General features: G+C 38.8%; 1 protein-coding gene and 1 non-coding gene across 2 annotated transcripts; one reads left to right on the forward strand and one right to left on the reverse strand.

Annotated features, from left to right (window-relative positions):
• Positions 1-24,162: 24,162 nt before the first annotated feature.
• SEC23A (SEC23 homolog A, COPII coat complex component) lies at positions 24,163-55,819 on the reverse strand. The gene is made up of 20 exons (XM_060758983.2): positions 55,602-55,819; positions 48,223-48,459; positions 46,928-46,985; positions 46,664-46,750; positions 45,908-46,144; positions 45,551-45,630; positions 43,620-43,764; positions 43,070-43,228; positions 42,353-42,468; positions 39,990-40,113; positions 37,684-37,764; positions 35,884-35,973; positions 35,127-35,233; positions 33,360-33,513; positions 31,292-31,369; positions 30,559-30,720; positions 29,858-29,944; positions 27,300-27,455; positions 26,243-26,308; positions 24,163-25,313 (listed from the first exon to the last, which is right to left on the reverse strand). Exons 2-20 carry the CDS (start codon positions 48,441-48,443, stop codon positions 25,224-25,226), a joined length of 2,298 nt encoding a protein of 765 aa, XP_060614966.1. The 5' UTR covers positions 48,444-48,459; positions 55,602-55,819; the 3' UTR covers positions 24,163-25,223.
• A 4,515-nt stretch (positions 55,820-60,334) lies between these two features.
• On the forward strand, positions 60,335-60,498 carry LOC132762205 (U1 spliceosomal RNA). The gene has a single exon (XR_009630123.2). It is a non-coding gene; the product is annotated as a U1 spliceosomal RNA (small nuclear RNA).
• Positions 60,499-63,191: the final 2,693 nt, after the last annotated feature.

Below are 63,191 nucleotides of genomic sequence, written 5' to 3' on the forward strand. Positions count from 1 at the left end.
AGTGGATAGATGCTCTAGTGTGGTGTTTCTCAAACTCTGCTCCTCCAAGTGTTTTGGACTTTAGCTCACAGAAATCCCAGTCATCTTACCAGCTGTTAGGAACTGTGGGGAGCTGATGTCCAAAAAATCTGGAGGAGCAGTGTGATGAAGTACTTGGAGTATAGTGGAGTCTTCTCTGGCGGTTTTTAAGGAGAAGCTGGATGGCCATCTGTCAGGAGTGCTTTGATTGTTTGTTCCTACATAACAAGGGGTAGGATTGGATGGCCTTTGTGGTCTCTTCCAACTCTATGCTTCTATGAGCTCTCCCAAGCCACTGCTCCCAATTAAAAAAAATCAGTACCATTTACCAGGTGACTTTCATCTGCAAATTGTAGCTAACTCCTTCTCAAACGCATGCAAATATGCAAAAACACCATCAGAAATTGCTGGACTGCCCTCAAATCCCACAGCTCGCTGAAGAACACAGTTTTCATTCTGCTTGACACTTAAAATGGGAACAGGAAGTGACATGCCATGACTTCTGGACCCTACTTTAAAGGTGAAATTGAGGGTGTATTTGAAGGGAGGGCTCAGGGGTGTCATTGCTCATCCCTGTTGTAGAGAATAGAAGCACTTCACACTGATGTCACACCTATTCCCAAATAAACCCTTTATAGATCCTTGTAGGGAATGTCTATACTTGCACCATTTTAGATCCTTTGTAGATCCTTGTGAATCATCTGACATTTTCTTCTGCTTTTTCCCCACTGAAAATAGACTCTAGAGTGCATTCAAGTTGCAGATAGAAACTACCAACTGGATTTTTAGTTGTTGATTTTTTTTTCAGGGTAATTTCTTTTCTATTTAAAAATTCTCTTTCCCTGACTGCTTTTTACCTCACAGATGGAAAGATAAAGATAACTTTCTCACAAGATAATTTTGGATGCAAAGAACAGCTAAAAGGAAAGAGGTTACGCAGTGTCTCTCTACCACCACCCATCAGTTTCATCCACTGACTAAAGCAACTTTGAGAAACTGCTCTAGGTTTCAAAAATGAAAGAAAGGAAAGAAAGAAAGGAAAAGGTACATGATGGATTTGTTTGACATATAGCTTAGCTCTCAGTATTTTCAGGTCCTTTATCTATGGCTTAAATTACAAGATGCTCAGTAAGAATAGCATTTTCTCTTCCTTTTGTATTCTAATGTAACATAAGGGCTGCAACTAAAAGAAGAAAATGGGGACAACCGTTTCAGGAGATTGTGGATGCTTCCAGACAGCACTAAATCGTGGATTTTAAACAGGGGCAAAAAATCACAGGACTTCAGAAGAGGTCCATATACAGACCTGTTGGTCCCAGGATTTCGGCCTCCATTGTCCAGACTTGATGCTTTGTTGCAAGATTTATAGCTCCCAAGGTGGCCACCATGGGACTTCTGCCATTTTTTAAAAAATCTCAATATGCGAAGATGCAGAGAATCCCTGCAGCAAATCAATGCAAAAGTTCTGTTTTTTGTTGTTGTTTGTTTTGTTTGTTCTGTCCAGAGAAACTGTGCCCTCCAGATATTTCATGAAGTATCTGCCACACAAACAAAGTTTATGGGGTAGGAACACTTCTGTCCAAGTCAGCACTTCACAATCAAACAGGAACACACACTTTCAAGCCAGTAACAGAACTTTGTCATTATTGACACTTTTTAGAGCCTGGCTATCTGGCCATCCATCCAGATAGATTTGGTTGTGTACTTGTGGCAACAAACAACAGGGTGCTGTTCCTGGGATATACATGGCTGTTCCTAATTGCTCTTCTTGTGAAAAGATGCACAACATTGACTAGGGAGCCACAACTTTGACCTGGTCAGAAAAATGTGCCCTCTACATGTTTCATAAACAAAGTTTACGCATTCTACTAAACTGTCACCTTCTTTTTAGAAACCGACCAGTGAAGAACAGCATCTGGCCATCCTCCTGTTTGCTGCGGTAGCTCCTGGGATAAAAGTACGGTCTGGACAGGTCCTATGGTATTTGCTACTGTAGTTCTGACTCTTTTTAATGTTATATGTATCCTGAATATCTAAACAACATTTCCGTTCTCCTAGACTATTTTCTGGTATTTCCTGCATTTTCCCTGTTCATAATGTCATTTTTTTGCAAATGTTCTTCTTCACCCGAGAGCAAGGTGACACAACTTCCATTGCCTCAACATCTGGCATGCTGCTATTAAAAGCTACTTTCCAACTTATTGAATTTCCAAAAGCAGCATTAAAAGCATGTTATCGCAGCCTAGATACTAGAAATCTTTGATTAATTTTGCAAAAGTACTTTGAGAAGGGTGACACCAAGAAAAACAGCGTTTCATTTACTAATTACTCAAAGAAAATCGGACAGAGGTTGGTCAGCAATTTCCTCTAATGGGCCATCAAGGTAGCAGGTGTGCAAAAAGCAGGCTGCCTGGAGCTGATAAGCTGACATAAAGGCAATCAGCTTTAACTCTGTAGATTTGTCATTAGTTCCATTCTATTTTTAAATGAGAGTAAATCACGTGGTATTCATTCATACTTCAGGAAACTGGAGGTCCTTTGTAAATATTCTGTAGTTTACCTAAAAGGACAAACATAGTAATCTTGAGAAGTAAAGGATACTGGCCTTGTTTGAAGTTCTCCATTTCACAATGATCAGAGGCAATTGCCAGCACAGATGGGGTGAATAATAGTCTGGTATTGAATAATTGCTTAAAAAAACACAACTAACTTTAATTGTATAAAACTGACAGTTTTACCTTATGGTGAAAAGGCTACAATAACGAATCGAAACCTTCCTGTGGTCATTCGAAGGTGCATTACACAGCAAGATCAGCTTGTCCATCTAAACAGGTTGTCAACTTCCATGTTTCAGAAAAAGCACATCCATGGATGGCCAAAAATAATGAGGTGGCTAGAGTGTTACTTTGCCAACTTCTTTGCTTCTGCAGTTGCACTAACAAACAATGCCAGACATGCTCTTACCACCTGAAAACAAGTATACTCATGCTCCTATACTTTCTTGCAACTTTTTTCTCTAAGCCCTGCCAGAAGGGGGGCAGCTGCACAGGCAGAATGTTCTGAGTCTTCAGAGTTGGAAAAGGTGGCAGAGGCATTGAGAGGACCACTCTTTGCCTCTCTGTCATATATAGGCAGTCTCTGAGTTACAAACATCCAACTTCCAAATGACTTATAGGTGCAAACAGGGACGAGCCTACAGAAAGTGAGAGAAATCTACCCCTAGGAAGGGACATTCACTCCTGAAAGAGTTATGGTGGAGAAGAAGTTTATCATGTATCCTTGTTTAAGCTTTATCATGTATCCTTGTTTACACAACAAGTCAAATTTTTCAAATTCCAATTATCACAGGGACAGAAAGTAAGGTGAATTCTTCTGAACAGGAGCACAGACAGCAAAAACCTTCCCTATGCTATCCAAAGCTAAAAAATACATACTTTTTTGGCTGGAGTTGCACTTGTACCTGTTCCGACTTACATACAAATTCAACGTAAGAACAAACCTACAGAAGCTATTTTGTTTGTAACTTGGGGACTGTCTATACCATACATGGCCATAAAGTACTTCTCCATGATGATGAGGGAAAGTGGTTTACTCAAGTTGTGAGTGCATGAGTGCATTAAAGAAGACAGGAGGACCCCCAGACTGTGTACCTGTGTCTTAACCCCATCCAGCACAGGCTGAATCCCTATTCCCTGATATACCTTCCAACTGACCAGGAGTACCTCTGTCTTGTCTGAATTAAGTTTCAATTTGTTTGCCCTCATCCAGTCTATTACTGGTGACAGGCACTGGTTTAGAGTCAGGACAGCTTCCTTGGAATTAGGTGGAAAGGAGTAGTAGAGTTGGGTGCCATCCACATATACGTGGCCCTATACTCCAAAACTTTGGATGACATCTCTCAGAGGTTTCATGTATATGTTAAAAAGCATGGGGGACAAAATGGAACCCTGAGGAATGCGACAGGTCAGCGGCCAGGGGTTCAAACAGGAGTCTCCCAGTACTACGTTCTGGATACAGCCCTCCAGGAAGGACCAGAGCCACTGTAAAACAGTGGCTCCCAGTCCCATCCCAGCGAGATGACCCAGAAGGATACCAAAGTCAATGGTATTGAAAGCTGCTGAGAGATTCAAGAGAACCAACAGTGAAACACTCCCCCTGTCTAGTTTTCTTCGTAGGTCATCCACCAAGGTGACCAAAGCTGTCTCTGCTCCATAACCAGGCCTGAAACCAGATTGAAATTGATCTAGACAATCTGTTTCATCCAGAAATCCCTGGATAATAATCCCCAACTCTATACAGGATTTCATTCTTCATATATACCACAGTTCAGGTTAAAGGCAGATTAAAGACATTTGGAAGCCTCCCAGAATCAATAGGGCAAGTCTTACCATTAGGCGAAAGTGAGGCAATCACTTTATATGGTAGATGTTGGAAAGTGACAGCAAGCTTCTGAAGAAAAAGTATGTTTGCTATGCATCCTAAGCAAGTCTGAAGCCCTCAGAAGTGATGGAAGATACTTCATACAAACATGCAAAATGTCTTTTTAGAATAAATTCATTATGTTGCTCATTACAGTGTTTCGCATAGTAGCTCACTGCTGTTACTCATTATAATAGGATAATGTTGCACCACCTATCTATTACATGCACCACCTATCTATTACATTTCCTTTATTTTCTGTTACTCTTCTAAGGGGGAAAAGGGCTTAGGGTTGATAAGATGGAATAACTTGAAAAAATGGAAATTATATGAAGTGCCTTCAATCAACTTTTGAAAGAAATAAAAAAGCATTGCGGATTGTACCAATGCAGTAATTTTGCTCACTCATTTTTTAAAGCATCATTCAACTCGTTTTTTGTAATGCATTACTTTGAAGCTATGGTTCTGTTTCATTACCAGTTCAGCTAAAAGTCCAGCTAGTGTTTGTACATGGAAATGAAGAAGGTGCCATCTTGTTGTTCCACGTCAGAGAGACAAAAGTCCTTTAAAGTGGCGCCCGCAAAGGGCGCAGAGAGGGCCGCCAAGGCAGCTTCCAGCGGGGCTTCTTTCTTGGGTGACCAGGTGAGACCCCCAGGCCAGTGGGGAAACAGGGAGGGAGGGAGAGCACTGTACTACCCATTTAAATAGCCAGAAAAAGCATTCATTTGACTCTGCATAGTAGCAGGGGCAAGAATAAATCTGTTTCTGATAACAGAATACCAGAAGCAGTAACAAATATCTATTAACTGTGCATGGAAAATTTTACATAGCTGGGACCTTTGTGACTCTGGATGTCAGGAGTTTAATGCCTTATTCATATTTTATATGTTAAAAATCATTTCCTTGCTAAAACTCTCAATAAAGACCAATGATTTTTCTTTTCAAAATCTGAGATTTCATTTGAACTTCAGCCACTTCCTCACTGACTTCACAACAGATTGAGTGTTACAGTACAATCGAATGGAAGCAATGTGGCAGATTCATGCTATGTCCCTGAGAAGAGAAATATGATACCTTGAAAAAAAATTGAAATATTCTCTCTCTCTCTCTCTCTCTCTCTCTCTCTATATATATATATATATATATATATATATATCCTCAATTGAAAAGAGATTTTTTAAAGAATCTATTGTAAAAAACTAAAAAAGAGAAAACTTCAGCATCCAAACAGTCCATCTTTTGTTTACACTGTAAAAGCCATGCAATTGGATACCATAGTGCTGTTTTCCTCACTGCATTATTTTACTGGCTATCTGCTGGTGGCGCAGCAGGTTAAACTGCTGAGCTGCTGAACTTGCTGACCGAAAGGTTGGTGGTTCAAATCTGGGAGCGGGGTGAGCTCCCGCTGTTAGGCCCAGCTTATATCAATCTAGCAGTTCGAAAACATGCAAATGTGAGTAGATCAATAGGCACTGGTTCTATGGGAAGGCAACAGCACTCCAAAAGGTCATGCCAGCCACATAAACTTTGAGGCATCTATGGACAATGCCAGTTCTTTGGCTTAGAAATGGAGATGAGCACCACCTTCCAGAGTTGAGCACAACTAGACTTAATGTCAAGGGGAAACCTTTACCTTTACCTTTACCTTTACCTTATCCTATAAACTTAGGTGAGTCTGAGCTTAGTTATCTCAATATACTTAAATATACAGTTTGCCCTAAGTATCCATTGGGGTTTGGTTGCAGGACTTCCCATGAATACTAAAATCCATGGACACTCAAGTCCAATAATATATAATGTCGTTGATATAAAATGGCAAAATCAAGGTTTGCTTTATGAATATTAAATATATAATTTCGAGCCGTGGATAGTTGAATCCCTGGACTGATTGTGTTCATCACAGGATCAAACTGATAGTATGCAAGAAAATCCATAAGTGATTGTCGCATATATAGTATAGGTTGGCTATTTAATTTATAACCAAAGAATAAGAGTGTAAAATAATAATGAGGATGACAGACATTAAGAAGTTCTTTAAGCAAAAAGATAGAAAGAAAATGTGTGCAGGATAACACTGCTGTAAGCAAACAGGATGTTTTGACTGAAATGTCAGGAGATGTTTTTGACTGCGATGATTAAGAGGTTTTGACTGAGAAAGCACTTCTCAGAGAAAGCACTGAAGTTGCACAAATAAGTGGTAAAATTAACAAGCTGAAGAGATCACGGATTTTTATGGTCTTACAAAAAAACACGTTCAGACACTAAACTGAAATTATGTCTCATTATATGAATCGACTGGAGACCGTTTTATAGCCTCACTAAACACAGCAGTCAAGTTTTGTGACCCCTTGTGTATATTGCATCTCTATGAATAATTAAGACCCTGATCCTCACCATGTTGCCCAGAGCAGTCCACATCTAAACTCTTAGATCTAAACATCAACTGCATGGGCTGTGGCAGCTGGTGCTTAGAGGAGCTGGTGGAGCAGAAGACAGGATCACAGAAGGCAGGGCCAAATGGGGCCTTTTTTCATTACATTTATACTGGTCCTTTAAACTCAATGCTTTTAAACTGTTTTTAGAGCACTTGCATTTCAACTACATCGATTTCAACTGCAATACTAATAATTAAATGAAATTTAACTCTTGAGCTGCTAGATGAAACAGAAGACAGGGTTTCCTGTGTAACTTAAGTGGTTTTCCAGAAGAGGGAATTTCAGGAGGCGTTGCTCATGTGTCAAGAAACAACTGTTAAAATCCCCTCTTCTATATAAATTCACCTAGCCTCCCAATCTGACTTTAATATGTAAACAATGGTTTCCACATTTTAATTAAACAAAGTCTAAAGAAACTAGCGCATAATGGTCAAAATCTTGTTGGTGAAAAATGAACATGTAATCTTGTTTTAAATGCATGTATAGTAGAGACTCACTTATTCAACCTTCACTCATCCAATTTTCTGAATTATCCAATGCAGTTTGCCTCCTACTCAAATCCATAGCTGTTTCAATACATTGCAATATTTTGGTGCTAAACTACATAACATTACTGTGCATTGAATTGCTTTTTCTGTCGATTCATTGTAAAATATAATGTTTTGGTGCTTGATTTGTAAAATCATAACATAATTTGATGTTTAATAGGCTTTTCCTTAATCCCTCCTTATTATCCAACTTTTTCGCTTATCCAACGTTCTCCCAGCCCGTTTATGTTGGAGAAGCAAGACTGTACTGTATGTACTTTTTTGGATACCCTGGAAAGAAATATGCAGTACATTCTTATGTATGTACCATGCTCTGACATCATCCTAGGCAGCTGTCACGTCCATTTACTGGATGGGAGGTGGAAGACATCTAGCCAGGAACCAGCTACAATACTGTTGCTTGGTGACTTCCCGCTCTCTTCCCTTTCCCAGGCAAGAAAGAGGTTATAAAACTATAGAAGTATTCTCTCAATACTCAGATGGAGAGACAAAGACCTATACAAAGAAATGGTTATTCCTTTCCACATAATGTAATCTGCTGGCCAGTAATTCCCAAGTAAGTATAGGAGATGCTGAAGCTACACACAGTAATTACATGCCACCTATGCTTCCCAGGCTCCCCTTTTGTACAGGGTCCCTATATTTATGTAATTAAATTCTGATCCCATAGGGAGGTCATATGAGACACCCCAAATTCTATATTTCATCATCCAATGAGATTCCCAACAGCCTGATCACTGAACATGAAGCAAAATAACCTTAAGTAATGAATCCCTTGCCATCCACCAACAGCAATGACCACTACCCAAGCACTTTTACAAGCATAAAAACTCCCACTTCCACAATCACCAGTAGCCATCAAGAGCTTTTTCTGTTCTTGGTGGTTCCTGTGAAATTTGTAATCTTTAAAGAACCAGTTAACTCATTAGAGGTTCCTTTTTTAAGAGACTTGGGACACCCTACTTCACATGTTGCTCACCAGCCTTGAGTGGGCAACAGACTGCCTCATGTTTGTTTTTGGTTGTTTTTTTTTTAAATCCTGGCCACCATAATTGTCCCAAGAGTTGTGCTGTCCACTTCTATACATGAAACAGTTGTGCACAATGATGTATTGGCAGATTTTGAAGTACAGGAGCTCAGCATGAGACTCCTGTGGCTATGTTCCCAAGGAGAATCCAAAAATGTTCTCTACGTGGGGCTGCCTTTAAAGATATTTCAAAAGCTGCAATTGGTACAGAGATCAGCAGCTGGGTTACTAACTGGAACACTATCGTGAGAGAACGACTCCCATAGTACAGCAGCTCCACTGGCTGCCGATCTGCTTCCAGGCTAAAGTGCTGGCTGTTATCTATAAATCCCTAAATGGTTCAGGCCTAGATTGTTTGCAGAACTGCATCTCTGTTTACAAACCAGCTTGAGCACTGAGATCTGCAGAGGAGGCCCTGCTCTCATTCCCACCCCCATCTGAAGCACGGCTGGTGGGAACGAGAGAGGGGGGCCTTCTCCATGGTCATTCCCTGCCTCTAGAACTCCCTCCCAAAAGAACTAAAAACTGCCCCCATCTCTCCTCGCCTTTAAAAAGTTGCTAAAAACATACTTACGTATGGAGAGGAGGAAAACTAATATGTCCCAATGTACATCATTGTTTATATACATGAAATCCTGTCTATACTGGAACTGACCTCAACATGACAGTTGTTAAAATCCATCCTTCCCTCTTAATAAAAGTCCAGTTGTTTAAAGTGTTTTTAATTCGTGTTAATTTATATGATGTGATTATGTCTCTGAGGGTTGTTAAGTTTGATTTTTTAGTATATTCTTATTTTGTAATAAGTTTACAGTTAGGCTGTTTGATATTATTTGATGTGTCTCATTTTGATGTAATTTGTGAATCTATTTCTTTGTTGGCTTTGAATGTTTGCCATATGTGTTGGAAACTGCCCTGACTTCCTTTGGGGAGATAGGGTGGTCTACAAATAAAGTTTTGTGGTTATTATTATATTAATGCAGGTAGCTGTGTTGATTACCAGGTGCAGGTCTCTTTGGAAGTTAATTAGTCCTAATTGTGATTCAAGTCCAAGCATCCCAAAATGTTTGGCACTCCAACAATAACAATATTGTTGCTGAGGAAAGGTGTTCTCTCTCCACCAGCTCCACCATCATGCTGAAGAAGCTCACAGGGAAAAAGGAGGGTAGGGGCAGAAGATTACATTGTCCCTGCTAATAAAAAAGTGCTGACAGAAAATGAAACAACCTCAGGGTCTTCAATAGTACTGGCTCTGCACTTACACAAAGAGGACACATTTATCACTTGTCTGCTCAAGTGATGTCCCACACATATCATCACTAGCATTATCAGCTTATTCTGTCCATAGTTTCTGGTGTGTTGGACCTAAATAGTATCCCGATCATGCTCATCTATCTTGAACTTCAATTTAACAATAAAATGGTGAAGAATATAGGAAGCTTTATAATGAAAACCTTACTATAAAATATTGATTATTCTTAAGAGACATTAACAAGGGTCCGGAAGAAACAATACCAAAGAATAAGACTGACCAACACAAGTTTTGGTGCTTCAAATATTAGCCCTGTTTCTGGGTATATTTAACCTGCTGATTCCAAAAATGGAGCCAGTTTTTCCCCTCTCAGGTCTAGTTTTTGGGATACAGACATATGCTATCTATCAGTCACTATCTGCTCTGATAACCATATCTGGGAAACTAGAGCTAATGGGGTCTCTCCAATGCAATTTTCTGAACCATCACCCCAGATAACCCCAGAAACAGGCCTCAAAACCAAGACCAAAACCGTTGTTGTTGTGGCTGTGTAATCATAGCCACCATGAATATGTCCCAGTATGTGTCTCCATATTGCAACAGTTTGCTATACATTGCTCCATTTGTCACCCCATGTGCATAGCTGCCACTTTGCTTCCTATGGTAAAGGACCAAATGGAACCAACTCCAAAGTCCACAAATTGCATCAACTGGCACTTGAATGTTATTAGAGGGCATCATTCCCTGTACCACACATGAGCCAGTATTCTAGTTTAGATTAAACTGTGAAGCATATTATTTTGCTTGTTTCACTTGTATTCAATGTTTCACTGAGCAACAGAGCCAAGGCGGAGTACAGGTAGGTAAAAACAAGATACGACTAAATACTAAGGATACAAAAGTTTTAAAATGACTTACTTAGGTTAAAACAACCATAATTTTACAGTCCCTGTAATAATGGGCTCTCTCAATATCATAGAATCATAGAGTTGGAGGAGACCTCATAGGCCATCCAGTCCAACTCCCTGCCAAGAAGCAGAGCAATTGCATTCAAAGCACCCCCAACAGATGGCCATTCAGCCTCTGTTTAAAAGCCTCAATAGAAGGAGACTCCACCACACTTTGAGGTAGAGAATTCCACTGCTGAACAGCTCTCACAGTCAGGAAGTTCTTCCTAATGTTCAGGTGGAATCTCTTTTACTGTAGTTTGAAGCCATTGCTCCATGTCCTAGTCTCCAGGGCAGCAGAAATGATTAAGTAGAATCTCTCTTACTTTAGTTGAAATCCAGGTCATCGTGTCCTAGAGTCTGGAGTAGCAGAAAACAAATTGGCTTCATCTTCAATGTGACATCCTTTAAAAATCTTTAAATATGGACATCATGTCACTTCTTAACGTTCTGTTAGTAATGGTGGCAATGGACAGAACTGAGGGGAGTAAGAGCTCATTACATCCCCATGCATAGTTATTTTCTTTGATAGAGGAGAGCAGCTGAGATGCTGATGAGAAAGCAGCTGGGATTCTACCATTTGTGCTAAAGGAAGTTGCATTGCTTTGCCTAATGGCAGAACCAGCCCTGTTCATTTAAAAATTGACAGAAAGAGAACAAGCAGAACTCCAAACTTTCTGAATACATTAGTGATATGTGTTCTGTAAGACACAGTTGGCTTCAGAGTTACTGTTCTCAGTTGAGGTTCTCATCAGAGTGAATAAGATTTCAGATCTGGTCCTAATTACCTTGCCTTGAGGCAGTCTCCTAGATTGTTTTCTCAGTATTTTGTGCTGATGTTGTCATCTTCTTCAGCCTGTGATTTCTTACTCTAATTTGTGGCCTCGTTATTTGTACATATGATTACTGCTCTGTGAAACTCCAGTGACTGTGGTGCCATTGTGAATGATCCATCTGAAAAACGAAATGTAAATTAAAATTTAATATAATCAGAGCTGGTGGGTTTTGCCTTGACAAATTTGACTTTTTTTACCCTTATTTAACATTTCAAACATGTAAAGTACTTGTCTTATTAAACTCTTATTAAACATGCTTTTATTAAACTATTATACGATTACGTTCTTGCTGAATTATAAAAAGTATTACACAAGTTTTATTGTAATGCTTTTTTCATGTCAAGAGCAACTTGAAAAACTGCAAATCATTTCTGGTGTGAGAGAATTGGCTGTCTGCAAGGACGTTGCCCAGGGGATGCCTGGATGTTTTGGTGTTTTACCATCCCTGTGGGAGGCTTCTCTCATGTCCCCGCATGGGAAGCTGGAGCTGATAGAGGGAGCTCACCCACACCCTCCCTTGCATTCGAACCTCAACCTATCAGCCTTCAGTCCTGCTGGCCCAGGGGTTTAACCCATTGCGCCACTGGGGCTAAATTACCCATACAAAATCATATGTGTAAGGAATGCACATTTAAGGCATGCATAAAATTATTTCATGAATTCTGAAGCAAGGCATGTCCTTGTTCTGATTTGTCCGAAGCCAATTTTCTGCATATTTACAAGAAACACTTTGTCCTTATGGTGCTTTCTAATATGTCATATGTTGAACCCCAAAACTTTGTTATGTACCTCTGGAAGCTGTTTTGCATTGATAAACATCTTTTACTGAGTCTCAGCAATATTTTCCTGCAGTGATCTCACAGATTCTGTCTCCACCTTCACCCACAACCAAACAGTTATCTCGTGGGAAGGACTTAACTCTAGTGCAATACTATTCTTGTAAAAATGGTTCTCGTTTTTTGTACTTGGGATCCCCTTCTAAAACAGAGGAATGTACCAAGCACACTATAGAGTTTCTCCATCATGCCCAGCATTGTCAACTCTCATTGGCAATAACCCTTCCAGATATATTTGGGCATCCCTAATATTCCCTGGTGGACTATTGTTCAAATATAATCAAACCTGATCCTACCTGGGTTCTAAAAACAGTGGTGACCTAAAGCCTGTTAGTGCCACCTAAATAGACCCATTGAGCTTATTTATTGTGTCAGAAGCAAATTGAGGATACAGTTATAATGTATTTAAAAACACAAGCAAAGTTTGGCATTCAACTAGATTTCCTTTGCCCAGAAGCTGGCAACTTGGAGTGCCTCTGGTGTCGCTGTGAAAAGGTCCTCCATTGTGCATGTGGCAGGGCCCAGTTTGCATTGATCTGTGGTTTGCTTTTCTCTACACACACGTGTCATGAACTTCACTTTGTAGCTCTATTTCTTAAGATTAGCTCTGCATCTTATGGTGCCAGAACAAAGTCTGTTCAGTGCCTTCCAAGTCACCCAGTCTTCTGTATGCCCAGTGGGGGGGTTTCTCATCTGGTATCAGCAATGGTTTGAGGTTCTGGGTTTTAGCCTGCCACTTTTGGACTCTCGTTTGCTGAGGTGTTCCTGCGAGTATCTCTGTGGATCTTGGAAAGCTGTTTCTTCATTTAAGGTGTTAGAATGCTGGCTGCTATCCAAATAGAGGATGGGCTGAAACTGTCAATGCCTTTGTCTTTCATTGCTGGCTGCTACTTATCAACTGATGTCAGGTGGTGCAACACCAGCTAAATAATTTCTCCAGCAGTGTAAGGCGTAGACATCCTATGATAGTGCGGCATGTCTCATTAAGGACCACTGCTTTAACATGGTGAGATGCATTCCGCACTGGGCATGTGTATTCATCAACAGAGTAGCAAAGCGCAAGGGCAGGTGTCTTCCCTGTTCATGGGTGTGATGCCAAGGTTGTGCCAGTCAGCTTTTGTTTTTTGCTTGATATTCAGTCAGTGCTTCTGAGAAGTCAGAGCATGGTCCAGAGTAACTCCCAGGTATTTGGGTGTGCTGCAATGCTCCAGTGGGATTTCTTCCCAGGTAATCCTCAGTGCTCGAGATGCTTGTCTGTTATTAAGATGAAAAGCACATGTCTGCATTTTAGATGGATTAGGAATCAGCTGGTAATAGGCAGTAAGAGCACCTAAAGCTTCAGAGAGCTTCTGTTCAACCATTTTGTAGCTCCCTGCTTGGGCGGTGATGGCACAGTCATCAGCATAGATAAATCTCTCTGTTCCTTCTGGCAGTGGCTGGTTATTTGTGTAAATGTTGAACATTGATGGAGTAAGCATGGTGCCCTGAGATAGGCCGTTCTTCTGTTTTCGCCATTATTGAATCAGTTGTTGAAAGGTAAATACCTTTTCATATTTTTTTTCTATATGTCAACTTCAGCTGGCAGGACTGAAGACCGACAGGTCACAGGTTCAAATCCAGGGACAGCACAGATGAGCTCCCTGTGTCAGTTCCAGCTCCCCATGTGGGGACATGAGAGAAGTCTCCCACAGGATGGTAAAACATCAAAAACATCAGAGCATCCCCTGTCCTTGCAGACAGCCAATTCTCTCACACCAGAAACGACCTGCAGTTTCTCAAGTCGCTCCTGACACACACAAAAAAGACCTGGAAATAGCAATGGGATTCATCTGCATGACATGGTTAAAAATGTCTATCTCTTTTCCTTTCCCTTTCCCATTTGGAAAAAAATGTGTGGCTAATTATTTTCTATTGTTTGTTTTTCCACAGTTGGTTTTCAGAGAAATCATTTGGTCTTGGTGCAGAGATTTCCAAGGTGAAACAGCTTCCACGTTCAAAATTTTCCACTCACTTTAGTGTGAAAGTTTTTAAGTCTTTGTTTTTCTTCCAATATGTCCTCTTCTACCACCATCCTCTGCCCTACAAGTGTTGGATTCAATTCCAGTTCAGCAGTCTCTGGCATCAGTTTTATGAGCTGATCAATATTTCTGGTGATTTCTTGTCAAGTCAAAAAATATAATGCATCAATCTTCAATTCTAGAAAGCTCCTATCTGATTCTCTGATATATCAATAAGAATTTAGGCTATGATTCATGTTCTATTTGACCAGATAAATCCACAGATGCTCAATATAGGTTTTGGTTTATTTGGTATTTATTAAAATGTGATTGGAGATAAGATATATGTATATATAGCCAGGGCCATTTAAACAGCCACAATAGCTTTCTAGATACTAAATGTTAGGAGATGACATGGCCAAGTACTTCCCATTACTCTAATTATGTAAATAAACAATGGTAATAACTATGTTATATACATTAATTTGCTTCACATCTTTTTAGCCTTCAGTCTACTATATCACAGCAAATTCTAGACTAGTAATACACACAAATTTGTATAAAAGACAAATGTGACAAGTCTTCCCTCCACTTACATTACTCTAGCGATCAATATTGCTCGTATTTGCCTTCAAATCTGCTTCAATTTATGGCAGTCTTAAGAATGAGAGATCCAAGATTCCAGTCATCAACTGCCCTCTTCAGGTCTTGCGTACTCAAGTCTGTGGCTTCCTTGATTGAATCAATCCATCTGTTGTGTTGCAACCTTTTTTTTCTTTGTGTTTTCCACTTTGCTAAGCATTATACGTGTTTCCGATGAGTCACGTCATTTCATTATATGCCCAACATACATCAGCCTCAGTTTAGTCATCATCACTTAGTAATCTTCACTTCAGGATCTTAACTAGATCCGTTCCCATTCTTAGCTTTTTGGTTTCTTGATTAGTTTCCATTTTGGTTAATGACTGAGCCAAGGAATAGGGAAGCTTTAACTATTTCAATATAATCACCCACTTAAAAACTGTAATATTTCTTTCTAATCATTATTTTGCTTTCCTAATATTCAGCTATAACCTTACTTTTGCACTTTCTTCCTTAGTTTTCATTTAACCTGTTTAAATGCTTTTAAATGCTTATTTACGTTTTATTTCATAGATGGTTTTATTTGTTATGTGTGATGTACTGTTTTAACATGTTGTGAGCCGCTATGGGTCTCGTCTAGGGAGAAAAGTGGGATATAAATAAAGACTTTATTATTGTTGTTTTTGTTATTGTTGTTATTATTATAAGAAATTGCACCACATCTGCAACTTTTATAGTGTCATCATCATACCTTAAATCCTCATGTTCAGTATCACTACATGCTTTGTGTCTGTCTTTAAGTTACCTTTTGATTAATGGCAGGCAAGGAATATTCAGAGATGGTCTTGCCAGTTCTTTCCTTTGAAATATTGTCTGGATCACTTGGCATTTATTGGCAGTCTCCCATCCAAGTATAGGCAGTACCTGAGTCACAAATATCAGACTTACAAATTACTCATAGTTAAGAACAGGGGTGGGACAATAGGAAATTAAATAAATCTACCCCTCGGAAAGGAAACTCACTCCTGAAAGAGTTATCAAGGGAAAAAGGGGTCTCAATTGAAGCTTTATCACCAATCCTGCCCGGTTTCCACAACAAACCACATTTCTCAAAATCCAATTATCACAGGGACAGAAAGTGAGGTGAAAGCTTCTGAACAGGGGCCCAGACAGCAAAACAAATACTGCAGGGGTGTTTAGCCTTCACTATGCTATCCAAGAAGAGTTTTCATTGGGAAAAAGGGTCTCCACTGAAGCTTTATCACCTATCCTTGTTTCCACAACAACCCAGATTTCTCAGATAACTAAAACCTTCCCTATGCTATCCAAAAGATAGATAGATAGATAGATAGATAGATAGATAGATAGATAGAGGTAAGGTTTCCCCTTGACATTACGTCTAGTTGTCTCCAACTCTGAGGCTCTAAGCCAAAGAGCCATCATTGTCCGTTGTTGTTGTTCATTCGTCCAGTCATTTCTGACTCTTCATGACCTCACGAACCAGCCCACACCAGAGCTCCCTGTCGGCCGTCACCATGGCCAGTTCCTTCAAGGTCAATCCAGTCACTTCAAGGATCCCATCCATCCATCTTGCCCTTGGTTGGCCCCTCTTCCTTTTTTCCTTCCATTTTCCCCAGCATCATTGTCTCCTCTAAGCTTTCCTTTCTTCTCATGATGTGGCCAAAGTACTTCATCTTTGCCTCTACTATCCTTCCCTCCAATGAGCAGTCAGGCTTTATTTCCTGAAGTATGGACTGGTTGGATCTTCTCGTAGTTCAAGGCACTCTCAGAACTTTCCTCCAGCACATTCTCCGTAGACACTAGGCTTGGGTGATCCAGTTCATTAATTTCGTTATTCGTTAATGATTCGTATTTAAATTAGCTTACGATCCAATATCGAGCCATGCAGGAATAGTGTGAGGAGTAATTAAGAATTGAAACAATTTTTCCAATTTTCGTATTTATTTCGTAATTATTTTGTAATTATTTTCGTATGTCTTGTGCATTATATTGTATATTATATTATATTATATTACTATATTATATATTATATTACTATATTATTATATTATATTATATTATAATTGTATATTATATTATAATATAATATATATAATATATTATAATATACAATAATATAATATAATATATATTATATAATATAATAAATTATTATATTATATTATATTATATTATATATTATTATTATAATATAATATAATATATAATAATATAATATAACATACAATAATATAATATAATAATATTATAATTTAATATACAACAATATAATATAATAATATAATAATAATATAATATAATATAATATAATATAATATAATATAATATAATATAATATAGTTGTTGTTTGTTTTATCACACCAACAGTCAACAACAGAGGGAGAGGGAAGCTTCAGAAGTTCCCCCTGTCCCGTTTGGAGGGTTTTTTTAGCATATTGCGCAATTGCGTCCGCCATTAACGAACCGATTTGTAATTTACAAAATTTCGGAAATTTCAAAATTTTGAAATCTTAAATTTCGGAAGTCCTCAGAATTTCAAAACGCTAGCGCACCCTAGAAACGAAACGAGTTTAGAACCAATTTTTTTCTTGATCGCCCAAGCCTAGTAGACACCTCTAAGGTCATGTGGCTGTCATGACTGTACCTTCCTATTGATCTACTCACATTTGCATGTTTTCAAACTGCTAGATTGGCAGAAGCTGGGGCTAACAGTGGGAGCTCACCCCATTCTCTGGATTCGAACTGCCAACCTTTTGGTCAGCAAGTTCAGCAGCTCAATGGTTTAACCTACTGCGCCATCAGGGGATATATACCATATATATATGGCTGGAGTTACACTTTAAAATGTGCCTGTTCTGACTTACAAACACATTCAACTTAAAAACAAATCTACAGAACCTCTCTTGTTTGTAACTTGGGAACTGCCAGTACTAACCAGGGCTAACCTTGTTTTGCTTCCATGTTCATACAGAAACAGCTGCTTGTAGGATACAGAGGCCCTCTCATTATCATTATCCGGTCTGAATATTTTTAAGTGTTAAATCTAAAAATGCTAAGAAAACTTTTTTCCCTCTACTGGGGGAACATTTCTCCTTGAAAAAATATATGTTTGGGATTTGTATTCTCTTTTAATGTCATTGCCCACACCATCGGAATCCTATCAGGAAGAGTGTGCTAGTGGATGTAGGATGAATTGCCTAATAATGTATGTTGTAGAGTTAGGTGACCCCAAACTAAGTTCCAAAGCCAAGATGTGGCCCTCAAAGATCATTTACCCAGCCCCCACTCTAAATGTTAAACTTAGGGTCATCCTAAGTCTGAAATGACTTGAAATGACGATCTCGTCAAGCAGGCCCACACTTCCCATTGAAATACTGGTAAGTTTATGTTGGTTAAAATTGTTCTTCATGTTAAATATTGTATTGCTATTTCATATTTTTGCACTACCAGTAAGATACCTGCAGTGAGCATAGGAATTTGTTCATGTTTTTTCAAGCTGTAGTTTGGCCTCCCCAACAGTTTCAAAGACCGTGAACTGGCCCTCTGCTTAAAAAGTTTGAGAATCTCTGGTGTAGAGATTCACTAGAAAACCTCATTCAGTCATTACATTGAGATCATAAAATAGTAGATGAGGTGTCCCATGAGCACCAGTTACTCATCCCTAGTGAGCTTCCAAGAAAACAATTATAGTTAATGGACATTAATATGCTACTGGTCCCTGAGGATTGAAATGGGAGAGAATATTGTTCCATTTCCACCAAAACAGTAATGGATAGTCCTCACAACAGTAATGGATAGACCTCACAACCTCTGAGGATACCTGCCATAGATGCAGGTGAAACATCAGGAGAGAATGCTTTGGGAACATGGCCATACAGCCCAGAAAACTCACAACAAACCAGTAATGGAAAGTATTAGCTCAATTTTCTGCCTTTCCCCAATCCAGACAACAGTCATTTCAGGTTTCATTTATATCCGGATTTTCAAAGTATAATATATTTGTCTGTTCTAGCAAAAATAAGAAAGGGTCCTATGGAACCATAAAAGACTAACAAATGCATGGTAACAGCCCCGACTGTGGTTAAAAATCAATCAAAAATTTTCATTGTAGACATTGTATGGATTGCCCATATGGATTGCCCAGGTTTTCTTTGAATGGATGTGCTCAGAATTGATTTATATGTCAATAAATCATCAAGCAGCCTCTGAGCATGCAAATCAACCTTAAATTGCGTTCTCAATTCCAAAATTGTACCTGCAGTCTTTTTGTGTAAATATTTCTTAGAGCAGTTTCCAAAGGCTTTCTTTATTTCAGCAGCCCCAGGCGGTGCAAATAAAAGGAGCTTTCTGTTATTCGTGTTAAACAACTTTTTTTTTTCATGTCAGGAGCGACTTGAGAAACTGCAAGTCGCTTCTGGTGTGAGAGAATTGGCCGTCTGCAAGGACGTTGCCCAGGGGACGCCCGGATGATTTGATGTTAAACAACTGGAAATTAGGTATCAAGAAATAGAGTGGTCACATTGCAGATCATATAGCGATTTACAATCACTTGTACCTCCAGCCCGTGGATCCTAGCATTGATTCTGCCTATTTGCACAGACTTTAACAAGAGGTTCTGAGTCATAAGGCTACTAGAGTGCCAATGCCAGGCATTAATTTTGTTCATCTTGCACAAGAAAAACATTTATGCCATAGTTTGTGTTATATATTTACTGAATTGCTATTTGGGGTACGTCCACAGTGTAGAATGAAAGCAATTTGACACCGCTTTAACTGTCATGACACAATGCTAGGGAATCGCGGTGGGAGTTGTAGTTTTGCACATTTTAACCCTTTCAAACAGTTCTGGTGTCTAAACCAACTTCATCCTCATGACTCCACAGCATTAAGATGTAAAATGCATTAATTCCACATGTAAATGGATGCACCCTTTTAATAGCCATTCAATCTACAAAACAATATCTTAGAAACAATTGATTCAGTAGCACATGCAATCTTTGGTATGCTTGTTCACATATCATATTTTGAAAACAGTGGTCTGTGATCCTGCTGCTCCAATGCCAGTTTGAGAATGTTTTTGGAAAGCATGACCAATGAGAAAAATTCTGCTGCCTAAGGCCACCTCTCAATAATGGTTTACATTCGAATACATTGTGTGTTTCATTTGACTAATGAGTTAACAAAGGCAGGGAGGGAAATAATATTTCTGGCTTTTCAAAGTTAAGATGTAGAGCACCTAATAATGGACTACACTTTAATTAGAGTTAGCATGCTGCAAATGTAATCTTCAGTATAAGCTGCTACTGCCCCCTTGAGGCTTATAAAACTGGCACAACATAATATTTCCAATCCTGTACAAATCTATCTGGGAAAAGGTTCTACTGAACTAGGGGTAAAGATCAGTTTTAAAGACAACAATGGGAATCATATTAGGGATTTAAATCTTATTTAAATTAGGGATTTAAAATTTATGTCTGCGGGAATTAGAAGTATGCAGTTCCATAACATATGTACCCTGGAAAAGGCTGCTGTTGTGTTATTACATACAGGAGCCAATAAACTGACTGATGTGTAAATACAGAATAAGACTAATGTGCACCAGTCCCATTGAGCATTGATCCTGTTGTGCACCAGGATGCCGGATAGAGAGTACCACTGTGCATTGGGACATTCTTGCTGGTGTCCCATTACACATTTTGCAATTAACTAACAACATTTCTTAGTACTTTTGCTATGTATCTATTAAATGTATAGTTACATAATGTGGCTAATGTGTTGAAGGTGTTAGTTTATTTTAAGCCAAAGCTGCCCCAAAGCATCAAAGAGTCCTGTCATAGTAACATAGTTATGAAACTGATATCGAGCTCATCTGGGGGGCCCTCCCAGCGAGGGAGATCCCTGAAGACCGCTAATGGGGTCTTGACCTTGGTGAGCTGCCAGTGAACGCCAATCCAAAGATGCAAAAATATTAAATAATTATTCTCACCAGGCTGAAGAGGTATCAGTGACCGAAGCGTTTATTTCTGCGATTCAGCTGAATAGGATGCGTTACAGGGATAATTCCACCATAAGCATACTGGGGTACAGTGATGCAGGCATATTTATACAATTTTTGAAAACCCAGAGTTCAATCCTTCTGCCCCGGCCCCTCAGGTGTTCCCCGCTGTGATTGGGTGATGGGCGGACACCTGGGAAGCAGCCCTCCCGCCCCTGGCGCCTCTGTACCAATCAGGAAACTCCAGTGGTCTGTAGGATCCAATGGGGAGACCTCTGTCACATGGTGGCGACAGCCAATCAGGAGAAATGGGGGTGGGATGAGGGAGCACAAAGGAATCTGGGAAAGGAATCTGCAGACAAAGGAATGCCATGTGCTCAGCGAAACAAAGGAAAAATGTCTCCAAATGTTTGGCAAACAAAGGCTTTCCTGTCCTTGATGAGTCTGGCAGGGAATTTGAATAGGCTAGATCAATATTGGACCACCCGGAGGGTCAACAATATCTGGGTGAATTAATCAGTCTCTTTTTCCGAAGCTCTGCTGACCCTTGTTCCTTCGCTGGCCATGCTCCGAGGGCTAGGGTTGGGGCCATCAGCATTGTCCATGCAAAATGAGTCAATCAATGGGTGATTTGGGGGAAAGAGGCTTGGGCTCTGTCCCCAGGCAGTTCCTGGTCACGCTGGTTTTCTTGTGGGGCGAGGTTCAAGGGGGTGAGGATACAGAGGAGTTCATAGGGGTTACATATTTCATATTCATAAACCATAGGCATCACCAGTATACAGGCATTCCATATATCACCACCCACCACCCATCCCAACCCCAATCCACAGTAATAAGAAAATATTTTATTCATTTCATAGAAAGAGAGAGGAAAGAACTAGAAGTCCCAAAGTCTGGACGGAAGGGTTTTGGGTGCAGGGGCCAGTCCATGCATCAGGCTGGCCACCAGAAGATCAGTCCAAGGTCCGGGTTGGTCAACAGAAGATTGGCTCCTTCTAGGAACAGGAGCTGGAGCTGAAGGGGGAGCTGGGTTGGGTAGTAGCAGAGTCCATAGTCCAGTGCACAAGCCAGAGAATTCACAGAGAGGAAACAGGAACCCAGTTATGTGTGCTGGGTCAGGAAGCAGCAGAATCCATTGTCCGACCCTTGGTGAACTACAAATACTTGGGGGGAAAGATGCTCCGCATCAAAACCATGAATTTTCAGAGCCTACAGCCCAGTTCTTCAGACATAGGATGTAATCCACAATACATATGGGTATTGTAGACTGTGAGGTTAGAGGAAAATTCACCATCAATGATCTCTTGTGTCAGAGTATGATTGCCTTCCAAGTGTAGAGTCTTGGTGATGGGTCCATAGGTGACTGTGGATATCTATTCTTGATCTGCATGTTCTTTTGCAATGAGGATATCTGTTTCCAGATAGAAGGCGGTCCCGGTCAGGGTGTGCTTGCTGAGCCTTTCTCTTGTCACGTTTCTTCCTCTCGCCCTCCATTCATGCCTCTTCAAATTCCACAACACTGTTAGTAACATCTGACCTCAATGTTCAAGGGCCAGGGCTTCCCAGTTCTTGCTGTCTATACCAGAAATTTGAAGGTTAGTTTTAAGCCCATCTTTAAATGTCATTTTCTGTCCACCAACCTTCCGTTTTCCATTCATGAGTTAAGCATATAGTAGCTGCTTAGGGAGAGGATGATTAAGCATTCAGACAATGCAGCCAGTCCAGCAAAGTTGATGACGAAAGATCATCGCTTCAATGCTGATGATCTTTGTTTCTTTCAGAATGCTGATATTTGTCCGTCTGTCTTCCCAATATATTTTCAGGATTTTTCAGACAACACTTATGGAATTGATCTAGAAGTTGGGTGTGACACCTGTAGATGGTCCACATTTTGCTTTATAAACAAGCACCTTGGTATCCCTACGAATGTCCCGATCCTCAAACATTCTCTGCTTCAGTCTGAATAATGCTGTACTCGCAGAGCTCAGAGAGTGTTATATTTCATTGTTGATAATTTACTTTTGTGGAGAGGTGGCTGCCAAGGTAGCAGAAATGGTCAACATTTTCTAATGTTACACCATTAAGCTGTATTTCTGGCAATGCAGAGGGATTGGTGGGTGCCTGCTAAAAGAGCACGTTGGTTTTCCTGATGTTCAGTGAGAGGCCAAGTGTTTCGTATGCTTCTGCAAAGGTGTTTAGAGTGGCTTGTAGGTCTTCTGAAGGAGCACAGACTACATTATCATCAGCATACTGGAATTCTATAACAGATGTTATTGTGACCTTGGTTTCGGCTTTCAGTCTGCTGAAGTTGAATAGCTTGCCATCTGTCCAATAGATGATTTCCACGCTGGTGGGTAACTTCCCATCAACAAGGTACAATATCATAGTGACAAATAATAAGGTTGGGGCAATAACACACCCATTTGACACCCAATTCCACCTTAAATGGGCCACTATTGGAGCCATTGATGTCCAAAACTGTTGCCATCATGTCATCATGGAGGAACCGCTGGATGTTCACAAATTTGTCAAGGGACCATCCTGTTCTCTGGGCTCTGGCTTTTTTATACTGTGTAATATAGCACTCAATGCAAGACCCAACACAGAAAATGATTTAATGCAAACAAAGCAGAACTATTTTCCTTCTCAGATTTGGTCCTGTCTCTTTGATGCAGATCAAGACTGTGGAACAACCTGCCGGAAGAGATCTGACAGCTAAATGAGCTGTCGGAATTTTAAAACCATCTAAAGACCTTTCTCTTCATGAATTTTAAACTTGTGTTCTGTGTTTTAATCTCTATGTTCTGTGTATTTTAATATATATATATTATAGCAACATATTTTGGTGTGTAGCTTTTGTAGAAATACATTTAATATGTGTATTTATAGAATCTTTGTGATGTTTGTGTGTTTAACTATGCTGTATCCTGTCTTGAAGAGAGGCAGGTAAGGAATAAAACTGTTGTTGTTGTTGTTATATTGCATTACATTTTTTTGGAGCTACATCCTACCTCGAGCTCCAATTCAGCTTGTCTCAATTCATGTCCTCTTTATGGATGGAACTTACACTGATACGAAACAACCTACAAGGTGGGCTCATATATTCTGTAAGTAGATGCCTTTTACGAGGCCACAACATAAAATTGAGGTTTTTATTTAACCATTAACAGTTTTCTTCACTGACTAAATTGATAAGTCGTCAAATCCATGTACTGTGAGAAGAAACAGCTTTGACGATGAAACCATCAGTTCTGTACTTAAAAACTTTATTATTAAAAGGTAAATTTGCTTGTTTTGAAGGAAACAAATCTCAACTGAGCATTACCAGATTTATTACAATTGCAGTATGTACGGTTTAATACTGTTTCAACGAGAATCGCAAACTGCATAATTTATAACAAAACAGAAACCAAACCAAACACAAGAACCACACAATGTCATAATAGTATATGGCTATCATAAAAAGTCTTCCTTACTTGTGGAAAGAGGCAGCAATATGCTTTTTGTTTATGGTACTGTACTGTGTGTATTTCCCCATAACTATACTCTCCTGACAAGTGCAGGATTTCAATTTTTATCGGTTCTGAGAGCAGTCAGATATAATAGTGTTTCAACTAACTATCACTTACAGACTTTGCCAGATTAGCAAGAGAATTATCAGAATGTAAAATTTGATTAACTAGCAAGTCCTCTTCAATTTTTGTTTGTTCAGCTTCTTCAGTTAGAAAAAGTTTTCAATCCAAACACAATAAAGAACAAAAAAAATCCTCTTATTAAACCATCAATGTATAGCTGATTACAGAAAATAAATACTTTCAGATTTCAAAAAATATTGAATTATAGTGTTTTATAGTCAGTTTCTTTGTTCTTTTCTAGCCCAAAGGAATAAGCATGAAAAATAACATCAGGGAAAATTGCAATAGCCCAGAGATGACAATGGACCTTTTTTTAAACACTATGTTTGCAATGTCTTTGCAGTGCAAGCCAGAATAAGATTGTCCACCATTAAGATACAAAAGATAGTACAAAATTATAATCAGCGAACTGAAACAAATTACAATATAATCTTTGAAACCACAAAGACTTGTGTCTGATTAAATCCCAATTCAATTTGCTTTTCAAAACCGTTGCTTGTACTTAGGCCTTTTATAATAAATGGGCCCTCTTGAAAATTACATAGCTTTAAGATGTAGCTAGGCAGCTCGCACACATCAGAGCATCCATTGTGCAATTACATAAAATGTAAAATGTAGCTGAAACAGTAATTCAGATATAGTCAGTAATGTATCTCTAACACTCCACACACTCTTTTAGGCAGCACTTGATACGGCAAGTTTCTTCAAATGGTCCATGAATACTTGCAGACTGACATCATCTGTAAGAATGGGTGCTCCAGATTCCTATAATGAAAGAGATTTTTTAAGACACAATGCCACATCACAGATTATGAAGACTCGAGTATTTCATGGGAATATGTATTATAGAATCCAAAGCCAGAGGCTAAATACTGTATAAGATTAAAATATACAATATATCTGCACATTTCCCATGATTTTACAGCTGACTGGTGAGTGAACCCAAGATTTACTGTAGTATCAGCACAGTTACCACAGCAACTGATCAAAAAATCATAAACAAGATATCAAGAACACAGGCATTACCCATTTTAGCACAACTTAAGCTAGAATATAGTATAATATAATGCATTTGCCGAGTAAATCACTGGTCTATTGACAGCCAGCACTGTACTATCAAGTAGCAACAATGCTCCATCAGGCATGCAGTGCTACTGAGTCCTGGAAAGCCAGTGCTCCTCTAATGGCTTCATATGATTAGATAAAATATTATGCACAGTTCCCTTCCCTTCTACTCCTTGCCTAATAGACTGCAACCCGTCGCTCATAAATGAACAAAGTATTAAGTGTTAGAAAGGAGAAAATGGATGAGCTACTGCCAAGAAGGATGGAGCGATTGCACCTTCACATGCTTGCTATGGCTTCAACATTTTAATTTCATTTCACAAACTGCCCCCTCCCTCCCCATTTATTTATTATATATATATTGCCTTTTGCACAATAAAACTATTTATTGCAAAAATACTTCTATATTTGTTTTGATATATAGGAAAAGTCTTGGAACCAGGCTATGAATGAGAATTATTTCTGGGGATAGCAAAAAGCACTTCTATAACCTGGACTGTAAACTATGGTATACTATATTGTTTAGCATTCATTTTAAGTTCCTATGTTAAGGGAAAAATGCAGATTGAACCTAAACAGTTGCATAATTCTAATGGTGTCAAGGTTTCACTAACCATACTGAAACTTACCTGTCCCCAGGCATACATATTGTTATGTGTCTGAGATGGATTGACTTTGGAAAGCAGAAAACGGGCCTTTAGAGAGAAAAATAAAATAATGTTTTTAAAAATAATTATTACATTCACCATTTACATATCAACATGAAAATGTTCTGACTTCATATGGCAAGAATGATTATATTTTTGGCCTGCTGTTTGCAAACGGCCTTGAAGCAGCTGTTTAAGTACCTTGCAGTTAGTGTCTGCCAGGTTTTATTTCTTAAAATGCTTTGAGCCTATATTTAGATTGAAAACACTGACCAACACATATTTTTGTGTCTCAAATGTTTGACCTGTTTCTGGATATATTTGGCCTGTTGATTCCAAAAATGGCACTAGTTTTCCCCTTTCAGCTCCAGTGTTTGAGATACAGAACATATCAGTTGGCTAAAATGGTTCAATGGTTAAGGACAAAAACCAAAATTTTGCCCAAAAAAAAAAGAAAACCTTTTTTTAAAAAAATGATTCCTGAGGAGCATGGGAGGGCCATAAAAACAGTCCTAAGGGGCTGTATGCAGCCCAAAACCCATAGGTGCTAGACATTTGGGCGAAATTTGTTCCTACCATTTTCTACCATTGGTTTTGTCTTCCATTTCTTTGGAAGCACGAAACAGGAAGCCTTCTCCCCACACAAACTTTAGATTCGGTTTGGTTATGTAAGGTGCTAATTCAGAAAACTGCATTGGATAGATCACATCAGCTCTAGTTTCTGATACAGAATGTATGCCATCCAGTAGTCACCATCTGCTTGCCCAATGAAAGCCATATTTTAAAATCTAAAGCTTATGTGGCAGTAATAATCTTTCATGGGTAGTCAGCCTCTTCCCTCCCAACATCCCCATTGCCTTGGCACTATAAGAGGGTTTCGCGAGACCAGTGCTCTTATTGCCACGTGGTTTCGAGGCAATGGTGTAGTAATGGTGAGGCCGCAGACCATACTTTCATTCCTGCAGACTACTAGTCTGCGGACCACAGGTTGGGAACTACTGGTTTGGCAGCATCCTTCTATAAACTAGCATTAATTTACCTGACTGCCACCATGCTCTGTATCAATGTAACGTGGCATTGGAAATCTGGAATGAAGAATTTCCTGTGCGTCATCTGATGGAGCCTGGAGCAAGTGACGGAAGTTTTCATACTCTGGCATGTCTTGATAGCCTGACTTGCGCCATTGAGCTATAGTCTGGAGAATAATAATTTAAGAACAAGGTTTTATTCTTTCAAAAACAAGCTGTATATAACTCATAATTTAGTTTGAAAATTAGATATCTCAGGGAGGAAGTCAGTTAATTTATGTTTTACCAGTAATGATCAGTTACTGATGAAATTAATAAAAATGATATTCCAGTATTTATTTATTTATTATTTATTTACAGTGCTTATAGACCGCCGTTCTCAGCCCTGGGGCGACTCACGGCGGTGTACAACATGTAAAACAAGGTGCAATTTACAACATAAGCTAACATTAACTAGCAATATCAAAACAACATCAAACAACAACATCAGTAACAATAATACAATTACAATAAGTCATTCGCGACATCTCATCGTTGAACCACAATCCAAATATCATTTTCCAACAGGTGATGACTGCTTGGCACGACCTCTTCAAGAGCCTCCCCCGCGTGTCCGTGTGCGCATCAGGTATATATGAGGCAATGACATCTGCATGGCAGAAACACTATCCAGACTTGTGGAAAGTTGTATATTTTACTTTCTGACCAGTAAATGACTGATAAGAGTCTAACAAACACAAAGCTACCTGGAAACCAATTGTTTAATGTACTCGTGAAATGTACATAAATGAAAACTAGAATCATGAAGTCGTGAAGAACAACATCTCAGTAGATTACCACCTCCACATAAAACTAGCTAAGTTTAAGGCAGTAAATTAGAATAAAAAGTGATCTGATGAAGCCAAATGCCACCAGAAACTCCAGCTCAACAACCAGGAGCTTATGAATCCAATTAAAATCTAGTCTATTCACAACAATCACTATTGCCTTTCCAGAATTGTTTTATGAGTTACAGAAAGAGTATTTTCATTCTGGAACCAAACTTGTCACCACAAACAGGCTGCTGGGGGTACCTCCGCAAGCTCTTATATCAGATAGCCCTCCCACCCCCCCCCCCCACCCCTCACAAAAAAACACAACCCAAGACACTGGCATATCAGCCCCCAGTGACGTATGTCCTAAGAACAATAGTAAGTGTTTCCAAAGTTTTCAAGCAACAGTTCTTTTAGTCTCTGTGTTCCATGTGCCTGTCTTCCATTACATGTGATGATGCCTGGTCTCAATGTCTTTAATGGAACAATACCGTAATAAGTCTTACAATTATTTATTTGTAATCTTTGTGTGCCTTCAATCGCTTTTGACTTATGGCAACCCTAAGAAGTACCGAACGTGAGATTTTCTTGGCAAGATCTGTTCAGAAAACGTTTACCATGTTGAGGATGAGAGAATGTGACTTGCCCAGGGAGCACCAAGTGGGTTTCAATGGCTGAGCAGTGATCCAAACTCTAGTTTCCCAAAGTCCTAGTTCAACACTCAAACATCTACACCACACAATCTACTATCAGTTACATTATCCAAATTAACTAAAACTGTTTTAAGAATATGCATTATTTACTGACAACTGAAATTATTTATTATAATAATAATAATAATAAACCTTTATTTATACCCCCCCTAACACCTCCCGAAGGACTCGGTGCGGCTTACAAGAAGCCGAGGCCCAACACATCAATAAAACAACAGCATAACAAATATAACAATAAATAAACTCATAAAACAAGCAATAAACATTAAAACAATAGCAATAAACATTAGACAATAACACCATGACATATTTAAAACTAAGGCCGGGCCAAATGTAATGATTACAATTTTAAAATGCTGGACATGACAGGTGAGATGGATAGGTTTTTGGAGATAAGTGCGATGTGCAGACAAACTTAATCTCTAGTAAAGTGCAATTGGGGCATGATGCTAGGAGTTCCATGACTACAGCAGGTAATAATGTATTAGCTGTCCAGAATACATCTTTCAAGTATTTAAGCAAAGTCTTTGATAGATTATTCAAGCACAAACGTAGGCATCCGGCCATAATAATCTTGATGTTATGTGGCCCTTGTCTACAAAAGCCCTTTGTAAGAAACAGATGGCACAAAAGAAAGAAAAAGATGTAGCAGCAAGAAAGGAGGAAGATTGGTGGGGACGATACCGAGAGAGAGAAAGAGACAAACATAGTGGCATGACCATGCCTAGTACCAATATACAAATCTAGATATGGAATATCTGCTTTGAAGAAAAGCAAAGCAGAGGAGACAGCTCATGCCTGATGTAAAATAAGAGCCCAGAGAAGTCTGTAAGGTGAGAAGACTGAGGGATATTCAGAAAAACATTGTAAGAAGTTCCTCACACCTAACAAGGCAAGTAGTCATAACAACCTATTTCTGAAAATTAACACTGCACTGGAAATGATATCTGATATACTTCAGTTTGCACGTGTGGGATTTTATTTATTTATTCTTAATAAATATGCCCAAAAATCAAAATATGGAAACCAGTAATTTGATCTTACCTCTCCGTGATAAATAAGGATCTGGAAAAAGGTGTCCATGAGCAGAATGCGATCAGGCAAAATACTACTACTGTCTAAAAGAACAGGCTAACAGAAAGAAGAAGAAATGTCAAATAATTGTGCAGAATAATCAAATTATGTTTAAACAGTCAATCATGTCAGGTATATTTAAAACTTACATAACATTTAGAAGTGATTGTAATTCAAATTTCCCAGCAACAAAGCTCAAATGTGAAACTTATATAAAGATTTCCAAAGTGAGTGAGGCATCTCCCTCTGGTGGCCACCAGCTTTCTCCCACTTTCAAAGCTATATAGACTGAGGTAGGCAGGCTGCTTTGGTCAGTGGTGTTGTGTCATGTTCAACACAATTCTCTTGTAAAACAAAGGGTGTGAGCCCTGTGTACCTTGTTTTTCTCAAACACCCCCATCATTTTTTAGAATGGAAATGACCTCTAATCATTTTCAGATTTGCCTTCTGACATGTATTGGTTTCTTCATTGCCCTTTCTTTAAAAAAACCAAAACAAAACTACTGCTTCACTTGTGGCCACAAAAGTGTACTGTAACAGTGGATACTTGTCTTTGTAATCCCTGGAAACCCATTTTCCTTTGTAGTACAATCAGTTTGTTCCCCACCTCAATATACGTAAATTATACAGGTATAATTTGTTTCCTTCCTACTGATTTGCCACTGGCATACCTCTGGGGGTCCATTGAAAGAATAGGCGTAGAGAATTGGCTGAACCATTATAAGTGACTGAGTGAGATCCTGTCGCATGAAATGATGTCGATAATAGGAACTTTCATCAGGACTGTTGTTGAAAACTTGTAAGAAAGGAGATCTTCTTAAATGGAACATAAACTGTAAAATAGAAAGTCAAAAAACAACCATGAGGAAACATAATACTTCCCAGAAAGTGAACATTTAAATGATTCCAAAATGCCAGAATGCACTAGGATTTTCTATGCAGTAAATTTTCTTTTCTGTAAACCTTTTTCTTTCTGAAAAGTATGCACTTTTGGTGCATTACCAGCCACGTTCAAATTGGACTGCATATAACACAGCCATCTATGTCTCAAAATACAAAAAAAATTACGCCTAAGTAGCGGGTTCTTAAATACAATAGCATCCCCATGGCTCACTAAAAGCAAACCGTTAAGTTGCCAATACATTTTACTATTATTTAATCTGAAAGGAGATGCAAGACAAATATTCACTAGTACATTTGCCCTCCCAGACTGATTCCTCTGTATTGACAAAAGACAAAACCAGAAAATGCACAGATCCTTTGAGAGCACATGATCCCAAGTCCTGATTTGCATGTTTTTTAAAGAAAGTAACATTGTATTTTGTACCTATCAAGGGCATTTAGAACATTAAGAAATGAAGGTTCAATTAAATATGAATGTTCTCTATTTCAATTCTTTCCTACCTGTGGATAAAGAGAGAATGTTTCTGAAAATCTAAAGGAGCTTGGATCATCCTTGTGATATTCTCCAAATTTCTGACACTGAAAATTGGGGAGGAAAAGGCAAGAACTCAGTGTGGCATTTTCATTATCGTTACAACATATTCAGAAATAATATACATACATTATTCTTTTAAGTCAGAAATGAGTAACATGTGGTCTTTTTTTCTTTATTTATTTACTTCATTTCTACCTGCCTTTCTCACCCGAAGGGACTCCGGCAAAAATTCAATGCCGGAAAAGCAGCAATAACAATAAAACTTAAATGGTTAAAAAAATTAACATTAAGCAATAATACACATAAAACAATATACAAAATTTAAAAACATATAAAGTGCATAGTTCCATTCATCCAAAACCCTGCTCATAATCCTTAATCCAGACCGTGTTGAAACGATATAAACTTATTCTTCGAACGCTTGTGTGCAGAGCCAAGTCTTCAGCTTTTTTCTAAAACCCAAAAGGAATGGGGCCTGCCTGATGTTGCTGGGGAAGGAGTTCCACAGCCAAGGGGCCACCACTGGGAAGGCCCTGTCTCTCGTCCCCACCAATCGCACTTGCAAAGAAGGTGGGACCAAGAGCAGGGCCTCCCGAGAAGATCTTAAAGTTCTACTAGGCTCATAAGAGGAGATGTGTTTGGCCAGGTAAGTTGGACCAGAACCATCTTCTATATGTTGTTGGACTACAACTTTCATCATCCTAGCCACTATCTATGCGCCTAGAACTAGTGAGAACTACAGCCCAACAATTCTTGAAAACTCCATACTTCAGCACCATATTAAGAAACTGACAGATCCAGTGAACAAATTCATGTCAGGAATTATATGCGTATTTGAAATGTAAGTAAAATTTTCATCAGTATTAATGGATATTTCCTTCCACTACAAACAGCAGATTTATGACATAGGAACGGTTTTCAAGACACAGAAATCAAATCAAGACTGTTACAAGAGATAAAGGGTAAAAGGGGCTCTGGGTCAAGAGATGGGGATGTTCCACCAGCGACTAACTTTCAAAAATAAACTATTTATCCAATTCCTAATTGCACAAATGGCATCATGTTAACAACCCAACCAGGTCAGACACACAATGTCTTCCTGCTTGGTCATTTATTTCTTCATCCATCTGTTTATATTTTAGAAAAGTAATTCAGGAGATCTTCCAGGAGAATGTGCAGGTCAAAAGCCCACTTTTTATCTTTCTTAAACAAAGTTCTAGGGCAGAGTGCAGCATTTTTCCGAACGAAGCACAGAGTGTTTGAGGACTGGGACATCCACAGGGATATCAAGGTGCTTGTTTATAAAGCTATTGTCCTCCCAACTCTGCTATATGCCTGTAAAACGTGGACTATCTACAGACGTCACATGCAACTCCTGGAAAGATTCCATCAGCATTTCCTCTGAAAAATCCTACAAATCTTTTGGGAAGAAAGGCAGACAAATGTCAGTGTGCTGGAAGAAGCAAAGACCACCAGCAATGAAGTGATGGTCCTCCGCCATCAACTCTGCTGGACCAGTCACGTTGTCCAAATGTCCGACCACCATATCCCAAAGCAGTTGCTCTACTCCGAACTCAAAACGAAAAACGGAATGTTGGAGGACAGGAAAATAAATTTAAAGATAGGGTCAAAGCCAATCTTTAAAACTGTGGCCTAGACACAGAGAACTGGGAAGCCCTGGCCCTTGAGTGCTCTAGCTGGAGGTCAGCTGTGACCAGCAGTGCTGCAGAATTTGAAGAGGAATGAATGGAGGGCGAAAAGAGAGAAACCTGCCAAGAGGAAGGTGCATCAAGCCAACCCTAATAGGAACTGCCTTCCACCTGGAAACCAATGCCCTCACTGCAGGAGAACATGCGGATCAAGAATAGGGCTCCACAGTCACCTACGTACCCACCAGGACATCGCACTTGGAGGACAATCTTACTCAGACAATGCGGGATCACCTAAGTAAGTAAGTCTAGGAAAAGGGTAAATGGCATCGAACATATCTAAGCTTAGAAAGAAAAATAATTTAAAGCATTTCTACAGCCTTACCAGTCTGATAAGCTGTCTGTCCAACCAACGAAGGACATCAGGTCCTTCCTCGGTTTCAGCCCGATACACTGCCAGTCTGGCCATAAGGATGGCAGCTGCCTCCTGGTCAAAAGAAGCAGCGATGTTTTGAATCTGTGTCTGGGCATCTGCCCAACTGCAAAACAACAGCAATGATTTTATCACATTTCAGAAGATATTTAACAATTCAACAGCAATTCAAATACATATTGCTTTCCCAAGTCTTTAAAAAAATTAAAATGTTCCTTCACACAAATGAAGTATAAAATACTGAGAGAGCACATTACATAGCAAATGCAAGCATTTGAACCCTGCGCCATGAGTAATTCATCCTTCTTTAGAAGAAATAACAACCAAGGTAAGTCAGTGTTTGCAATATCTCCCACTCCAGAACTTAATATTTGGATTTTTTTTAAAAAAAAATAGGACATATTAATTCTGAGTACTTGTAATTTTGCCATAATGTACAAGCAATAAACTGCTCTATTGGATGTTTTCTCAAGCACAGCAAAACCTAATCTTACACTAATGGCTTTGCTCAAGGTAATATAATGTAAATTAATAATACAGAATATAATATGTAATACAATGCGGTGTAAAATACATAATATATATTTGTTATATAATATATATTTGTTGCTGTGCATTTTCAAATGGTTTCTAACTTATGGTGACCTTATCACAGCATTTTCTTGGCAAGATCTATTCAGAGGGTTGTCTTTGACTCCTGACTGATTTAGTGTGGCTTTCCCCAATGGGTTCCCATAGCTATGCAGGGGATCGAACTCTGGTCCTCAAACCACTACACCATGCTGCTCCAGACATGAGACAATACATACATAAAATTGACATTGAAATTGAACATGAAAGGCACAAAAGACTATTTCAACCTGAGAAGTCAGCCATAGCAGAGCATCTGATGAACCAGCCTGGACATAGCGTATTATTTGATAACACAGAAATGCTGGACCACACCAACAACTCCCATTTCAGAGAAGCCGTTGAAATCCACAAGCATGTGAATAATTTTTACAGAAAGGAAGAACCATGAAAAAGTCTGGCTACCAGTATTTTAAAAACCTCTTAAAATCAAAGCAGGGGGATTCCAGACGGAATCAATTAGGGCCAGCTAACACCTCCCAACAAAGGATTCCCCCAGGCAGCAACCAGCCAGGTTTTGAAGCTGCCAGGCCATTAAATGCTAATCGGGGTGGCCAACTGCAACATTCACACCTGCCTCAAGCAGACAAGAGTTCTTTCTCTCATCCTGGACCTTTCACAGATATATAAACCTCACTTGCCTAGTTTCCAACAGACCCCTCAACCTTTGAGGATGCCTGCCATAAATGTGGGCGAAACATCAGAAGAGAATGCTTCTGGAACATGGCCATATACCCTGGAAAACCCCACAGCAACCCAAAACTGACATTGTTCTAGCAGAAACACTTTGTCAAAACTAGATACCTGATTTTCATTCATATCCATAACCTATACCCTCCCTTTGCATTATAACCAGTATTATCCCAGAAGCTTTCCCAAGTCTCTAAGAGCAGCTTTTCAAGGGATATAGGGGCTGCCATGTTTAAGAGAAAGTAGCAAAGTTTGGAGGTCCTGCTTTACAGAAACTGAAATACACAAAGCATTATTGCATACTAATGCATACTACTTGAAATCTTTATTAAAAATAAAGTATATTTGCTTAGATTGTGTGCTTTATTCTAAATCAATACATCAGAACCTAAAACTTACTTTCTGGCAATAGTAGTGACTCTAATACGCCTCTGCCCGCTGGAATGCTGGTATTGAGTCACAAACTGAATGGCGCCCCGTCCACCCTGAGGAATTGGAGCATTGTGCTGTTTGAAAGGAAAAAGGCCAGTAGATTAAATGAAGCAAAATCATAAGAACATTGTTCCAAATTATCATCAGATTCAGTTCTTCATCACTCTTTTTCAAAGGTGAAAATCACCTGACAATTTGACTTGAAAAATGCTCTGTAGGATGCAAGGTTAGTGAGCTTTCTGTCCAGCTTATGGAAATAGCTTTCTGGAGATAGATTCCCAGAAAGAACACTTTAAGAAAAGAAAAGGGGCAGGGAGAGATCCTAACATCTATATGAAAGATTTTGAATAAGAAAATCAGGTTTGGTATAATTAGATAGGATATTATGCTTCTCTCTGAATAGCAATAACTTTTTTTTCGTATCAGGAGCAACTTGAGAAGCTGCAAGTCGGTTCTGGTGTGAGAGAATTGGCCATCTGCAAGAACGTTGCCCAGGGACGCCCGGATATTTGATGTTTTATCATCCTTGTGGGAGGCTTCTCTCATGTCCCCGCAAAAGCAGTAACTAAAGCAAATGCAGCAATCTGAATAGTATCACAACTGACCATTAGACTTCACTTGAAAGAAAAAAATATTTTTGGAGCTCTTAAAAGTAAAGTTGTAAGAATGTAACACAATTTGTTACTCTGTTCAAACCATGTGCTCTATCAGATTTTTCTCTTACCTGATTAACCACCTCAAAATACAATCCTAAAGTTGTGTGAGGATGAAGTCCACAAATCTTCCACTGACATGTACCTCCTGTTCCTATTTCCTAAAAGAAAAAAAAATTAAAATCACACAAGCGTAAGTTTAAGATGTTTGACAATTACTAGAAGCCCCTGACTGAATTATTTGGCTTATGACAGATTGATTTCTTTTGACAGATTGTCACTCTCTGTAATGTATTTATTTATTTATTATTTGCTATATTTGTATATCGCCCTTTTCAACCCAGAAGGGGACTCAATGAGTGACACAATTTGCAGCAGCTGCTCACCGGTGACACCAGAAGGAGGAAGACAGAAGGAAATTCCAAGATTCTCTTTTTACAAACCTATGTGGGAAGGGGTGCCTCTATGTACAGATTCAAGGCAGTAGCTGCATTACAGTCTAATACAATACATGTTCATTCTGATGTTTACATTTAATTTAGTTAAGAATGCCTAAGATTGGTGCATTAATTTCCCAAAATAAAAAACTGTAGCACCTGTAAGTTAGCAAACTATTGATGTAACAGTAAGATATCACTACCACACATCCAAGAAAAAGACAGAACTCTCTCCTGCATGATGGCAATCTAATTACTATTTATGTGATTGTGCAAGCTAGGAATCATCACAAGGGATCAAATAAACTTTGGGGCTTATCCTTATTTTCTAAACTCTAAAGCATCTTACCCCTCACCAATGTATTTGTCAGTTTGTCAATGCATTGGTTTAAGATATATATTGTATTTGTATCGAATATGATATGATACAATCAACAAGATATGACTGTAATGACAAACATTTTTAAAAGAGCAGAATAGGTTGTGTCTTTCGGAACAGGTTTTTTTTTTTTTTTTTGGATTTTGTTTTCAGATTGTGGAATATGACTATTTGAATCATGAATAGAGAAAACAATGTTACACATCCAGCTCCTTTCAAGTTTCGCTCTCAAGGAGCCCCTGTTCCACCAATGGAGCAGAAAACGAATACCAGTCCTCAATTTCCTTGTTTCCAGTGTCAGGGCTCCTTGAGGGAAAAACTCAGCAGGCACTGGACATGTGACTAGCCCCCTTCCCCCCACGTAGAATTGGTGTGGTGGCAAAAAAGTTTAGGGTTGGAATTATTCAGATTTGGGATTTCCAAATAAGGGCAACTCACCCTGTATCTAGAGAATTTCTACATAAGAAAATACTTCGACTAAAAAGGGCATCAGATTTTGTAAATCAGCCACACAATTTGAAGTCTGGAGGACTTTGGAAAACTGTACATTTGAAAATAACCACATGCTAGTATATACAGGATTTCAAGAGTGAAGTTGTATTGCATGGTATTGTATGAATTGATTTATACTACACCTTTTTCCAAGGCTAGTACTGAAGATGGCTAAAACTTGACTAGCAGCATAATTTCTATAACACATTGTGAAGGGAAGAGCTAAGCAAGTTTGGTTGGTGCCAGCCAATCACAGGTCAGTGAATATTATAAAAGGAGAGGGCTATGGGGGAGAAAAGATACAAAACGAAGGCTTCTCTGACAGAAGGCAGCTAGGTGAAATATGGCTTAGAGACAAGAAAAAGCTGTATTAGAGACAGGGCAGTCAGCCAGGAGGATAAGCTGAGTAGAGTTTTCAGGAGCTGTGAATTATTAAATCATTCAGGGGTTAATGTGCGGTATAAATGTGTTTGTTGATTTTTTTTCATAACTGCATCTGGCTGTTCCTATTCTGTTTTTATAGAGTCTGATCACTGTAATAAAATTCTGATTAGTCAACTTACATTTTCTGATACACAAGGTCCTTTAGAATTGAGTGATACACAGGGCCCAATGGCTCCAGATATCTTTATTTCTCTTGAGGTCTATACAGAACAAAATAAGAACAATAAAATCAACATCTTCCTACAAAATGCAGATCATCTTATAGCCTGGCATTTCTATAAATTCCCTTTTCCAATAATAGCAGTGCTAGCAGTAGCTGAGCTGAAAGGAGGTGATGCAATCTGCTCACAGAGCGGCACAAAACTAGGCAGCATTTCTTTTAGTGGAACAGCTTCCAGGATACTGCTGAACAACTGATTGTCATTCATTTTCTTATCTCCATTCTCACATGAAGCACAAAGTTCTTTAATGGCACAGAACTTCAGGAGCTGCAGGTGAATTCCTTCCATGATTGTGTCTTTGTGCCAGGCTGGGGATCCATGTGTTGCAATCCTACAAATGCCTACTTTGTCCCTTTTGAATCCATTTGCTCCCACTAAAATATATATAGAAGTGCATTCTTAAACCATTCAATGGATCAGCCAAATGTCACCAATGCACTCCTTAAATGGATTCCTTCCATTAAAAGCATTTCTGGCATTTAGATGCCCTGATCCTTCTAAATTGTTTGCTATTCAGTTTTTAGCTTAATGCATTCCCTTTCTCTTCAGGGAAGAAAATTATGGACCACCTCCTAAAGCAGGAACCTAATCTAGAACACCTTCAAAATATATTCCAGCTCTATAATTCTGCAGATTGGAATACACAGAATGGTAAACTAAACATTTTGCTGACTTGGACTACCAGTCTACTTTTAACTGTTCAAGTTTCTATATCAGAAGAACAAGAATAGCAAGTATTCTTGTTCTGTCAGCTATTGTCAGCATAGTCAATGGTAGAAAATGATAGTAGTTGCAATCCGACAACATCTGGAAGACCATATCTTCCTTGTCCGTGCCCTATTTTTATTTATTTACTTGCCACATTTATACCCTGCCTTTCTCAACCCCAGAGGGGATATTCAAGGCAGCTTTACATATAGGCAACTATTTGATGCCTTAAAACAATGTACAATTAAAATAGACATTTTGAAATAGAATTTAAAACCGATTAAAACGTCTAAAAACATTACATTCACTATTAACCATACTACCCGCAATTGTAATCTGGCTCATTCCAATAATAATTGCACATAATTCCATATCCATCTATCGCACTGCAATTGCTCTCTGAAAGCTTGATCCCAAAGCCATGTTTTCACTCTCTTTGGGAAGCTCAGGAGGGCAGGAGCCAATCTAATATCCCTGGAGCGGGAACTCCACAGACGAGGAGCCACCACTGCGAAGGCCCTGTCTCTCATCCCCGCCAGTCGCACCTGTGAAGGAGGCAGGACCGAGAGCAGGGCCTCCCCTAACAATCTTAAATTCCAAGATAGTTCATAGGGGGAGATACATTCAGACAAGCAAGCTCGGCCGGAACCATTCAGGACTTTATAGGCTAAAGTCATCACTTTGAATGCTCGGTAGCAGATTGGCAGCCAGTGGAGTTGATGTAACAGGGGTTTGTATGTTCCCTGTACATTACTCCAGTGAGCAATCTGGCTGCCACCTGTTGGACCATTTGAAGCTTCCGAACAGTCTTCAAAGGCAACCTCACATAGAGCGTGTTGCAGTAGTCTATTCGGGATGTAATCAGAGCATGGACCACCATGGCAGGGTGATGTATTTTTCTAAGGAGATTGCAAAATTTAGTGGGCTTTTCTGCATGGCCAAATGTGTAGCTCCTTTAAACAATGGTTCCACTCCACTATTCGCTTGATTCTCAAGCTGTACTTCCACTAGCATAGCATACAGATGAAAAATATATCATATTATTCTCTTGATCTTGTATTGTGATTCCCAAGTGTGATACTGGCAGGAAGAAATAGCATGAGCAGTACTGTTTCCCTATTCCAGCAACAGAGAAAGATTTCTATTGAGCATGCAACAGGTACTGTGAGTAGAATCTATCAGACCTAGCTATAGCATGCCACAGCATGCTAGAAGATAAGCTACGCCTGCTAAGTGATATAAAAGACACCCAGTTACCTATTGTGTACAGTAGACAGTAGAAACAAGAATAAATATCACTCCTGCCAAGCAATGAATGCAGGATCACAGTCATTCTAAATTCAAAAGCTTATTTTCACGATAAAATCTAGGGCTAAAGTTCTGAACTGGAATGGCAACTTACTGTTAGCAATATTAAATACCTTATGGCAACAGTTTTGTTGTGATATAAAACAGCAGGTATTCAAAAAATATTTGCAGTAAATACCAAATCTTACCTTAATTTCTAAGGTGCCTCCAAATCCCATCTTGAATTGTCCCTGCACATCTTTGGTAAACACACGCTGAAAAGTTTGTTTGAACAAGGATGTATTGAAAGAATCCCCCATTACCATGTAACCCCTACAAGAAGATAACAAAAATTGTTAGACTAAAAATAAAAAACCAAAGAGCAGTTATACTGCAATTCAGGGCTACACATTAAAATGTCGGATGGCACTATTTCTATGTATTCTCAAACTTGTTTCAATGAAGTCCTCCACTGCACCTTAAATCCTTATGATACTGCCCATGAGCACGCGGTTTTTGACAAATGGCCAACACATTTAAACAAATACTGTTGTAATTTATGAAAGCAACTGATCTATTAATCTGCATTTTACATCTTCTTCTGTTCAGTCATAAACATAAAAATGGAGTAATAAAGAACCGACACCATGGTTGAAGAACCATTCACAAACTATGGCTTTTGTATCACAACAATTCAGTCATTACAAACGGCTTGTACACAACAACAGAAAGGGGATCAGTGGAAGATGACTTTCACTATCTTCTCATCATATCCTGGCAGCCCCTTTAAAAGGGTTTCCTTGAGGACTTCAAAACCATCCCAAGAAAGGAGACTGTAACATGAGCTGCTCAGAGGCTTGCCAAAAGCTGGGCAGAGTCACCTGCTATAAGTGGGAATTCTGCCCATTTTTAGCAATACTGCCCCTTCTACCTCAGCCCCTGAAGCTACAACCCAGGTCCTTCTCAAGGGTTCTTCAATAAACACTGGAGATGTCAGAGCTGCCAGGCAACTTTTTTGCAGGCTTTTGGGGCTCTAAGTCAATTGTTTTACTTCAGGAAAAAATGAAGTATATGTGGAATGTTTGATAGGAATACAAGAGATGGCCCAGGCTTTGAAAATCCCTTTCTAAACACACTAAGATGCCTTATTCCTTGTTATTTTTTCAATGGGAAGTAAAGTTCTTTTAATACCAATGGTTTTTGGGAACTGACTGGTTTATAAGAAATGCAATTTCTTAGCTTATTATATATCATTGATTTTATCCATAATTTTAAAGGAGCATGTTCTAATTGTATGGATAGCTTGACAGCATTTTAAACATGATTTTTACATATTTTTTCTGCATTGTTTTATTTGTATGTCTTTTGTATCCCATAAATTGGAGAAAAAGAATATAAATAAATAGCAATATAATGCATGTTTAGTTTTTAAAAACTATAATTTTTCTCTTTAGACTTGCCAACCTCTCATAAAATTGCATTAATATGCATCAACCACACTTCCCTGGCCGGGAACCAATTTTTATCTTATTCAATAAGACTTCAGGAAAACCCATCAGTATAACCATAATCCAAGTTTATACTAGAGGCAAAGGAAGAACACATAGAAATATTGCACATTGGATTCCTGGGGAAAACTGATCACACACCAAAACAGAACTTCTTATTGATCTAAGGCGTCTGGAACGCAAAGGTGAATCACAGATCATAGAAAACAATTGTCCTATGATCAAGAAATAGAACAGAAGAGCAACTAATAGCCTTTTGTGAGGCCAAAAGTTTGTTCATCACAAACAGATTCTTCAAGCAACCAAAGATCTGTTTGTATACATGGACATCACTATATGGCCAATATAGAAATAAAACATGCAATTGGAAGCAGAGGATGGAGAAGCTCTATTCTCTCTGCAGGAGACCAGAAGCAAACGATGGCACATATTATGAGTTACTAACAACAACCTTGTGTCGGATGATAGGATAATTTGGAGGTATCTCATTCATAAAATCACTATAAGTTGAAGTTGATTTGATCACCACCATAACAACAAATGTTTTATTGGCACATACATTTCCTTGACAGTGAGTCCTATGAAACTAATGAGGAATTTACTTCCAGGAAAAAAATACAGATAATTATATTCCTTACAGATAATTATGTAACTTTCAACTTGTTATTTCCAAGCTTGACTCTAAATGACCCAACCAATCTACTATAGGGCACATATCATACATTTCCAGATACATCATTCTATGGCAAGTGTTCCTGTGCAATTTACTTTAAAAATGCTTTCTGAAGTAATAACATACTATAAAAAGATCTCAAAACAGTATTTTGCAAAGTAAGCCCAGTATTTTGCAAAATATTAGAAACGAGTTCTCTTGGAAAAAAAAAACTGTCACTTTCACAAATTACTTTGCCTGAAACAAATTTAGCAACAACTTTGCTTCCATGTAAAGATGGGTGTAAATATATACAAACTCACACAATATTTATTCATTTCATTTCCCAAGTACACAAAATAGTGTTTGCCATATAGCCCTTCATATATAATCTTAACTGGGGATCACATACCCTGTGAAGTTAGGACAGCATTTCATCTCCAGGAGACCAGTCTGATCCAGTGCACATGCATAAATGTCAATCACATGGCCTGTTGCAGCAGCACGATTTGCCAGAGCTTCAAAATGCTAGACACAGAAAGTGTTAACATAATAAATAGGTTGTTTAAATATCATATATGGCCACCTCATAACTCAAGTTTTCTGGGCAACCCATAGAAATATACAGATAAATCAATTCATATTCCATACTAGAGCTGCTGAAGATTTTTCTTTGAAGATGAAATGTATTTGCTAAATTTAATTTTAATAGCTAGCTGGAGTAAATGCAAAAATGTATACCACATGATGTTTTAATTCATAATAGATATTTTAGCCTCACTTTCCAGTAGAAAAGACTTTCAAAATAGCTTACATACTTATTACAGTGGCCAGAGTCTTGTTCTTAAAGGAAAGCCATAGCAGGTGCATTCAAACTGCTATTTTCAGAATAGTCCTGTTATTTGTCATATGCCTAACATCGTCTGGACTATGTAAAAATCACCCAAACCCAATATTCTTCTACGGTTAAATAATATATATCCATTAGCTTTTATTTATTTTGAATTTAAGTACATAATTTTTAAAATTTCAAAAATATGGCTCTGACAAAAATTAAATCCACACTCCATATCACTTTACCAATACACCATTAAAATTACATAACTAAAAAAAAATCAAGTCATCTTACTTTAGTAGCCTTTTTGACATATTTGGCATTGTCTTTCTCAATGTCATGCCAAGATCTAATAGGAAGCTTAAGTTCATCCCCTACAACCATTCCAGGCCCCTGAGTTGCTGGTCCACCAATAAACATCATTATCCGGGCACCAGTATTGGGGAAAGTACCCTGCAAGACAATAAATATTTAGAATTCATTATTCCTATTCTAAAATATATTACAGGGTGATAACAAACTAAGGTAAATGTCAATACATCTGAAATCAATTGGAATTGATGACTATGATTACGTTTTCACAACTGTGGGTTGGACTGGATAACCCACAAGGTTGCTTCCAACTCAGTGATTCTATGAACTGCAAACAGTAACAGCTGGATTTAAAAAAAAGCTTCAGAAAAGACAGCTTCTCTCCAATTCCAACTGAAGAATTTGTAAAATTCTTCAGTTTTGAGCCTAGTTCACATTGGTTTATTTCTTAAAGACAGAAAGTCTGTAACTCTTTATCCCAATTATAAGAAATCCATAACAATTTAAACAAACATAAAAGAGAAATCATTACCTCTAGCAGTCCTACAGCAATGGAAAGAGCCACTCCAGAAGACCTTAAAGGTCTCTTCCCCTGGGGAACAGGCCATGGGTCACGCTGCAGTTCACCCAGAAGATCTGTGAGGTTCATGTCAATTTTCTGTACTGGCTGTAAGAATCTGGAGTCAACAAGAAGAATAAGTTAAATAGAGATTGTTTTATATAGCATTCCTCCAAATCCAACAAATCTATTAGGAAGTTGCAATATTTCTTGCTGTGGTTTTCATGGGTTTTAAAATATCCACTATTTCAGTTGTTGTGAACCGTTTTCTGAAAATTCCCAGAACGTACTGCAACATTTTATTCCAATCAATGAAGTTTCTTTTTTAATTTTGTCACATATCAGCATTTTGCACTATAATTCCATGGCACTAATTGTTTTAATTCAGATAGAATAAAAATTGTCCTTCAAATTATAAGAGCAGCTAAGCAAATATGATCCAGTTTTTTAAAAAAAAAAAACTTTGGAAGTGTCTAGTGCACATCTAAGAAGCTGGTATAAACAGTCCCCTTTAGAGAATGGAGTAAGTGGCCACAAAAGTGTAAACAAATGTCAAAACCCAAACAGCTGTACTCCAAGAACTCAACACTATTTTAGATCAATGCAGAAAAGCCTATAGTATTTTTCAAATGATTCTAAACCATTTAAATATGTGATAACTGCTTAAACCTAGTAGCAATGTACAGTCAATAGGCTGTATTAATTTGCTTTTAATAGTGTAACTCATTTCCTAGATGTTTTAATCTTTGAAATTTCAGAAAATATGAAATATACAGTTCCACAGTTTGCATTTCTTTAGTTTGGATTTAGCACTCATTTGATAAAGTTAGCATGTTGTGATCTTGGGAGTACAAGGTTGAGCATCCCATACTTTGCATTCCAAAGCCTGAAATATTCCAAAATCTGAAACTACTACAGATTGTCCAAATGGGTAACTGAGAAAGTGACCCCTTTGCTTTATTTATTTATTTAAAACTTTTATATCCCGATCTTTTCAACCTCCGTAGAGGGACTCAGACTGGCTTTGTACACAAACTTTATTTCATGCACAAAATTATTATAAATATTATGTATAAAATTACCATCAGACTGTGTGTATAAGGTGTCAATAACAAAGAAAGGAATTTTGTTTAGACTTGGATCTCATCTCCAAGATATCTCATTATACACACACACACACACATACACATGCAAATATTCCAAAGAAATAAATAATCCAAAACACTTACGGTCCCAAGCCTTTCAGATAAGGGATACTCAACCTGTACTACTGAATGTGGTGGGTATTAGGTCAAATTCTCAAGGCTGTGCACATTCAAGAAAGAACAGACCAAAACAAACTTTCAGACTTTAGCCATTCTCTAATAGTGACATTGGATCCTTGCAATCTACTGGCAATCTTACCAAGATATTCATAACCAGCATTTTCTGAAAAAATAGTTTATTGTAACATGCAGTATAAATTTGACAGGTGAAATATGTATAGCTCTCTACAGAGCTCTAGCCTTTAAGAAGCAATTTGAAATATGATTTTAATTTATTTTAATGCTATGTTTTAATGGATTTAGTTTAACAATTTTCTTTATTTACCAATGTATTAATATATGGCATTGAATTGTTGCCTTTGTAAGGCCGCCCTGAGTTCCCTTCAGGGTTGAGAAGGGCAGAAAATAAATGTGGTAAATAATAAAAATTATAGAATAATACTTCAGACATTTTCATTCATTCATTCATATTTGTAGGCTGTTGTTTCTTCTAAAAGTCTCAAAGGAGAAAAAGAGAGGCAGCTGATATTGGTTCTTGCAGCCCCAACTCTGATAAAAACTGAAAGCTGTAGTAACAAAATGAAGATTGGCAGGACTTAAGCACAAAGGAAATTATAATTTTAATAAGAAACCAAATACCTGTTAGATGGTGGTGGTTGCTGTACCTGAGGACCACGACCCGCTTGTGAAACATTCATTTTTGTCAATCCCAACATCTCCTGTGAACAGAATAAAATGAATGATGTGCTATACGTTCAGCATATTCGCGATTATGACATTTTAAGTTGCCTCTTTGTTATCCAGTTAGTCCTTTTAAAACAGAAACAGTTTTTTAAGAAGTTAGAAACTTATAGGTCTTTGAATAAAATAAATATGGAAATGCCTTAACTGTACAACGTCTAGTCACTAATAGCAGGGAGACTTTTTGGTTTCCATTTCAAATACAGAGTAGTCTTAAAGCCAATAAGACTATTTTAATATTAATTTTATATTTACCTGAAGCTGTTTTGCAGACAAATCTTTTGTCCCTCTGAAGACATAACTTTTGGAAATCCCTTCACAGCCAAGCTCATGGACTTGCACCATTCTCCCAAAGGTAATCAACCCCACCAAAGCAGTTGGAGGTAGGAGACTTAAGGACATTTGCATGGATTCCTTCAAGGCTTGTAAGTCTTCATCTTCCATGCATGTGTCAACCACATAAAGAAATATTAAAGGCATCTGAGGTCCACGCTTAAATAAAAGTGAACAATATTGTACCATTATTACTTCAGAAAGTCATGAAACATATTTGTAAAGTAACTAACCCAGAGCAAAGACAATCAGTGCTTTTCCTGCAAAACCAATCTCAGAGTGACTGCAGTAAAAATATCCAAAATGCAAATAGATGGAGCTCTCTAATACTACACAAAATCATATATACTGATTTCTGTAAACAGAACTTAATTTTGTACGTTTACCATACTACTACACTGCCTAGCAATCTGATTAGAATATCTAATGCCTACCTTTCCAGTTCTGCAGATTCTAATCTAAGGAACACCCATGCTCCTTTATTTCTCAGCTACACAATAGCTCTGTATTACATACAACATGACAAGTGTTTCTGAAGGCCTAATTCTAGCCTACCTTACTAAAGTAACAAAATGCTGCAGAGTCTCCACAGTTAGGATAATATCCTGGTTATACAGTCCATCCTAGATGCGAATTTCCTGACTCCACACTTTGACTGATTGTAATTGTGATAGTTACCTGTACTACATATTCAATACTAGAAAACTGAGGTAAGAGTTCTGCAGGCTGGTTCATCTCAGATATGCCAGCATACGTAGGAGGAAACTGGAAGAGAAAAGTGATTGAATTATACGAAAATTTTGAACACAACACATTTTGAAACAGTTACCTATACTCATATTTGTATATCCTTCCCCAATATGTGTTAATGTTGCTATCACTCATATTTTAATCTTAGAACATATTTATCAGAAATAAAGTCTATAAAATTTTTTATCTTACCTGATTTCTCTGGTAACAAAAATTGCAAGCCCATAGTTTTGCTCGGTAATCCACTTGGCTACAAAATAAAATGTAAAACACTTTATAAGTTATGAATGCAAATCAGACATATTCGGAAAGTTTCATGCTCAGCATAAACACAGTAAAATCTTGCTTCATCACTGCTTGCATCCACTCTAGTTATAAAGGTCTTTCTGCTCCAATGAATTCATTTTAACTGCTCTTGTTTTTCCCCCTACTATTTATTCAATGACTTTATTGAAAAGTAAGATTACAATTAACCAGAAAGTTAATAATATCTTTATTATTATTTGTAATCTGTTTGGTTATTATTAGTGTAAGTCCCTCGAAACATATATATTGGGAAAGTGAGATACACATTATATACACAGAGAGAGAGAGAGAGAACCTTTCCATATATATACAATGGAAGATCACTTAGTAAAACAAATTAGTCTGCTTAACTGAGCTACTGCAGGTTAGATATGGGATACAGAATTTTGACAATTTAACAAAATCAAAGCAGTTTTAATATAAGCTAATTTATGTGTATTTTTTCAGTGTGTCACCATAAGCTTTTAAGTATGGCCTCTTTCACACAGTTGAATAAAATACCACATTATCTGCTTTGAACTGGAATATATGGCAGTGTGGACTCAGATAACCCAGTTCAAAGCAGATAATGTGGGATTTTGCCTTGATATTCTGGGGGCCCTTCCACACAGCCCTTTAGCCCAGAATATCAAGGCAGAAAATCTCACATTATATGAGTGTGGACTCAGATAACCCAGTTCCAAGCAGATATTGTGGGATTTTCTACCTTGATATTCTGAGATATAGGGCTGTGTGGAAGGGCCCTGGGTTATATGGCTATGTGAAAGGGCTCTAAATGAGTCTTGGAAGTGCTTGAACCCATTTTAGAAGAAAACACAATTTTAAAGCTCTGAGTACAACTAGTGCATCTGTGAGGCTGTTCTTAAATCCTAAATCCAGTGGCATACTACCGATAGCACTACAGTGCCCGTGAAATAGAACTTCACAATATCTTTCCTCTTTACTCCTGGAAACTTTCACAGCTCTGAAACTGACTACAGCTTTTTAATAGTTTTGCAGAATTTCAGAGCAATAGGAACTAGAACCTGCCCACTTCCACTAGATTCTGCTGTTCCACCAATGTATGACCAAGTTGGATCTTGCATCAAAATAGCCAAAACAACTTTAAAAATCATAACCATGTACCAATGTGCAAACAAGATTTAGAATTTTAATAATAATAAATTTAATAAATGGATTACCATAATGGATTTAGTACAGCACGACAGGTAGTTCTACTGCACAAGACTGGCTCGTACTGAATGGGTGGTAAGTCAGGTCGCTCTTTCAGTGGAGTAAACAAGCAGGCCACTGGGACCACCATTCTTGTGGCTTCAAGTCGACTGGAAGGCCATACATTCCAGCTGAATCTAACACCATCTCTGTCTTCATTCTGCTGTATGAACTCCAAAAAGGTTGTCATTATTGTTGTTTTATTTCTGGAGAGGGGGGGATGAAATAAAGAGAGAGAGAGAGAAAGTCAAAACATTAAATGCAACCTGGAGACCAAGTTTGATATTAAAAAGAAAAAAAATGCTTCTGCTTGACTGTCCTCTAAGCCATATAACTATCTGTATAACCAGCTCATTTGGAACTGTATGAGAGCAATTTCCACTTATCATAGAGTTCGGTTACATGGGAGAAAACAAAGAATGGAGGGAATGCTGTATCTCCGGCCCTTTCCACACAGCTGAATAAAATCCCACATTATCTGCTTTGAACTGGAATATATGGCAGTGTAGACTCCAATAACCCACTTCAAAGCAGATTTTGTAAGATTTTCTGCCTTGATATTCTGGGTGATTTGGCTGTTTGGAAGGGCCTTCCAATGCAATTATACAAATAAGAGTGAGCAGATTTGTGAGTGAGCACACCTGTCTCAAGAAAGCAGGACACTTGACAACATAGCAACAGATGATGAAGAGAAAGCTCTGAAACATGTTTACCTGTAAAGTGACTTTGTCTTAAGAAATATTATCTTAACATAATGGTATAACGATGACCACTCCCAATCATTTAAAAATGACTTGCAAAGAAGAATGAACTCACTCATCCATAACTAACAAGTTCATACTGGGTTTCACTGTATTGTACACCACAGGCACATCTGTGCTTGCTATTGATGGTTGCTATACTACTTGTAACTTGGTAACCACTTATCACAAGTTTCAATGGTTAGTACTATGGAAAATATCATTGATCTCTATGCCTTTCTTTGGATAACATGAAATGGGAGAAAAATAGCTAAAATAATATGCCAGCCCTGCCTACCGCAATAATAAAATACTCTCTTTTTAAAAAAAAACAAATCTATAATCAACCAAAAAATCCTACTATGGCCTTTAGCAAGAATCTCTATTAAGGAAATGTTGCATTCAATGGAACCAGAGAAGTAGGACACACTTCTCAGGATCCATTTGTTCTCAATGTTGTGGATTAACTTTATCAACAGATATTCCTTCCATAAATAATTTACCCTCAGCTATAAGATCAGCAAAACTACAATAATTCTGTAGAATATGAGATATTATTTCTTTAGAAATACAATACGTGTCAATTCACTTGCCAAACAAATTGTGTTTGGCAGATCTAAATCTACTTTTATAATCTTATGGTCCATAACGGTATTTGTGGCCAATTTTTACCACTGAAACAGGCCATACCATTCCATTTTTAGTAGAAAATGACTTCCATTACAATTTGCAAGTGTCAGGGCATCTTGGAGGGTTTGCCAATTGAAATGATTAGATATTGTAGAGACTTTGGGAATCGAGGCAAATCTGCATGCCACAAAAAGGGTGGTGGCTCCATACATTTTCCCCATATTGCTGCTGTTGCTGAAGTTCTTTTAAAAAACACTGTGAGTCTGTATGTACCCATAAGCTTGCAATAATGTGATTTGGTCCTTATGACCTTTAGCAAGGTTCTTATTTTGGGTTAACCTGATATAACATAAACACAATTTTCACAAATACAGATTTCATATGTCAGCTTATGACCTAGAGCTGAAAACTGAAATAGTGGTATTACATTAAAAAGTAAGTATTTTGAAAAATGTACATCTAATTATTGTACTTTCAAATAAATCCCCATGCTGATCCAATACTTGAGGTTTTCATGATGGTATCAAGAAGGCCAAAGCTATCTTTATCCATTTTTTTTCTTATTTAACAATGTTTGGGCCATAGATCAAATAAAGGTTTAAATTATAATGGAAAGCTGATTATTTCTTCTACAGAAAACTGGTAGGAATAATGAGTGCCGTGTCATATCTAATGAGGCATAAAACCATTAAATTAACTGACTTGAATATACTCCAAAACATATAAGACAACTCTTGCTTGTTAGATGCCATATCAACTTTGTTCGGAAAGACAAATTTGAGTGTATCTAGATGTTATTTTTTCATTGTATAAACAACACATGTTTGTTGTTAAGTAAAATTTGTTATTTTGTGAGTTCTGTAACTATTTCTTTTACAAATCTCATAATGCTAGCATTTAATCTCAGTGAATTAAATTTTAATTTAAAATCAAGGCTGTTGGTGTAATCAATTAAGAGATTTGGTGTACCCATATATAATTGTTTTTACTAAGCAGATTTGTTTATAATAAGCAAAAGATAAAAGTCCCATAATTGTTGTGAGTCAGCATTCTGATACCATAACTACTACCAGTAGTAGGAGAAGAAGAAGGAGTGATGCAGAAGCAGAGGCTATGAAAATGTAAGAAAGTCACACTGTCCAGACCCCCACCTTAACATTCCAAGTTTAATGCAGGATAAAAATGTGGTGTGGAGAAGCATCCCCGGACAGTTTTAAGAACACTGGCATTGTCACTACTGTCATAGTATAACAAAAATGTAAGGCTATCTCACTGAACTAAGCAAGTTTTAACCAAAATATTCACTTATGATGGTAAGTCATACTACTTCAACAAATATTATGCATGCACCGTTTACATTTTTTGAAGTAGTTACACGCCATTTTATTGCCTACTTAATGTTCCACAAAGAGTAAGGTACACATGATGTGTTGATCAGAAGATTAGCATTCAGTCTTTTAGAAATGAGATTCACCTTTAACCCCAATCTATCATACAGAAACCATGTTTTTATTCACTTATTTGACTGTGTTATACACATCCTTTTCCGTTCTGTGAACCTATCCAAAAGCAAATCTAGTGAATTACTGAATGTTCAACACTTATATGGTACTCTAAACTAATTTTACATACACATATTAAAGATATCAAATCAACATGTTGTTGTAATATAACTCGTACCTCAATATTAGATCTACTCACTAGGAATGACAGGAGTTGCGGTCAAACAACTAGAAGACTGCAGGTTACTCACTCATATACTAGGGATTAATGTAGCAGATTGTCTTCTGAGTAAATAGCTTTATGAGTACTAGCTCCATACCAAAATATGGAGAGATTGGGGGGGGGGGGGGGGGTTGGTCAACTGAAGCATTTTAAACAGTTTCTATAGAAGCAGCCAAGTTAGGCTGCTGCCACGCACACAAACAAAAATGAGTTTTTTTTATTCTGTAAAATATGTTTATCTTTAAAATGTCACAACACTTACTTTTAAAAGTAAACACTCTGCTTATGCTTATGTTTTAGCCCTCTTTCTAAAGATAAGCTTTAGTTCCATTTCCACAGATTGGTTACACCCAGGAAACACTTGACTACAAATACATAAATCCCATAGGAGAGCTTGTGTTTTTGCTTAAAATCCCAGTGGAACACTCAGTTTACAAATGAGCATGTGAATTCCTAAAACCAAGTGTTATGCATAGAATTACAGAAAAAAATTCAAATAAGAAACTCAAATAATGCGAACTCAGTATACTGTTATCTTAGCTGCTGATGGTTTTGATTGCCCTACTTAATGAATGAACTCAATTCTTTTTCCACATATCTTACAAACTGGGTCTGGCATATCAAAAATTATTCCATAATGTCCATTACTACCATCACACTATACTATTCAAAGTACTACAGGACTATACTATTTGAAAAAAAGTATATGCAGTCCCCTACTGCAAAACGTATAGTATTTAGCACACATAGCAAAAATACTTCACAGACAATAAATCTGCAAAGTGATGTAAGCTTACAAAAGTAAGGATCTTCTTGGATTCTTCTGTAATATAAGAAATCTCCGTTGATGGACTCGTTTTACGACACTGACCTCTCCCTTCCCCATTTACCTCTAAGAACTGAGTATATTACTTTGCTCCATTTATTTAATGTTCCATATTAAATCAGACCCAGATCATTAAAAGGAATAGGGTGGGTTTTTTTCCAAGTCTCCTGACCCATAAAAAGAGAAGGGATTTATTTGGGTTAGGCTGATCATATGTGCCCCAATGTAATTTAGCAATCCAACTGCCTTTAATTTCTTCTACAATGCCCAAGGCAGGACCAAGTGGACAGAGCATCTTTTTAAAAAGAAAAAAAAATACTGTCTCGCTCCTCTTGGCAACCTCATACGCCCAGGCATGGGCAAACTTTGGCCCTCCGGGTGTTTTGGACCAACTCTCACAATTCCTAACAGCCTACTACAGCTCCCAGAAGCCCCTAGGCTGCAAATGCAGGCTGAGGGCTTCTGGGAGCTGGAGTACACTGTTAGGAATTCTGAAAGTTGAAATCCAAAACATATGGAGGGCCCAAGTTTACCCATGCCTGCTCTAACCAGTTTCCAATTGAACTCCATGGCCCCCAATTAACGGTACAGACCATCACTTATTATTATTTCTCGCATTTCTATCCCGTCCTTCTCAACCTCCAAAGAGGGACTCACTCACACACTCCTTCAGCATAAACCCTCTATCTATAAGTGGCACCAATTGAGAATATCTCATCTGGTGCATTTTGGAAATACACCAAAATTCAAACTGTCCAATAATAGTAGTAGTAGTAGTAGTAGTAGTAGTAGTAATGTAGTCAGTACAGAATATGTCCAAAGGGTCAGAAATATTTTGAAGAGCAAATTAAATGGCAGAAATACGATCAAGGCTATGAACACCTGGACCATCCCCATCATCAGATACAGTGCTAGAATTGTGAACTGGACACAAGCAGAGCTGGATGATCTGGACAGAAAAACAACAAAACAGATGACAATCCACTACTCATTTCACCCTCATAGTGATATTGACAGACTTTACCTGCCCAGAAAATCAGAAGGCAGAGGGCTTCTGCAAGTGAAACAAACAGTAGAAGAAGACTAACATGTACTGGCAGATTATGTGAAGGACAGTCAAGAACCAACATTGATGGAAGCCAATAGTAGAAAACTGCTTAAAGTGCAAAAGACAAAGAGGGAATACCGTAAAAATACAATGCAGAAGAGAAGACTGGCAAAAGAAAGCTCTCCATGGACAATTCCTGGGAAAAACTGAGAACAAAATTGACAAAGAAGAAACATGGATGTGGCTCACAAATGGAACTTTGAAAAAGGAGACCGAAGTCTGAATTCGGAAGTAGTCTGACGTGTTCATTTTCTGCAACTTTTCCAGGCTTGTGATCCCACCAGTTCTTTGTCAAAGGCAGATAGTATTTGTGGCACAAGTTCCAATGGATCATTTGAGCAACAGTATTATGCCTCTGCATGTAGTCAGTCTACACGATCATCATGCAGAAGTTAAGCATATGATCCATCGTTTCATCTGCTTCCTTGCAGAGTCGACACTTGGGATCTGTCATCAACTTTTCAATTCTGGCTTGGATGGCATTGGTTCTAATTGCTTGTTCTTAGGCTGCAAGAATCAGTCTCCTTTTTCAAAGTTACTTTTAGGAGCCACATCTATGTTTTTCCCTTGTCAGTTTTGCTCTCAGTTTTTCCCAGAAACTATCATAGAATCATAAAGTTAGGAGAGACCCTGTAGGCCATCCAATCCAACCCCTGTCCACAGAGAGTCTTCTTTTGCCAGATTATTATTATTATTATTATTATTATTATTATGAAACATAACAAGATTAGTACACATCAAACAAGATCACTATGCTAGCTGTTGTATAGAATCACACATCAGACACTTCCGAAGTGTCTAGGACTGTGTGATGTATCGGCGAATAATGCATGCAGATCCAAGTAGGGTGGCCTATTTCAGCTGACAGATGGTAATTTTGTCAGCGCCAATTGTGTTTAAGTGCAGGCCAAGGTCTTTAGGCACTGCACCCAGTGTGCCGATCACCACTGGGACCACCTTTACTTTAATTATTATTATTTTAATGACACAAAAAACACAGTATGTTACAGCAAACAAGATCTATATGCTGGATTTCGTATCACAAAATCACAACTCAAACACTTCCCAAGCATCTAGGACTGTGTGATGTATTATGTATTTTTGAATGATGCGTGCAGATCGAAGTAAGGTGGCCTTTTGCAGTTGACAGATCGTGATTTTGTCAATGTTTATTGTTTCCAAATTATTATTATTATTATTATTGACACAAAAGCACAGTATGTCACAGCAAACGAGATCTATATGCTGGATTTCGTATCACAAAATCACAAGTCGAACACTTCCCAAGTGTCTTAAGATTGTGTGATGTATTTTTGAATGATGCACACAGATCCAAGTAAGGTGGCCTTTTGCAGTTGACAGATCGTGATTTTGTCAATGTTTATTGTTTCCAAATAATAATAATAATAATAATAATAATAATAATTTGGGGGATCCAAATTATTATTATTATTATTATTGTATCCTTCAGTCTGTTTGTCCATGTCTTTGTCACCCTTTGGTGTCTGCCAGGTGGCAATAATTGTTTTAAAAAAAGAATATTCTGGGAGAGATAGATCCCCAAGAATGCTTTGAGCAACTGCCATGGCTCAATGCTGTGGGTAATTAATGGGAGTTATAGTTTGGTGAGGAATAACCCTTGGGGCAAGAGGAGGCAAAAGACCTTAATAAACTACAACTCCCATGACCACAATAACCTTGAGTGAAGGCTTTGAGCAACTGCCATGGCTCAATGCTGTGGGATAATTAATGGGAGTTGTAGTTTGGTGAGGAACAACCCTTTGGGGCAAAAGGAGGCAAAAGACCTTGATAAACTACAACTCCCATGACCACAATAGCCTTGAGTGAAGGCTTTGAGCAACCGCCATGGCTCAATGCTGTGGGATAAATAATGGGAGTTGTAGTTTGGTGAGGAACAACCCTTTGGGGCAAGAGGAAGCAAAAGACCTTAATAAACTACAACTCCTATGACCACCATAGCCTTGAGTGAAGGCTTTGAGCAACTGCCATGGCTCAATGCTGTGGAGTAATGGCAGTTATAGAGGTGCTCAAAAGAAAACACCAATTTTACAGTGTGTGGGTGCTGTGCTCCCTTATACTTCCACTCTCTTCAGGCAACCAGGGAAGGGCGAAAAGGAAAGGAGGCGTGGTGTTAAATTCTTCTTTTCCTTCTTTGCATTGACAACAACTGAAACCACAGCTCCCAGGACTCTATAAGCACTGAGCCAGGGCAGTTACAGGGATGTCAGGAGGCTACAACTACAAACTACAGTGTAAGCCAGGCATGGGCAAACTTGGGCCCTCCTGAGAGCGACTTACCTCAGCCACACCAAGTCGAGGCCTCGCTGGGACTGGGTCTGCGCCCCTCGGCTGCCGAAGAGGAGGAGGAGGAAGGGGCGGGGGCCTTTCCCTCAGCCTTTCTGGGCCTCTCTCAGCCTCCCCGCCGCACTCTGGACCCAGCGCCGCCGACGCAAACAAACATGGCTGATGGGGAAGCCGGTGCCACGTCGGAGGCAGAGCGAAGGAGAGCAGGAGGCGGCGGCCAGAGAAGCAGGCCCCGCCTCAGATACACAGAGAGACAGAAGGAGGAGGAGGAGAGGCTACACTGCTATATGTGTGCCTGCACACTATTTAACAGTGATGGGGGGCAAACTTGGGCCCTTGAGGTGTTTTGGACTTCAACTCCCACCATTCCTAACAGCCTCAGGCCTCTTCTTTCCCCCCCCCCCTCAGCCACTTAAGATGAGACTGTTGGAAGTTGAATTCCAAAACACTTGGAGGGCCCACGTTTGCCTATGCCCGTTCTTCCAGCAGTCACCAGTCAATCCCTCTGCGATGCCAGAAATATAGCTTAATGGTGTAACATTAGAAAATGTTGACCATTTCCGCTATCTTGCCAGCCACCACTCCACAAAAGTCAACATTGACACTGAAATACAATACCACCTGAGCTCTGCGAGTGCAGCATTTTTCCGAATTAAGCAGAGAGTGTTTGAGGATTGGCACATCCATAGGAAGACCAAGGTGCTTGTTTATAAAGCTATTGTCCTCCCAACCCTATATGCCTGCAAAACATGGACTATCTACAGATGTCACGCTCAACTCCTGGAACATTTCCATCAGCGTTGCCTCCAAAAAATCCTGCAAATGTCTTGGGAAGACAGGCGGACAAATGTCAGTGTGCTGGAAGAAGCAAACCACCAGTATTGAAGCAATGCTCCTACGCCATCTACTCCGCTGGACTGACCACATCAGAGGTCCTCAAACTAAGGCCCGGGGGCCGGATGAGGCCCTCCAAGGTCATTTACCCAGCCCTCGCTCAGGGTCAACCTAATTTTGAAAGAACTTGAAAGAACACAACAATAACAACAATCCTATCTCATCAGCCAAAATCAGGTTCACACTTCCCATTGAAATACTAATAATTTGATATTTGTTGAAATTGTTCTTCATTTTAATTATTGCATTGTTTTTAAGTGTTTTTTGCACTACAAATAAGATATGTGCAGTGTGCATAGGAATTCATTCACTTTTTTTTCAAATTATAATCCCGCCCTCCAACAGTTTGAGGGACGGTGACCTGGCCCTCTGTTTAAAAAGTTTGAGGACCCCTGGACCACATTGTCCAAATGCTCGATCACCGACTCCCAAAGCAGTTACTCTACTCCCAAATCAAAAACAGAAAATGGAATGTTGGTGGACAGGAAAAGAGATTTAAAGATGGACTTAAAGCTAAACTTAAAAACTGTGGCATAAACTGGGAAAGTCTGGCCCGTGAGCGTTCTAACTGTACGTCAGCTGTGACAAGCAGTGCTGTGGAATTCAAAGAGGCACTAATGGAGGGCGAAAGGGAGAAATGTTTCAAAGGAAGGTGCGTCAAGCCACCCCTTGTCAAGACCATCTTCCATCTGAAAATCAATGTCCTCTCTGCGAAAGAACATGCGGGTCCAGTCAAGTCACCTATGGACCCACGGCCAATCATACTTGGCAGGCAATCATACTCGGCCACAAGTGATAGTCTATGATGAAACAGGCTAAAAGTACCAGATCCCTTTTCATCTGGAAGCTAAACAAGGTTAACCCTGGTGTTGGTTCTTGGATGGTACTAGCTAACAAATACCAGGTGCTGTAGGCTTTTTTCTAGAGGGAGGAACTGGCCAAACCACCTCTGAGATTCCTTGCCTAAAATAACACGATGAAATTCAGGGTGTTGCCATAAATTGTTATGCAACTTGAAGGCGCATTCAGAGTATCATTTGGGTGGTGCAAACAACACTAGACTGTCTCTCTTTAAAATGTTTGTGCAAGTGTTTCAGCAGAATCTCTTTAAAAATCCTATTATTAGATGAAACACATTTTTCACAAGCCCAGTTTACATGTCCCACAATATTACACCTGCAAGCTAAAACACACTCTGCTCATTCACTTTGTGAACCTCCGAATGTGCATATGCTCCGGTCAACGCTGCCATTGGCCTCATCTACACTGCCCATTTAATGCAATACAAAGTTGGCTTCAAACTGTGGCAGCCAGACAACAAACTCCTGCAAAAGCACCACAAAAGAAAGCCCTTGATGCGCATCAGTGCTCTGCAGTTTGTATAATCGCCATCCGTGCCTTACACCAGTTCTATGTAGTATTTCCTATGTGGTCATTTGCACAGCCAAACCACTTTCTTCAAAAACTGGTTTGAAACTGCACTAAATGGTCAGTGTAGACAGGGCCATAATGATTCCAATCCAATGCTTCATAGCATGCAGTTTCATTGATTTGCCCGTGTTATAAGAACACAGTGTTGTTATTGCTGCTGTTTTTTTAAAAAATAGTTGCTGATTTGTTCAATACTCTGGTACAGGTTGTGTGTAGCTTTTTTGGAATTCTGAAAACCAGAATTGCCCAAATGGGTGGCTGAGATAATTTCTATATTTTCGCTTTCTGATAATTCAGTGAATCACACTATGTCTCATATACAAAATTATTCAAAATATTGCATACAAGTACCTTCAGAACATGCATGTAAAGTTTATAGGAAACAAATGAATTCCATTTTTAGACTTGGCTTTTACGTTATGTATCTATATGGAAATACAGATATTCCAACATCCGGAAAAATCCAAAACACTTGTGGGGACGGGGGGGGGGGGATTTCATGCAGAACTGTAAGGTGATAAGAGGTACATTTTGGAGGTCCATCATCTATGTTCCTCATGTTATATTGAGGAAAATCAGAATGCTTTAACACTAACAAATGTATTGCTATTGATGGCTGGGGGAATTTGCCAGCTGAAAAAATACAGTATGGTATAATTGTTTTGAGTGTATATTTGTATCATGACGCATTGAGCCATGGCAGTTAAAGTGTCAAACTGCCTTAATTCTGCAGTGTAGATGCACTCTCAGTATTTTGATGTGTCTTACAATTTTTCCTAGGGATGAAAGATGTAGAGTTGGACTCCTTTTTTAACAGGTGCTTATTTTTGTCAAGTACCCTATCACCCTTCCTTATTGCAGATTATTTATATGTGCTTGATTTCATTTGCAAACACTTTTTTCATCCTTGGATTTCAGTGTAGCAAAATCACCCTCCTTTCACAATGGTTTCCCCGGTTCTTCAGGATTCTGCTCTGTTTTGGTCAAGAATTGTATTGGCCTTGCTGCAGATGAATAATTAATAATATATATTAATATATTATTAGTAAAGGTAGAGGTTTCCCCTTGACATTAAGTCTAGTCATGTCCAACTCTGGAAGGCAGGCATGTAGCCGGGGGGGGGAGCTTGAGGGGCTTCAGCCCCCCCCCCCCCGAAATTCTCAGGGTGGTCCGCAAGAAGGCCTTACTGATCCATTATTTCAACTATTTATTCATATGTTTATTCATATCATGATCTGTTTATTCATATCATGATCTGATCACCATGCTCAATATATCCCATATGCATGGGGGTATTGGGGTAACGATACAAAAGGTTTGCTAGGGTAGACCCTCTTTCACTCAGACTCAGCCCCGCCCGAATCAAAATCCTGGCTACGGGCCTGCTGGGAGGTGGTGCTTATCTCAATTTCTAAGGTGAAGAGCTGGCATTGTCCATAGACACCTCCAAGGTCATGCAGCCAGCATGACTGCATGGAGCACCATTATCTTCCACAGAAGCAGTATCTATTGATCTATTCACGTCTGCATGCTTTCAAACTGCTAGATTGGGAGAAGCTGGGGCTTACAATGGCAGCTCACCCCACTCCCCGGATTCAAACCAACATTTCAGTCAGCAAGTTCAGCAGCTCAGTGGTTTAACCCCAATATACTATTAATATATTATTAATAATATATTAATAATAATATATTCTGATTATATAATAATAATATTAGTAATAATATACCTGTGTTGTGTACTGTACTGATGGGCTTGGCCTCATGTAAGCTGTACCGAGTCCCCCTGGGGGAGATGGAGCGGGGTATAAATAAAGTTGTTGTTGTTATTATTATTATTATTATTATTATGTGTTCTTTCTGTAAACACCTCCCATAGGAGATGGTGCCAAACAGAAGTATTTGCTTTTGTGTCTGATGACCTCTTCCCTTTGCCCTAAATAGTTCCACTAAGCATCAATGATCATCTTTAATAGGTGTTGTATTTCCCCATCCCTTCAAAGTAGAGAAATCCTTTTTTTCCTGGAGATCATGATGATCTGGCCCTCCTGACAGTTGCACTGCAATTTCCATCCAGCATGACCTAAGAATTAAGAAATTGACGTCCAAAATGCCTTAAACTGAGACTTTCCATCATTCCTCCAGGCTTGGAAAAGCAAGCCAAAGAAGGCTACGACAGGAGGAGGCGGAGCTATGTAAATAAAAGGCGCTGGGCATTATGGGAGAGCAAAATAACGGGGCGTCTCGGGGTTTAGGAGACGAATTCGCCCCGCGGCTTGGGAGGGCTTGGGGTTTCCTTCAAGAAAGACAGAAAGGAGGCGTTGAGGGCAAGGCCGAGATTGTACCCGCCGTGTGCTGGAGTGTGTTCCGCGCGGTTGGGGTGTGCAGGGGACGAGTCAGAAAGCATACTTACCTGGCAGAGGAGACACCTTGATCACGAAGGAGGTTTTCCCAGGGCGAGGCTCATCCATTGCACTCCGGGTGTGCTGACCCCTGCGATTTCCCCAAATGCGGGAAACTCGACTGCATAATTTGTGGTAGTGGGGGACTGCGTTCGCGCTTTCCCCTGGTCTTTTGGTATTCGAAAAGCAGATTGAATTTCAGAGCTATTGGGCGATGTTTGGGCTATCGAAGTATACAATTGGAGAGAAAGGGGGCAAGGGGGTCTTGTCTCCGGCATAGACCACTCTGCCCAGCACCCCAGAGTAAAGACAGAGGGGGGCAGAAAGCAGTTCCTCTTTGTCTCCTGTGCTATGTGTTTTTTTGTTTTGGTTTTTTTTTTTTACTAGACTGTAATTTTAATACAAGATCACAGATTAGGCAAACAAGCTAAATAAAAGGACTATTATAACAGTATATTAAAATATTTTTAACAGAATTTAAATGTTTAGCATTAAACTAAAATACACAGCCACAACGAGGTGTGCTTCTTCGGTATAGGAGTTGGTGTTTTAGGCCTCACATGTGACTTCTGATAATGATCTGGTGACTTCTGAACAGAATGCAGTGACCCTTTTATTACTTGTCTGCTACGCATCTGAGAAGAAGTATTCCAAATTTCAGGTTTGCTCTTACCAATTTCATTAGTTTCCTGTGCTATGTTAATAATATCATGAAATATAGTATCTTGTATATAGATATAATATTTATAATATTACTAGCCGTCCCCTGCAATGCGTTCCTGTGGCCCACTCTGGTGACCTGGAAAATAAAGTAATGAGAAAGTGTTGGTTTCTAATCTGTGTAATTTCTTTATGCTTCTGGATAAACAGCATTTCTTGTTGTTTCTTTGTCAGTGTTGATGTAGAGATTCTCTGGGTTGCCTACTCTGGAACATGCAAACATATCATTGTCCTTCTTTAGGGATCCCTTTCAAATCTATGAGACTATATCTTTCATCTACTGAACGAATGAACAACATATCTATCATATACATATGTGTGTGTGTGAATCATATGTTGATATCTATAGCTGGATGGCTGTTTGTCAGGAGGGCTTTGATTGTGTTTTCTTGCCCTGGTGAATGGAGTTGGACTGGATGGCCTTAAGGCAGCATTACTCAACCTGGGGGTCAGGACCCCGGGGGGGGGGGTGAGAGGGTGTCAGGAGGGTCGCCAAAGACCACCAGAAAACACAGTATTTTCTGGAGGAGGTTCAGTGTGGGAAGTCTGACCCAATTCTATCATTGGTGGGGTTCAGAATGCTGTTTGATTGTAGGTGAACTATAAATCCCAGTAACTACAACTCCCAAATGTCAATGTCTATTTTTACCCCAAACTCCATATGTGTTCACATTTGGGCATATTGAGTATTCATGCCAAGTTTGGTCCAGATCCATCATTGTTTGAGTCCACAGTGCTCTTTGGATGTGGGTGAACTACAACTCCAGAACTCAAGGTCAATGCCCACCCAACCCTTCCAGTATTTTCTGTTGGTCATGGGAGTTCTGTGTGCCAAGTTTGGTTCAATTCCATCTCTGGTGGAGTTCAGAATGCTCTTTGATTGTAGGTGAGTTATAAATCCCAGCAGTTACAACTCCCAAATGACAAAATCATTTTTTTAGTGGTGGTCACTCCTTGGTTTAGTAGGTGTCATGTGGCCAAAATGGTGCCAATTTGTCCAGCGGATTTTGAGTTATGATGTCACTCAAAATGAACAGAGCATTATATATATATAGATAATGTAATTATATACTTATATTATATGTAATATTATGAATAATATTACAATATAATGGTATAGTACAATATAGTAATATTTAATACTGATATTGTACTATGCTAATAATATATCATATGTATATATATCTTGTAAGCTGCTCTGAGTCCTCTTCGGGGTGAGAAGGGTGGTATATAAGTGTCGTAAATAAAATAAAATAAATTACAGAGCCAAGGACGCATGTGTTAAACATCAGTGTTGTTTAATACTTGGTCGTAGAAAGTGGAGCCAAGCCCATTAATTTTACAGAAATGCATCTTCAGAAAAATACTTGCTATATTTAATAACAGCCCTTGTTTGTTGTCTATTTTGGGATAATCTTAAAAATCCCTCCTTAAACTACCGATCCCAGGATTCATACAGGATCCAGTTTGCTACCAGGCACAATTCAAAGTACTGGCTTTACCCTAAAAAGTTCTGGCCCAGCTTACCTGTCTGAATGTATCTCTCCTTATGAACCATCTAGGACTCTTAAGATCATCTGGGGAGGCCCTGCTCTCGGTACTGCCTCCTTCGCAGATGCATCTGGCGGGGATGAGAGACATGGCCTTCTCAGTAGAATGCCCTCCCTAGGTATATTAGATCGGCCCCCTCCCTCCTGAAATTTCGTAAAAAAAGTCAAAACCTGACTCCTCGAGAAAGCTTTCGTAAATACAGCATAACAGGTAAATATGGAACTACGGAACGACTTGATGATGCGACTGGAAAATGAGTTTGGTAAGGAGACGCTGATTATTTATGTTTTTATTGGTTTTGTATGGTTTTTATATTATATGCTAAACGTTTTAAACTATATTTTTCTGTCTGCTGGGGCATCAAATTGTTGCCGACTGTGAACCACTTTGAGTCACCTTCGGGCTGAGAAGGGTGGGATACAAATACCATAAATAAATAAATACAATGCTGCCATGGTAGTTAAAGAGATTTTACAGAAGCACTGCGAGATGGAGCTGAAGCTGAGAAGAGAATGCCAATGACAACCTTTTAAAGGGGGACTTAAATATACTCTCAGGCAGTGGTTCTCAACCTGTGGATCCCCAGAAG

Source organism: Anolis sagrei, chromosome 1 (assembly GCF_037176765.1).
Source record: "Anolis sagrei isolate rAnoSag1 chromosome 1, rAnoSag1.mat, whole genome shotgun sequence".
Classification (NCBI taxonomy): Eukaryota; Metazoa; Chordata; class Lepidosauria; order Squamata; family Dactyloidae; genus Anolis; species Anolis sagrei.

Coding starts and splice junctions, on each gene's coding strand:
- SEC23A (XM_060758983.2), bottom strand. CDS start 48,443: ATGACAACCTTTTTGGAGTTCATACAGCAGAATGAAGACAGAGATGGT. Junction 43,229..43,619: donor TTGCTGTAGGACTGCTAGAG/GTAATGATTTCT, acceptor ATTGTCTTGCAG/GGTACTTTCCCCAATACTGG. Junction 26,309..27,299: donor CAGAGCATGGTGGCAGTCAG/GTAAATTAATGC, acceptor TTCTCTCTAAAG/GCCCGTTTTCTGCTTTCCAA.